General features: G+C 36.1%; 8 protein-coding genes across 14 annotated transcripts in view; 3 read left to right on the top strand and 5 right to left on the bottom strand.

Moving 5' to 3' along the window:
• The first annotated feature begins 10,725 nt into the window (after nt 1-10,725).
• On the top strand, nt 10,726-17,542 carry LOC137748072 (ATP-dependent RNA helicase DEAH11, chloroplastic). The gene is made up of 3 exons (XM_068488168.2): nt 10,726-11,788; nt 12,552-15,669; nt 16,121-17,542. The coding sequence occupies exons 1-3, from the start codon at nt 10,964-10,966 to the stop codon at nt 17,332-17,334; spliced, it is 5,157 nt and encodes a 1,718-aa protein (XP_068344269.2). The 5' UTR covers nt 10,726-10,963; the 3' UTR covers nt 17,335-17,542.
• Nucleotides 17,543-17,801: 259 nt separating this feature from the next.
• LOC137724966 (uncharacterized) lies at nt 17,802-18,734 on the bottom strand. The gene has a single exon (XM_068463591.2). It carries the CDS (start codon nt 18,653-18,655, stop codon nt 17,939-17,941), a length of 717 nt encoding a protein of 238 aa, XP_068319692.2. The 5' UTR covers nt 18,656-18,734; the 3' UTR covers nt 17,802-17,938.
• Nucleotides 18,735-28,847: 10,113 nt separating this feature from the next.
• Nucleotides 28,848-30,493, bottom strand: LOC137735299 (uncharacterized). The gene is made up of 5 exons (XM_068474715.2): nt 30,155-30,493; nt 29,974-30,045; nt 29,688-29,770; nt 29,375-29,577; nt 28,848-29,080 (listed from the first exon to the last, which is right to left on the bottom strand). Exons 1-5 carry the CDS (start codon nt 30,307-30,309, stop codon nt 28,985-28,987), a joined length of 609 nt encoding a protein of 202 aa, XP_068330816.2. The 5' UTR covers nt 30,310-30,493; the 3' UTR covers nt 28,848-28,984.
• Nucleotides 30,494-43,266: 12,773 nt separating this feature from the next.
• On the bottom strand, nt 43,267-45,635 carry LOC137724959 (uncharacterized). The gene is made up of 4 exons (XM_068463589.2): nt 45,287-45,635; nt 44,101-44,183; nt 43,744-43,946; nt 43,267-43,622 (listed from the first exon to the last, which is right to left on the bottom strand). Exons 1-4 carry the CDS (start codon nt 45,529-45,531, stop codon nt 43,497-43,499), a joined length of 657 nt encoding a protein of 218 aa, XP_068319690.2. The 5' UTR covers nt 45,532-45,635; the 3' UTR covers nt 43,267-43,496.
• A 3,057-nt stretch (nt 45,636-48,692) lies between these two features.
• On the bottom strand, nt 48,693-50,002 carry LOC137729256 (uncharacterized). The gene is made up of 4 exons (XM_068468132.2): nt 49,681-50,002; nt 49,461-49,543; nt 49,124-49,323; nt 48,693-49,005 (listed from the first exon to the last, which is right to left on the bottom strand). Exons 1-4 carry the CDS (start codon nt 49,923-49,925, stop codon nt 48,880-48,882), a joined length of 654 nt encoding a protein of 217 aa, XP_068324233.2. The 5' UTR covers nt 49,926-50,002; the 3' UTR covers nt 48,693-48,879.
• A 4,663-nt stretch (nt 50,003-54,665) lies between these two features.
• Nucleotides 54,666-56,635, top strand: LOC137744197 (uncharacterized). 2 transcript variants are annotated; one of them, XM_068484071.2, is made up of 2 exons: nt 54,666-54,866; nt 55,081-56,635. In XM_068484071.2, exons 1-2 carry the CDS (start codon nt 54,860-54,862, stop codon nt 56,229-56,231), a joined length of 1,158 nt encoding a protein of 385 aa, XP_068340172.2. In that variant the 5' UTR covers nt 54,666-54,859; the 3' UTR covers nt 56,232-56,635. The 2 variants fall into 2 exon arrangements, with proteins under 2 accessions (XP_068340172.2, XP_068340164.2); XM_068484063.2 differs by having other exon boundaries at nt 54,778-56,635.
• Nucleotides 56,636-64,180: 7,545 nt separating this feature from the next.
• LOC137717430 (putative glucan 1,3-beta-glucosidase A) lies at nt 64,181-68,535 on the top strand. 4 transcript variants are annotated; one of them, XM_088685546.1, is made up of 11 exons: nt 64,181-64,285; nt 64,377-64,679; nt 64,825-64,940; nt 65,121-65,240; nt 65,562-65,747; nt 66,480-66,638; nt 66,799-66,968; nt 67,057-67,209; nt 67,372-67,724; nt 67,898-68,077; nt 68,200-68,535. In XM_088685546.1, exons 2-11 carry the CDS (start codon nt 64,604-64,606, stop codon nt 68,283-68,285), a joined length of 1,599 nt encoding a protein of 532 aa, XP_088541672.1. In that variant the 5' UTR covers nt 64,181-64,285; nt 64,377-64,603; the 3' UTR covers nt 68,286-68,535. The 4 variants fall into 4 exon arrangements, 3 of the variants coding, with proteins under 3 accessions (XP_088541672.1, XP_088541673.1, XP_068312905.2); XM_088685547.1 differs by having other exon boundaries at nt 64,195-64,285; nt 64,554-64,679; XR_015956605.1 differs by having other exon boundaries at nt 64,196-64,679; nt 67,372-67,729.
• The window catches only part of LOC137717423 (uncharacterized), a 4,758-nt gene continuing 2,642 nt past the window's right edge, over nt 68,463-70,578 (bottom strand). For all 3 annotated transcript variants that reach the window (XM_088685544.1, XM_068456791.2, XM_088685545.1), the window contains exons 7-8: nt 70,033-70,525; nt 68,463-69,743 (exon numbers count right to left, since the gene is read on the bottom strand). In XM_088685544.1, coding sequence (XP_088541670.1) covers nt 68,595-69,743; nt 70,033-70,525 — 1,642 coding nt within the window. In that variant the 3' untranslated portion in view covers nt 68,463-68,594. The remainder of the gene's footprint in view (nt 69,744-70,032; nt 70,526-70,578) is intronic.

Below are 70,578 nucleotides of genomic sequence, written 5' to 3' on the forward strand. Positions count from 1 at the left end.
AATTCATTGAATTTGAGACATTCCACGTATGTAGAAAAAAATACTACTAGATTATAGTGTTAGTGACACCATTTAATCACATTTTTTACCATATAATAGGTGGTGCGATGTATATAGTAAAAAATCAAATGAGATAAAATTAGTCATTGACACACATTACTTGTCATATTGTATAGTATTAATTGCGGGTCCAAAAAGGTATAAGACTAGCATTCTTGTTTTTTTTACGTAAATAAATTCTATATTTTGGACATCACAATTTAAGAATTAATTGCATTTAGTAAGTACTAGCAATGGTATCCGCGCGTTGCTGCGGATCTTAAAACTACTGAACATAAAAGAAGAAAACAACCAGTGCAAACTTGTAATGGATAGTTTGTAATTAACAAGTTTTTAGTATGTTCATACTATTTAAACACAGAAAATATAATAAGAAAAAGAAGCAGAGTGTTGGCAGAAAGTGATGTAATTTGCACTATACCTGTAGTTCAAGTCTATGTAATCAATTTTAGTTGTAAACATCGGTAACATATATAACTTAGAGAACAAAAAACAGCAGAAACTGAAGAAGAAAATGATGTGCACATAGAATATACTGCAGTAACTATAAATTAAGGTTAGAAGTGTTTTGATATTGATAAAAATTTGTGGTGGAGAATTATGCATAAGAGGATATGCAAAGAGTTATAAATATCAAACACAAAATGGACAAAATATTTTTACAAAGTTGTCTAAGTACATATAATTTACAGAAAAGACATTATCAAATGCCTTATCATCAGCATACAAAAAATGATTTACCTCGCATTCCCCTTTGACAGTTAGTGCTTCACTGGCATGACTACTTGAACAAAAAAAAAAAAAAAAACTGTAATTGAAATTTGATTTTGAGCGAGGTCAGTTATTCAATAATAATAGTGAAATAAAAACACATACATTTATTAAATAAGTTGTCAGTCTCTTTTGATTAATACAATCAGACAAAAAAAATCGTTTGTCGATCCTATCAAATTTGATTAAGCATTGAGATGATTTTGATACAACAAATAGTCAACATTAAATAGGTCTGTACAAAATAGTATAATCTAGTTAACAAAACAAAACATACAAATACAAACGTTGTATCACAAATAAATCCGTATAAGAAAAGGGGGAATTGTTGTTAAATTGCAGCAGGAAAAACAATTAATTTAATAGTGTTCTTATTTGGTTATAACAGAAACACCACCTTCTTCACTTTTAACAATACACAATCCATATTAACAAAAGCATCACCATCACCACTTTAATAACAACATTTGATATAGTATATATAACACTTATATAGCGTGATATATTAAAAGATACCATAGTACAGTCTAAACAGAAGTAAAACCAACCAGATAAAAAAAAATAAAAAATAAAAAATTTAAGTGAACACTAAAACGTATGATATAACACCCAAATCAATTGATAAAAGGAAAAAGTAAAAAAAACTTAATACCTGACAAAAGGAAGCAAGACTCCAGCCAGAAATCCTCAAGACAGCACCTGTTTCCCAAAAAAAAAAAAAAAAAAAAAAACATGAAAACGCACGCTCCAACGAAAGAACATCATAAACAGCAAAACAACATCACAATTGCAAAGGAAAAACAAAAACTCCAAAGAAAAACAAAATGGAAAGCAAAAAGCACAACAAAAATGAGGACCAAACTTACAAACCCAGATTGAGCACCGAAGTTACAAATTTAGATTTGCAAGCAGCAAATACCAAAAGAGGAGAAAAAACATAAGCCCGAAGCTAAAAAAAAGAAGAAAAGAAAAGAAAATATGACAGCAAACGTGCAGCAAAGAGAAGAGAAATAAAAGAGAAGAGCTTACAAACCCAAATTTGCAAGCAGCGACACAGAGAGGGGAGAAAACGCCGAAGTCGAAACCAAAAAGAAAGACAAATGAGAGAGGAAACGTGCAGAAAAGAAAAGAAAAATAAAAGCGAAGAGCTAAAAAGCCAAATGCATGGGATCATTAACACGTGGTTTCCCCTAGCCAATATAATATATATATATATATATATATATTTTTTTTTTTTTTTATCTTTTTGTTTTTCTCCCACCTCGCATCATGACCTTGGACTATCTTTTATGCCCTACTAAATATATATTTATACATACATACATACATACATACATACATACATACATACATACATATTTCTGCCACTTCGCATTGATTATCTCTTTTTTCGAGGAATGAGCTTTTGGTTAGTGCCACCAGGCAACTGCAAGGCATCCACCTTTTCCTCTGTCTGCCTCTCAAATGGAAGAGGATGATCAACACGTGGCATAATGTAAACCAAAACATGCTGATATATATATATATATAAATATAAATATATATATTTCTATCACCGTGCATTTATTATCTCTTTTTCAAGGACTGGGCTTTGGTTACTGCCATCGGGCAACTGCAAGGCATCCATCTTTAACTCTGTCTGCCTCTCAAATGGAAGAGGATGATCAACACATGGCGTAATGTAAACCAAAACATGCTGATATATATATATATATATATATATATATATTTCCATCACCGTGCATTTATTATCTCTTTTTCGAGGAACGAAGAGCACAGTAACCTGAAACAAAACATAGAAGCAAATCATACAACCAAACAATAGATCTAAGGATATAAACAAAACACCCAAAATTACAAAAACTAAATTCCAAAAAACGTAAAGCAACGCATTTTGAAACGAAAAACACAAATAAATCATCGACCCAACAGCTGATCTAATCATATAAAGAAAATACCCAGAATAAGGAAAAAAAAAATACTTCCACAAATCCCACCTCAACATGGAAAACTACCAGAAAAAAAAAAAAAAAGTGTGAAAAAATACTCACCAATAAACGACGATGGACCTTAGAGGTAACCAATCCACCCTGATAAAATGGAAAAACCAACAAAGACAAAAATTAATAGAAACAAATTATTGAAATAATATAATATTTTATATATATATATATATATATATATATATATAATTTGTCTTTCAGGGAAAGGAGGAGGATTCTAGGTTGGAGAAAGCAAGGAGCAGGGAGAAAAAGGAAGGTGCCCAAAAAAGCAAAACGATTCTAGGGTTTGATGGAGCCTGCAGCCAGTTGAAGCGGTGGAAAGGATGAACATCGAGTCGAAGAGAAAGAGGGAAGAAGCAGCATGACCCACGCGTCCCATTTTGCTCTCCGCTTGAGAGCAAAGCAATAGGAAAGGGCACAGGTACGCGTGGGCAAAAATTGGAGGGATTGCGAAAAACGATGTGCGGAAGAAAGGAAAGACGTGATGAACAGTGATGGGGAACTGTTCGAGATGCATGATATTGTGTTTTTTAATAATTTTTTTCTGGTGACAGACGCCCTCTCTCATAATTCATGCTCATCTTTTGTTTCTCTCTCTTTCTTTTTCCCTTTTTCTATTCTGTTTTTTTTGGTATGTTCCAGATTTTTATTTTGTTAATGATTTTTTAGTGGAAAAGCATGCATCATTGCTACCAGGTGTGAATTATGTAAGAAAAAACGCTAGAATCGAGGAGGGAGTCTGAATGAAAAAAAAAAAGATACACAGGATACCAACACATGTGAAACATGGCACCTCGAGGGTTTCTCCAACGCACGAAGCAAGGGAGAGAAACGGAAGAAAGCAAAGAAGCCAGGGTCAGATCCGTCCGAACACTATTTCTGAACAGTGTTAGAAACCAACTGGGTTTTAGTAGATATAAATTCTTAAAATATTATTTTGTAATATGATTTATTATTCTTCTATATGCATAAGAATACACTTTTCCTTATTTCACAAGTCACATTTTAAGAATTCTAGCCCCATTTAGTTAGTGTATTTGAAGAAATGCTTTTTATATTAGTACCCCATAAAATGTTAAATGCACCTCACATTAAAATTTAATATTAAATAACTTTTTTATCCTACTATGCAATGACAATTTTGACCTTATTAGGTTAAAAAAAAAATCTATATACACCCCAAATCACTTTAAACGTATTATTTATCTTCTTCAACTATCAAGACCCCTCCGACCCTCCATTGTTGAGCAAAACCCTAACCAATGAAACTACAAACATGTTGATTGAAAAAAATTATTTTTGGCGAATGAAATACAAAATCGATGTTTCAGAAGCTTCAAATGAGGTAAGACTTCATATTATTTATTGTTTTAGTAATTTTGACGACATCGATAATTATTTAATCTTGCCTTTGATGTGTTATTCAAACTTCTATGTTCGTATTCATCTTTTAGGGATCACAAAGATTACATGAAGGATTAAACAACTAAAATTACTACAAATATTAAAAACATACGACATGAGTTTTAATGGTGGAATTGAAAACAACCCACATATGCTTTAAATCCCAGGCGGCATCTTTTGTCAAAATTTTAGTCGGCATTATTTATCCAAATTAAAAGCTTTATAAGATTTGAGAAATGTGGGGTGTATAGAAAATATATGGTGCATATAAAAAATGTAAGGTGTATATTAAGAATGGGGGTGTGAGGGTATTATGTGAGGGTATTATGGAGAAGTAAGGTGTATAAAAAATGTAAGGTGTATATTAAGAATGGGGGTGCATATAAAAAATTTCTAGATATTTGTATCAAAATTCCAGATTTTTCTAACAAGTCGTTTGACCCTAGCAAAGACATGAAGGCCTAGCGCAGCTTTCCCAGATTGACGTTTTTGGACGTTTTGGGTATTTTGGAGGTCAAGATGGCGTATTTTGAGGAAGATTCCTTCTAAGAATTTGTAGGAGACGTCTTCGGCTTTAAAAAGAGATATTTTGGGACCAAATCGGAGTTGATTTGGTTGGTCAAAAGTATGATTTTCTGAAAACTCCGAATTCTAGTTCAAATAGAAAAACCTTTTATTTTCTGTTTTATTATTTAATTATGTTTCCTAGTTTTACTCTAAGACTTTTTAGGGTTTTATTTTGTATTAGTATAAATAAGGCTTGTTAGCCATTATGGTTCTCTAGGCAACATTGGGAGGAACGTATGTGGAGAATTTAGCTAGACTTTGACGCTTTGTATTTTAAAGGTGTTTTCTATCCTTTTTCTATTTCAATAAATTCCTTTTGTTTTATGGTTGTTCGTAGCTAATTTCCGTTTGCTAGGGTGATGCCTTGAGCCTTAGCATGAATATGTAGTTTTTATTTAATTGCTTATGATATTATACATGCATGCTTTGAATTATTAATCATTGTGTTTTAAACTGCATCTATATCTTAATGCTTAGCTACCATTATGATGTTTAGATAAGTAATCGGATGCAATTCAGTCGGAATACCGCCGAGGAAATGAGTATTGCTTCTTGTGATTGATAGTTGTAATTTCACCTAGGATGAATACCACGTGTTAGAGGTTGCATGGTTTTTCAAAGGGTTTTCACAAAGCATAATGAGTTATGCATGTTTATATTTGATCTGAATACCACGGACGAATTGCATGTTTGATATACGTTCTAGCTTGAATACCACGAGTAGAATATGCATTAGAAAAACCTAACCTTCAAAGTTGCATGGGTAATTCATAAGTAATTGATAAATCTACATAGGATTTTTAAAGGAACAACGGAACCCTAGGCTTTTGCAATTTTAATTTTCAAAAACTGTTTTCCTTTAGTCTATTTTATATTGGCACTTTATTTAATTATTTTCTATTAAATTCGTTTTTATTATTTTAAATCATAAAATCAATTTTTTCCAATCTTTATTTTTAAATAATTAATTAAGATTTGGTATTTACATAAATTATTCATTCAGTCTCTGCGGAAAATTACCTTACTTGAGCCGTTTATACTACAACTACCTTGTTCTTACAAGTATTTTTAAGTGTTTTTATCCTTATTTTGGCAGGTGGTAAAATCCCTATCAAATGCCACTATACCGAAGTACAAAGTGGCAAAATCAATTATTTTTGAATACCTTGTTTTTATAAAGGGTATTGTAGAATTTCTATTTCGGGGTAAATGTTAGGCATATCACAAGTTTATCACAATTTATTTCTTCTTATACAATACATTGTACGATAAAGGCAATGAGGACTTGAAGCCAAGCCACATAATAATTCCTTTCTTATAATTAGGTATCAAATTTATTATTAAATTCATTGAATTTGAGACATTCCACGTATGTAGAAAAAAATACTACTAGATTATAGTGTTAGTGACACCATTTAATCACATTTTTTACCATATAATAGGTGGTGCGATGTATATGGTAAAAAATCAAATGAGATAAAATTAGTCATTGACACACATTACTTGTCATATTGTATAGTATTAATTGCGGGTCCAAAAAGGTATAAGACTAGCATTCTTGTTTTTTTTACGTAAATAAATTCTATATTTTGGACATCACAATTTAAGAATTAATTGCATTTAGTAAGTAATTCTTAAAATATTATTTTGTAATATGATTTATTATTCTTCTATATGCATAAGAATACACTTTTCCTTATTTCACAAGTCACATTTTAAGAATTCTAGCCCCATTTAGTTAGTGTATTTGAAGAAATGCTTTTTATATTAGTACCCCATAAAATGTTAAATGCACCTCACATTAAAATTTAATATTAAATAACTTTTTTATCCTACTATGCAATGGCAATTTTGACCTTATTAGGTTAAAAAAAAATCTATATACACCCCAAATCACTTTAAACGTATTATTTATCTTCTTCAACTATCAAAACCCCTCCGACCCTCCATTGTTGAGCAAAACCCTAACCAATGAAACTACAAACATGTTGATTGAAAAAAATTATTTTTGGCGAATGAAATACAAAATCGATGTTTCGGAAGCTTCACATGAGGTAAGACTTCATATTATTTATTGTTTTAGTAATTTTGACGACATCGATAATTATTTAATCTTGCTTTTGATGTGTTATTCAAACTTCTATGTTCGTATTCATCTTTTAGGGATCACAAAGATTACATGAATGATTAAACAACTAAAATTACTACAAATATTAAAAACATACGACATGAGTTTTAATGGTGGAATTGAAAACAACCCACATATGCTTTAAATCCCAGGCGGCATCTTTTGTCAAAATTTTAGTCGGCATTATTTATCCAAATTAAAAGCTTTATAAAATTTGAGAAATGTGGGGTGTATAGAAAATATATGGTGCATATAAAAAATGTAAGGTGTATATTAAGAATGGGGGTGTGAGGGTATTATGGAGAAGTAAGTGAGATGCATTAAGACAATTTTTAATTGAAAAAACAAATGTAGGGTGTATTAAGTATATGTGGTTTATTCAACAATTTGTGGGGTGTTAATATAATAAGCCTTGAAGAAATTATTTATTCCAATTAAATTTGAGGACGACAATAATTTTTATCCACAAATCACAAATTAAGAATTCTAACCTCATTTAGTAGGTAGTTATATAAGATTATTTTCCTAATGCGTTTTAAACTAATAGTCCTAAAACTTTAACCTGCAATAAATATTAATTTGAAATTATTTCCACCTTGATAAGCTATCCCATTTAGTAAGTGTTTTATAAGAAATGGTTTATTCCAATTAAATTTGTGGACAAAATATTTCTCTACATGGATATATGCACACTTGTTTTTTTTTTTAATTAATTAATTTATTTATTTTTATCCACAATTCACTAACTATGAATTCTAACCTCATTTAGTAGGTTGTTTTATAAGATTATTTTCCTAATGCATTTTAAACTAAAAGTCCTAAAACTTTAACCTGCAAGAAATATTAATTTGAAAACATTTCCACCTTGGTAAGCTATCGTCGAATTGCGTAAGAAAATATTATTTAGTTAATAATGGTCGAAATATATTATCAGGCTTCAAGGTGTGGGATACTTCAGGCTTCTTTGTGTCTATAAATTTTTGGTATTAGTACATTAACATTGTATAATAATATAATAAAATTAATGATGATATTGCTCTTAGTACTATAATATAGTGATATTTCTTTTTGCTTGTAAATAAGAGTATGAAATCATAGCCCTTAATAGTTAATATAATTAGTACGGAACCTACTAGCACAATATTTTATAAAGGGTTGGGATTTATACACCTCAGAATCAAAAAGAGAAAAAAATCTTAGGGCTTGTTTGGTATCCTATTTAAATTTTTTTTATAATTTCTCAAAACATTTCTTAAGAATTTTTCTTGAAAACAATTTTCTTTAAGACTCAAAAACTTGTTTGGTATGCGATTTAAAATTTTTAAATCTTACAACTTAAATTGAAGAAATAAATCCAAAAAGAGGGGGTCGAAAGAGAAAGAGGAGAGAGGAGGAAAGAAAGTAAGAGATGATTGGATGAAAGAGAAAGAAGTGAGAGGATTGGAAGAGATAGAGAGGATGAGGAGTGAGAAAGAACCAAAAGATTGAATGAGAGATGAAAAAAGGTAAAAAAAAAAAAAGAAAAAAAAGAAGGGGGAGAGAGAAATAAGAAAGAGATAGAGATAGATTTGGAGTGAGAGGGGAAGAGGGAGAGAAAAGAAATGAGTGATATTAAATTTAAAAACTTTAAAAACTCATCTTTTGTGTTTTTAGAGAATAAACTATATTTTTTAGTTAATCTTGAACTCAGTTTTTGAAAATAGTCTTACCAAACAAGTTTTTAAGGGCTAAAACTTGAAAATTGTTTTTGAGTTTAAAAAGTTAAATTCAAGTAGAAAACCAAACAGGCTCTTAACATTTACTTTGGTTGAACGAAATGGCTATTTTGTAGACAAATGCAAAATACTAGAGAGATCACATTTTTAAACCATCTTTTATAGACTAAATGATGTGGTGGTTAATGGTTGAATTCATTTTTCAACGATTTAAATAAAAAGTCCAACCATCAATTGCCACATTATGTGGTCTACAAAAAGTAATAAAAAAAATCCGTAAGGGCAAGCTCGATATCAATTTAGAGGAACTGCGTTTATAGTTCAAGGATTCATTTTAGTAATAGTAGTAGGTAGTGGCGAAGTCATGAATTGTCCCCCGGGGGGGGGGGGGAGGGGGGAGGGGTGAGGGACGAACTTAAAGAGTGCAAGGTTCAAAATTGCATAACTATATAATGCGAAGGAGGATTTAAGCACTGTTTCTTTATAGTATCATTCCATTATGTAACTGTATAATGCTAAAAGATTTCTTAGATTCTTAATCTTAAAGTAGAATATATTATATGACTAATAACTAATTAAACCAACAATTCAATTAATCAATACCAATAATCATATCAATAATCAAGAAATTAATTTGCAAGTGGCCCTTTACCATAGTGGTGGAAAGATGTTGTGTCTTTGCATAATGGTGTGGGTTCGAACCCCATCAGTGGCTAAAAAAGAATTTAATTTTTCACATCGAATGATCAATAATCATAATCACTAACCATGTTGATCAATTATTCTACGATTCTATATAAATTTAACAAAACTTCATATTAAATAATCAATTAGGGTTTGAGGTAATATAGATACAGAAATTAAAGAACATAAAAATTTAGAGCAAAGTGGCCAATCAAACCAAAGGATGGTGCCTGGCAGCAGGCGGCTGGGCTAGGGGTGGCTTGAATTTTAGAAGGTAGGAAGGGGTTACGGGATGATGCTATTTAGAGCAAAGTGGCCAATCAAACCAAAGGATGGTGCCTGGTAGCAGGCGGCGGGACCAGAAGGGTGGCTTGAATTTTAGAAGGTAGGAAGGGGTTACGGGATGATGCTATTGTGGATTTGAGAGCAGTTGCTCTCTGATTGGTTTGAAGTGGGATGGAATAGAACTTGCGTACAGCAGAGCTGCACAACAGCAATGGAACCTAGAAAACACCGACAAACTTCATCACTTCTGACGGGACCAGGAGGGTGAAACCACTGCTCCTATGTAGCTTTGCAACTAGTAGTAGGTGATATTTTTCAAAGAAATTTTTAATGCGAGAAAAACAAGATTATAACGAGGAATTGTTAGAAACAAACTGGAATGAAGTAATTGGATAACAATTCACGTGTACATCATGCAGGAGTGCCTAAACGGCTACCTATAGGTGGATGCAGTTGAATCCTCTCAGAAATTGACAGACTTATGTACAAGTAACAGATTAAATTTTTTAAGAGATTGTCATAAACAAAACAGAATGAGGTAACTGGATAACCGTTTATGTATACTATACTTCATACAAGAGCGCATAAACGACTACATATTAGTGCATGCAGAATCCACTCAGAAATTGACTACACTAGTAACGGATTAAAAAATGACGACGAATAGTCAGAAACAAACTAGAAAGAGATAACTTGATAATCGTTCACGTGCACATCATGCACAAGCGCATAAACAACTACCTACTGATGCATGTAGAATCTTTTCAGAAATTGACAGATATGTGTTTTAATAACGTATTAAAAACGATCTACACGTATCAATACGTTAATTATTTCCCTCACCTACTCTAATTCATAAGGATTACATGTTTGTGATGAATGAGGATTCCTAGTCACAAAAACCTTTCACTTCTATTGATTTCCATAATCTTGATGAGCACGAAACAAAGCAATTAAAGAAAAAAGAAATTATAGAAAAAGCAAGTATAGGAAAAGCACTTATAGGAAAAGCAAACTTGGTTGGTTAGAGAGAGAGAGAGAGAAAAAGAGAGGAGAGAGAGAACTAATGGTAATTGACTAGATGATAGACCGTAGCGTAGTGATTCTAGACTTTTGAAATTGCTCACCTCACCACACCCTATATAATAATGTCACTGCCCGCCACGTCGTTACACTTGCAATACTCACCCTTCGTTTCCCCTGAAAATTCTTCTGTCCTCTCTCTCTCTCTCTCTCTCTCTCTCACACACACCTTCCCTCATATTCTCACTCTCTCTCAGTCTCTCTCTCTCTCTCTCTCTATGCTTTCTTTCTCTCTCTAGGGGTTTTTCGGTTCTTTCGATGCCATGAGATCATCATACCCGCGCACTACTTCCCGGCAACCTCAGCCGTCGGGAATTCCCCGCCGTTTGCCTCCCCCCAGTTACCCGCCCAACAACTTCTACCGCCAAACCCCTCCTCCCTCCCGCACAAGCTTCATCGTCGAGCTACTCGCCGATCACCGGAGTCTCCGAAAGCATGAAATCGACTCCGTGATCGCTAACTGCAAGGCCAGGCCCGAACGCGTTGAGGTTTCTCCAGCCAGTCGCATCGTGGCCTCCTTGTTCTACACGCAATGGGTCGATGCGCTAGAAGCCGTCGTTTATTTTTGGGAGTCCCGGCTGGACCGGTTTCATGATCTCACTCCTAAGTTGAACCGAATCGTCTCTGTTGCCTCCGATCTCGACGAGCTCCGGGACCGGCTGAAAGCCCTGTTCTCCGGCCGGATTAAGAAATTGATGGACGGAGAGGCGGTGAAGAAGTGGGAGGCGAAGCGAGTTTGGCTGTGCAACGACAACGAACGAGTTTCCAAGTTGCTCCGGCGGCATAACCATCTGTGGAGTTTCAGCGAGTTGAATGAGACACTAAAGAGGAACAGGAGCGAAATTCAATTGGTTGAGAGCAGGATTAGGGAGTTTAAGTCCGCCATGAATTGCTTGCTTGATTATCTTGAGGGGAAAGGGGCGGAGGAATCGGGTGAAGAAGGGGTGAAGGTGTTCAAATTTTCGAGTGAAGTTTATGATTGGAGTCAAATTCACAGCTTAATAGTTCGGGAATGCCGCAGGCTCGAAGAAGGGTTGCCCATTTACGCTTATCGGCAGCAAATTCTACAGCAAATTCTTACCCAGCAGGTACAATGTGGTTAAATTTGGCTGTGTAGTTGTTTTCCGTCTTCCGTTTGATGTTTGATTTTGGGTTTGATTAGCAATCTCGGTTAGCGTTACTCCAATTTACGACATTCTTGATTGGCAACGGTAACGGTATATGTTTCTTTAAAGGCTCAATTCCATTTGTTGGGAGTGAACTTTATGATTGTGAAAACTAATGCTCAAGCATGTATTAAAACCTGAACAGTTTGAAAATATGCCTTTTTTTAATACAAAAAATTTATACTTTTCTGCATTGTAGGTTATTTGTTTATTTGTTTGTTTCTTAAGCACTAATTAATTATTTAAGCCCAAATTCAGGTGCTTTAGACGTCTTACATAGTTTCTATTTATAATTTAGACTTGCCCCTTTGTCTTTCTTACTAACTGCAGTCTGCTTAAATTTGGCTGAGTAGTTAATTTTTTGGGTTTGATTAGCACTCTCTGCTGCTCCAAACTGTGTCTGTTGTTTAAATGCTCAATTGCATCTGTTTGGAGTGAACACTAATGATTGTAAAACTAATGTTCAAGCATGTATTAAAATCTGAATAGTATGAAAATATGCTCTTTTTATTAATATAATTTTTTTTTAATGTTTATCTGCATTAATTTATTTGTTTTTTAAGCACTAATTTATTGCATAAGCTCAATTTTAGGTGCTTTATCTTTGGTAGAAATCTTAACAAGGTTTTTATTTACAATTTTAGATTTGCACCTTTGTCCTTCTGTCTAACTGCAATCTGCACAGGTCATGGTATTGATTGGAGAGACTGGCTCAGGGAAAAGTACACAGCTGGTGCAGTTTCTTGCCGATTCTGGAATTGCTGCCGAGCAGTCCATTGTATGCACTCAGCCTCGAAAGATTGCTGCCATGTCGTTGTCGCAGAGAGTTAGAGAAGAATGTAATGGGTGTTACAGAGGAAAATCAGTATCTTGTAATTCAACATTTTTGTCTGGGCAGCAGTTGGTTTCGAAGGTGACATTTATGACAGATCACTATTTACTGCAGCATTACATGAATGATACTAAGATGTCTGGTATTTCTTGCATAATAGTCGATGAGGCTCACGAAAGGAGCCTGAATACTGATCTCCTGTTGGCATTGTTAAAAGATTTACTTGGTCGACGGTCTAGTTTACGACTTATTATAATGTCTGCAACAGCTGATGCCAATGTGCTTTCCGAATATTTTTATCATTGTGGAATCTTTTATGTATTGGGGAGGAGCTTTCGCGTTGATGTTAGATATGTACCATCTTTCACTGAAGGAACTTCTAGTGACACTTCCTATGTTTCTGATGTGATGAGGGTAGCAACAGATGTACACAGAAAAGAGAAAGAGGGGACGATTCTTGCCTTTTTGACTTCCCAGTTGGAAGTAGAATGGTGTTGTGATAAGTTTATAGCACCACATGCAATTGCATTGCCCTTGCATGGAAAACTTTCTTATGAAGATCAATTTAATGTTTTCCAAAACTACCCTGGAAAAAGGAAAATCATATTCGCCACTAATCTGGCTGAGACATCTCTGACAATTCCTGGGGTAAAGTATGTGATTGATTCTGGTATGGCAAAAGAAAGCAAATTTGAACCGGGAAGTGGTATGAATGTTCTGAGAGTTTGTATGATCAGCCAGAGTTCTGCTAATCAAAGAAGTGGCCGTGCTGGAAGAACTGAACCAGGAGTATGTTATAGACTTTACTCAGAATATGACTTTGAGGCTATGCCTCCTTGTCAGGAACCTGAGATTCGCAGAGTTCATCTTGGTGTTGCAGTTCTGAGGATTCTGGCTTTAGGCGTCAAGAATTTACATGACTTTAAATTTATTGATGCACCTTCTTCTGAAGCTATTGACTTGGCTATCAGGAACCTTGTTCAGTTGGGAGCTGTTAAGCAAAAGAATGGTGTTTTTGAGTTAACCCAGGAAGGTCGGTGCTTGGTTAAATTGGGTGTTGAGCCTCGGCTTGGTAAATTAATTCTTGGTTGTTGTGACCTTAACTTGCGTATGGAGGGTCTTGTTCTTGCAGCTGTAATGGCAAATTCCCGCAGCATATTTTGTAGAGTTGGTAATGATGAAGAAAAGCTTAGATCAGACTGCATCAAGGTGAAATTTTGTCATCGTGATGGTGACCTCTTTACCCTTCTCTCTGTGTACAAGGAATGGGATTCTTTGTCTCGAGACGAGAGAAATGTGTGGTGCTGGGAAAACAGCATCAATGCCAAAACAATGAGGAGATGCCAAGACACAGTGATGGAATTGGAGTCTTGCCTTAAACATGAACTCCACATGATAATTTCTGGTACCTGGCGTTGGGATCCACGTGAATCAAATGATTGTGACAAACATTTGAAAAAGGTTATACTTTCTTCCCTTGCAGATAATGTTGCTATGTTCTCAGGTTATGATCAACTTGGTTACGAAGTGGCATTAACTGGGCAGCATGTTAGGCTGCATCCTTCGTGTTCATTGCTAGTATTTGGGGAGAAACCTAGTTGGGTAGTGTTTGGTGAAATCCTGTCGGTTTCTAATCAGTATCTGGTGTGTGTCACTTCCTTTGATTTCAAGTCTTTGTCTGCGCTTTATCCTCCTCCTTCATTTGATGTATCAAAGATGGAAAGTCGAAAGCTTCAGCTGAAAGTGTTGACTGGTTTTGGCATTACTGTTCTTAAAAGATTTTGTGGGAAGGCAAACAGTTATCTGCTTCATCTCGTGTCCCGTATTAGGACAATTTGCGAGGATGAACTTATCAACATTAAAGTCGGTTACTATCAGAATGAGATTATGTTGTTTGCCACCTCAAATAACATGGATAGGGTTGAAAGCTTTGTAAATAATGCCTTGGAGTGTGAAAAAAAATGGATGCGTAATGAATGCTTGGAGAAATGCTTATATCACAGTTCTGGCGTCTTGCCTCCTGTAGCATTGTTTGGAGCCGGTGCAGAGATCAAACATCTGGAGCTTCAAAAAAGGTGTTTGACATTTAATGTAATTCATTCAAAACTGGATTCTGAAGATGATAAGGAGTTACTTAGTGAGCTTGAGAAGTCTATCTCTGGTGGTATATGTGCTATTCACAAGTTCCCCAGCACTGGGCAGGAAAGTGTTGACAAAGGAAAATGGGTGAGGGTAACATTTCAAACTCCTGAAGCGGCTCAAAAAGCAGCTGAGCTAAACGAATCTGAATTTAGTGGCTCCATACTGAAGGTTATTCCTTCGCAGGTAGATCATAAAATATTTTCATTCCCCGCTGTTAGAGCTAAGGTTTATTGGCCTCGCAGGCTAAGCAAGGGGTTTGCAATCGTCAAATGCCACATGAATGATATCTATCCCATAATTGATGACTTTTCTAACCTTGAAGTTGGTGGAAAAAAAATTCGCTGTGAGATTAGCAAAAAAAGGGACATGGATGCTATCGTGATATATGGACTAAGCAAAGATCTGTCCGAGGCTGAAATTTTGGACGTGTTGAGGACTGCTACAAGAAGGCAAATCCTTGATTTTTTTCTGCTGAGAGGAGATGCTGTAGGAAATCCGCCATGTAGTTTTTGTGAAGAAGCACTCTTAAAAGAAATATCACCTTTTATGCCTAAGAGGTATTCCCACAATAGCTGCAGTGTTCAGGTTTTCGAGCCTGAACCAAAGAGTGTTTTCATGAGAGCTTTGATTACATTTGATGGAAGATTACACTTGGAAGCGGCGAGAGCTTTAGAAGAATTAGAAGGGAAGGTACTGCCTGGGTTCCTTCCATGGCAAAAGATAAAATGCCAGCAGTTGTTTCATAGCTCTCTATCCTGCCCCGCCCCTGTCTATCTTGTGATCAAGAAGCAGCTGGATACTTTACTCTCAAGTTTTATACATCTAAATGGTACTGTTTCTTATCCAAGATTTGGTTTTCTTTTGATCTTATATTTTTCTGTGGTTGCAAGTATATTGGCGTATTCTTCTTTTAGTGTCACGCCCTTTTTGTCATTTTAATTCTTCCTCCTTCATGACTTGGGATTTTTATAATTATAACTTTAGATGTTTTGTGAATCACTGTTCTCCTGGAAATGACATGTAATTGCAGCATTATGATAGAAGGCATTCTGGAGAACTTGGTTCTTGCAATGACTGAGTCTTGTAATCCTTCCAAAAGCATTTTAATTTTATAATTATATGGGAATTTTTACAATCTAATGCACCCTTCTGCTTTATCTTGTCCAATATATTGTTATTTCTATCACTGGTTTATACTAACAATGACTAAGAACAATAGGTTTGTTTTCTTGTAGACATAAGTAGGTGTTTGACCGTCTTTATGTTTGTCTTGTTTACAGGTGTAGAATGCAGCTTAGATAGGAATGCTAATGGTTCCTACCGAGTGAAGATATCTGCCACTGCTACAAAAGTTGTTGCAGAACTGAGAAGACGTGTGGAAGAGCTTGTTAAGGGAAAGACTATAGACCACGCCAGCCTTACTCCAGCTGTTTTACAGCTTCTTTTCTCTAGGGATGGCATCAGTCTAATGCACGCACTCCAGCGAGAGACAGGAACCTATATTCTTTTTGACAGACGTAGCCTCAGTGTACAGGTCTTTGGTTCTTCAGACCAAGTTGGTGTGGTAGAGAAGAAATTGGTCGATTCCCTTTTAACCCTCCATGACAATAAGCTGCTTGAGATCCGACTTCAAGGCCATACCTTACCTCCCGAGTTGATGAAAGAGGTTGTTAACAGGTTTGGGCCAGACTTACGGGGGCTCAAAGAGAAGATCCCAGGGGCTGATTTTGGTCTAAATGTTCGCCGTCAAGTAATTTCCATCCATGGAAGCAAGGATGTGAAGCAGAAAGTAGAAGAGAGTATTTATGAGATTGTACAGACGTCAGGTAGTTCAACTCAGAGGTTTAAGAGTGATGTTGATTGCCCCATATGTATGTGTGAGATTGAAGATGAATACCGGCTCGAGGACTGTGGGCATTTATTTTGCCGCTCGTGTTTAGTGGAGCAGTGCGAGTCGGCAATTAAGAACCAAGATAGTTTCCCAATGTTTTGTGCAGACGAGGGTTGCAGATCTCTTATTTTGTTTGTTGATCTGAAATCTCTATTATCAAATGAGAAGCTGGAGGAGCTATTTAGGGCTTCACTGGGGGCGTTTGTTGCATCAAGTGCAGGTATCTACAGGTTTTGCCCGTCTCCTGACTGCTCTTCTGTGTACCAAGTAGCTGCTCCTGGGACAGACGGTGAACCATTTGTTTGTGGTGCATGTTATGCCGAGACATGTACCAGGTGCCATTTAGAACATCATCCATACCTCTCATGTGAGCAGTACCGGGAGTTCAAGGAAGACCCAGATTCATCGTTGAAGCAGTGGTGCAAAGGAAAAGAACATGTGAAGAGCTGCCCAGTATGCAGGTATACAATTGAGAAGATAGATGGGTGCAACCATATAGAATGTAGGTGTGGGAAGCACATTTGCTGGGCCTGTTTGGAGTATTATGCAACGAGCGACGAATGCTATACCCATTTGAGGACTATTCACCTGGCCATCATTTGATATGAAGTGCTCGTGACGTTTACTTATCGGTCGGCTTAGAGTGTTGTTGATATATGATATGAAATAGGTAATGTAGACACGGCAAATGTAAGTACTTTTTCTCAATGTAAGTGCTTTTAACCAGACTGAACTCTAGCCAAGTTTTTCGGTGTTCTCATCAAGTTTGGATAACAAGAAATGAGAAGCTCTGATGAGATCATTGATCCAATTTTGTGTGCTTGCTTTTAACCGTGACCTCGAAACCGATCTGAAACTCTAATAAGCCCTTGTGTTCAGTAATTTTTAAACTGTGCTAGGGTAAGTTGCTCACGAAGCAACTCTTGACCATTGATCCATATGGAATCGACATTGCATCAATGGTTAGAAATTCCGGGGACATGCCTTAGCATTTCTCTTGTCTATGTTATGTGGCATGGAGAAGTGCAAAGCGGGTCCCTCAACTGGACCACTAAATCAGAAACATATAATCCCAAAGAATCCTTGTTCAAATTTCAGTTAACAGAATGCTTGTTCACAATGCATATGCCCCTTTTGACCAAAAAAAAAAAAAAAAATTACATATTTATATATACACCTATATATTTTGCAGTACAAAAATGAAATTTCAGTACAAGTATCTGCAACCGAATGCGAAGCCCACGCCGGCGATGCCAAAACAAAGTGCCAAAGCTACAACCCAAGTGATGCCATCCCCACCGTCACCTCCTTTTGATCTGCCACAACTACAACTCGCCTGATCACTCCCTTGCTCCGCCCAATGCGACTGCAACTTTGAAACTTGAAGCTCAAGCAACATCACCCATTGCCTGTAAGCAAACAACTCTTTAGCCTCCGCAAGCAACGCATTAGCGAGACAGTCTTTTTCGTTCCCCAACTTCTCAGCCTTCTTCTCCGCCTCCCTTGCTCTCGTTTGCGACAGCCTCAGCGCCTTCAGAAGCTCCAGCTTCTCATTCTCTCCGTCAATTCGGTTTCCATCCATGTCAAACTGGTCGTTCCTGTGATCATCATCGCGATCTGAGTTCACGCTGCAAATCCTTTTCATGGATGACACAACAGTTTGATCCAAACCCGTAAATAGTTTTGCCGGCGGAGGAAGATCGCAGTTCTGTATGAGGTGTAAGCCAACAGTCTTGTGAGAAACAGCAGTTAGACCCAGAAACATTTCATTCCCATCAGCTGCTTTAGGATTCAACTTTGTGTTATTAGATATCCGCCCAGCCATCGATGTCGGACTGATCAGAACTTGAGAAACAATAAAAGGAATTGGAAACTGCTTAATTTGTTGAGGATCGAAATGTAAAAAGAAAAAAATAATGGGCATATTTGGTGGGTGGGGTGGTTGGGAGAGACAAGGATTGAGGGGAGAGGGAGAGAGAGAGAGAGAGAGAGGGGAGAGAGGGAGGGAGTAGTGTGCCCGCAAGAAACGGGGTCCGTGGAATTGAATACAATTGTAAATGTTGGTCATTGCTTTTAGTACAAAGGTTGGAAAATTCCTTCCTTGCTTTGCTTGTTTGATTAGCTTTACACACAAAAAAATACGTTACACGGCCTAGACAATGACATCTTCAACTTAATTTTGTCTTAACTCTTCATTTGAAAAAGGGATTACGAAAAAATCAATGCCCTAGATACGTCAACGCTTGTAATTAGGTTGATGTGAGAAAGATAATAATATTTGTATTACAGAAATTTAAAAGGATAACCTTCTAACAAGCATTCTGTCACTTAGTACATGATCTGGTAGTATTTCTCTTCACATATAAGTGAGAGGTCTTAAGTTCGATTCTCGTCAAATGCGAATTTGAACCACATTATTACTAGCCCATTGTGAGGCTAAACTCAACCCCTCCCTTTTAGTGTGTAGATAATAACGATTGTTTAAAAAAAAAAAGAAAAAAAAAATTCACTCTTGTTTAAAGACTTTTAACCTGTTTTTTACAAGACAAAAATTCACTCTACAGGATCTCAATCTTTTTGAAGCGAAACAATAGCAGTTTTATTATCAAAATTATTTTGAATGAAATCCAAAGTCCTCAAGCCAAAAGAGACTCCAACATAACATACAATGTCATTTTGCGAAACTAGTTGTCACGTACTCGTGGATTTAAAGATGAGATAGGCCTGAAATAAGCAAAGCAACGTAACCAACTCTTGGAATCATCAACACCTAAGCCCAGAAGATTGAACTCGTAGTCTGGAACTCCAAAATCAAATGAGCTCCATTAATAAAATAGTCAGACACTTCACAAACTGACAAAAACCACCAAATGAGCGGGAAAAGGTTTACTACTGGCCCCAAGCAAGTAAGGGGTGACAACTATGAAACTTGTAGATCTAATGATTTGTTATGGGGAAGCAGATAGGTGTGAGAGGGAACGTTTTGGATGCCAGGTCCTTTATTAAAGATTCGACGGGTCATTAATATTGCTAATAGTGCATCGATAACGTATAACATGTTGTTGGGGAACTTTTAGGTCAAAGTGGTTTTGGGCTTTGAGAACGTCTTCTTGTCTCCCTTAGTTCGGTTTCGTACCAAGTTCTGAAATATCTCGAAAGAATTAGCACGTCTTAAGAATTATACCGGTTGGATCAATGACTCGAATATAGCATGATTAAGCAAATAATGACTTGCTCAAATGAGGCATGGTGCGGAAACTAGAAGTTCATCAGTTTAACATGTTGAGAGAGAGAGAGAGAGAGAGAGAGAGAGAGAGAGTTGGCATGATTGCATGGTGTTCTAGATTGAATAATTTGAGTTTCCAAGGGCGGTAGCAAGACTTACTATGGCTGGAATACTTAAATGAGTTTATGGAGAATGTTAAGGTTGTAGAGTGATGTTTTTGGGTTTCTTTGGTTCTCTGTGTGAAGCTGGAGGTTGGGCCTCAAGAGGCTTTCCTTGACTAAAAGAGATGAAAGAAGTTTAGGAAAACCCTAAGGTTGCAGAAAGATGGTTCTTTATTTCTCTCTCACGTTTAAACTCTCTGTATTATGATGTTCTGGGCTGAGTTCTTGGATCCCCTTTAATGGCTTTTGACTCCCCTTTTTGTAGATGAATGATTCATTTCTAGGTTCCCAAGGAATATCTAATTGTGCCTTGGTTCTCCCTTATTTCTCCCTAGTTCCCCTGCTACTCCCCAATTTTGATGTAAGGAGGCTAGACTGTAGAGCCTGCATCATGTTTTCTTCCTGAGGCACGGGTTACCTAGGTCAACTTTTCACATGCGCTACTTTTGGTGGAGCGCCTCATGGCTTTTGCGCGTTGGACTTCTACGTGAGCTAAAAAGGGAAAGTCTGCCTATCTCTTCATTAAATGCATGTTTAGCTAGCTTTCACATGACTCTAAAGGTTAGCGCTTGTTTTCTCCCTAACTAAGTTGGTTAGATTGCCAGGGAAAGAAGGAAACTAGGTTGGTTCTTTGACACACCCCGACTGGAGTCGAGGGATGCTGGTCGTCACATGAGGTGACATAGCCACGTGCGTAATAGAAGTGATAGTCATAAGAAAATGTGAATAAATAAAAACCAAAACTAAACTTATTTAACTAGAGATAATATATAAGTGGGCGAAAGTGATCAAGTATACGATACACACATATCAGAGCATAGGTAACACGAAAGTGCAGTCGAACTAACTAAACACTAATTATACAAATCAGGAGAGGATCCCTACAATATTTAATGGAACGTTAGAACCACCGTGTAGTCCTCATGAGCCATCAAAGATGAATAGCTACCTAGAACCTAGAGGGGCACAAAACAGAAGGGTGAGTTGGCAAAAACAAAGTGTTCGAAAACATATTTATCTTTATGAACATAATAACCCCTCTTCGTAAAACCATTATAGTTTCCAGAAAATACTACTACGTAGGTATAAAAACCAATGCATAAGACCAGCGAAAACTGAGATATGCCATGTCATAATATTTTAGCACAAAAAGATGTAAACCAAATGTGCAACTAATAAAAAATAGTATGCCAGTCAGAGTCACCTTGCATGACTTGTACAACTGGATCTATAGCTCATCAATCTAGGCTAGCACATGAGTCAGAGTCACTTAGTGTGACCTGTACGACAAGCTAGGTATAAATATGTATGCTCAAGTGCTACGATCATGTGAAAGTTGTGCGATAAACCGCGGGTCACCTACGAGTCGAAACCACCTATTGTGGTCTATACGATAGGCTGGCACCAGACTTGGATCCAAGGTGAGCGTGCAATGTAGGAGGTGAACAATCATGTGAAGGCTGGCCCTGACCCCGTGCGGGAGCATTAATACCGGGGTGCAGCCATGATGAGCTCTAAATAAATGTATGCATACCAGTGCAATACAACTCATTCAATCACATAATACTCACCAGAAACTTACCTAAGTCTCCTCAGCATCACACAATACAATTCACAAGTGTAACAATGCAATATTTAAAATGTAACTTATTTACGACATGGCAAGCAAGGCATAATTCCATCTAAAAACGTTTCTGGAAACCGTATATGTATGTGTGTGTGTGTGTGTGTGTGTGTGTGTGTGTGTGTGTGTGTGTGTATAACAAATGGCCACTCACTGATAAGTAGCAGGATCGTAGCCCCCTAGCTTCGCTTGTCCATGCTCATCCTCAGGGTACGTCTCACTTATATGCGATACAACTATTTTTACGTTAATTAATTAGCACATATACGAAATCTAGAAATAACTCCTCATAGTTTGCTCAAATGTAAGGTTTGAATATACGAACGTGATCTACTCAATGATATAAACTCATACAAATTTTTATAAAAACTTTTGGACATCGGACGTGCCCTCACACGCCAGCCACGTGCACGACACACTGACGGAAACCTTAATGGTGTTAGGAATATTCCGTCAAAATAGGTGGAACATTCCGTTAAATGGTAACGGCGTTACCTAACGCCGTTAGAATATTCTGTTAAAGTTAATGGAATATACCTTCTTCTTCTCCGGTCACCTGTCGGTCTCTTCCATTTGCGGCCGCCGGCTGCCGTCTGCATTCGCCTATTTCTAGAAAATTTTCAAAGCTTTATATCTACTTCATTTCTTAACCAAAATTCATGAAATTTATATGGATTTGAAGGTCTTGAAGAGTAGGACACGTTTGTACCTATTGGAAATCCAAAATCCAATGAAAAATGGTTGGAAAATTCCTTGGAAAATCCAGCCAACTCTGTAACTCTTCGAACTCACCTATTTCGACGTCCACTCCACTCCAAATCTACTCTAAAGTGCTAGGAGACCATCCCAAACGTCAAAACTTTGTAAATCGTCCATGATCGTGCCGGAGCAACCTAGCTCCTCGTCTGAGCTTCTGGTTTCCGAGCTAAATTTCACCAAAACGGAAAACTAAGGGTACGGTGGTAATCGTGAAGTCGAGAGGAGAATGGTAATGTGTTTCCAAAAGTTCGATCTGTGTGAGTTTGATGATGGTTGTGTGTGGGATGTCATGGGTGTACGGAGGGAGAAGAGTCGAGAAGAGGAGAGAGGGAGGGAAGAGTGTATGCGTACGTGATTGGGCAGAAGAAGAAAATTATATTTTCTGATTGGGCTGCCGTGAAAGAGAGAAAAAGTTATATGTGTAATTGGCCCAAAGAAAAATAAAAACAAAGTACCTGATTGGGCCAAGGGAAAACCCCATCTAATTAGTTCAAAAATTACCTCTTACGCAGATGATTTAATTACGACAGCAAAAAAGATAATTTAAATCTGCACACATACATCCATGTCACTTAGCCAACGAGGGCATATTCATGATTTTCACACACTTGGGGAGAAAATTATATAATAAATTAGGACGAGTCGCCATATTCTCTCTCAAACTTATCCACGTGGAATACAAAGGTTATAGGCTTGGACTTTGGGCTCCCAAGCAACCCAAAGTTTTCCACAATCTTGACTCCACGTAGGCTTAATGAACTTCCATAACCATCCACACCACAATTTACTTGACAAGCCCCGGACATGATGCTTGGGCTTATCTTAGCATGAATAGTGATTAGTGTGATAAAGATTGGTGTGATGAATATGCATGAGTTCTCACGAGCATGGTGTGATTTACACAAATGTGGGGCTTCATTAACGTAGCATGGCATGATTACAAATATACCTCCTTCTCGATTTCGCACCCTTTGCATGTATTCAGTCTTGACTTGATTGGGCTTGCATGTGACATTTTTTGGCCTTAACACAAGTCAATAATTTTGTTACAATGATATTGACATATTGTGCATGGTCAGACTATCTTATAAGATTTCTAAACAAAATTACTTAAAGGCCTTCATGACCAGTTCCCGAGTAGTACCCGAATCCCAATCAAATTGCTCCTTAAGTGGTTAAAATAATAAAAAAATTTAAATTGATGATCGTTAACATGTCCAAATTTGATTAGTTTTTACACTTTTCCATTTTGTTTTCTGTCAAACGATAGATTTGGTAATGGGATTTTTATCACCTGCAATAGTAATGATAAAAACACCTAAAATACTTGTAAGAGTACAAGGTACTTGTAGTATAGTTGGCTCTAATAAGGTCGTTCTCCACAAGGATTGAATGAATAATTTTTATTTAGCCTAATTCTTAATTAACTACTTAAAACAAAGTTTGGAAAAGGTTGATTTTGTAATTTAAAGTAATAAAAACGAATTTAAATAAAAATAATTAAAGAAATCAACAAAGTAAAGAAAAGAAAACAGTTTTGAAAATCAATTTAAGGGGTTCCGTTGTTACCTTAACAATTCTGCGTAGTTCTTCCAATTACTTATGACTTACACATGCATGTTTTGAAGGTTAGGTTTTCCTAAAGTATGCTCTACTTGGACCCTCAATTTAGAATGTATATCAAACATGCAATCCATTTGGGTATTCAAATCAAATCTAAACATGCAAGACTCATTAAGCTTTATGAAAACCCTTTGGAAAATCATGCAACCTTAAAGACGTGGTATTCATCTTGATTCTTAAGTGAAATCACAATTATTAACCACAAGAAGCCTTCGTGAAATTCAGGGACCAACCTCCGACCAAAATTGCATCAAATTACTTTTCTAAACATCCTAATGGTGATCAAGCATTATGACAATTAGATAATTTAAACACGGTAATTTAAAATTCAAAACCTGCATGCATAACATCATAAGTAAATTTAAAAGAAACTACATATACTTACTAAGGCTCGTGGCCTCACCCTAACAAACAAAATTAGTTACAAACAACCATAAAACAAGAAAACTTTTATTGAAAATAGAAAAAGTATAGAAAACACCTTGACGAAGAATACAAATCATCAATGCCTAGCTAAGTTCTCCAAATTGATGCGTTGGAAACCCTAATGGCTAAATAGCCTTATTTATACTAATAAAAAAAAAATCCTTCCTTGAAAAGGTCTTCTAAAAAGTAGGAAAAAAAATAACTTAAGAGAAACTAGGAAACATAATAGAATAAGATAACTACGTATTTCATTCCTATTCTGATTTTGGCAAATCTGCCCAGCCACAAAACAGCCACGTTTTTTGATCTTCAAGATTCCAAAATAGGCCCAAAATGACTTGAATTAAAACTTGAGATGTCCCGAACATAATTGCTGAAGGCCTCGAACCCAAAAGACATCATCTTGGATGTCAAAAAGCCTAAATAAGCCCAAAACATTACTTTGACAGCACTGCGCGCTGCTCCTTTATTTATCGCCATAAATAAACCATTTGGTAAGAAAATCTGAAACTTTGATATGAATAAGTTGAGAGACTCATGAACATCCTCCAATTGGAATCACTCTAAAATTTGTTCGTTTGGTCATGCTTTGCTCAAGAGGAAGTCGAATGTCCTACATTGAAAATATAATTCAAAGTATCAAAATTCTCACAAAATAACTACTTAACTAATACTAAGATTATGGTAAAATATATAGTATAATATCGATTCATCAGTGGATCCGTCAAAAATAACAAAATCTTTCGTCAGCAAAGGTATATTTCGCCACCCTCTTATGAGTTTTCCAAAGCCTAGTGCATTGCTCAACGACGACGACGACTGTGGTGTCTACTCATCGAACCACGGCAGCTAGTATAGTGGCCGCATTCGCTAGCGATAGCAGCAGATGACGGCGCGTTTACCGGCAACTAAAGGGTGCATGATTGACAAGTGGAGGCACATGCAGGACCCAATGCCTAACCTTAGGTTATTCGACGTCCTGAATCACGTGACGCCCTCCGTTCATGCAAATCAAATGCCTAAATAATATTTTTGATGTTGAACTAGAAAAATAATAGAAAATGCTTATATAAGCTAAGTTATACATTCACAAGCACAAGTTTGGTTAAATTGGACAAAGGCAAGGATCCTAACAAGGAAACATGCTCAAACTACCTATGAGTGGATCCCTTCAAAAACTATGTTTTTGATAAATGAATGATTTGAGCTAGTCTTGATGAGACTTAGGTAGAAATTGATAATGTTGATATTCAATTAATATAATGACTATTGATAATGTTGATATTCAGTTAATTTAACGACTTTGATGATTTGTTTTCAGCACATGGTCACTATGCACTTCGTATAGCTATCTATGACATAGGATTATTTGCAATGTCGATATTCTTAGTAGAGGATAGATGAGCTAGTAGAGGATAGATATTGCTTAGGTTGATGCCATTTCACTTGGTTGCTATGCTACACTAGTAGATGCTAGTTTTGTGATTGATTTTAGGTATGATCTTTGAATTGTCTTGATGTAATTTGATTGATAATTTGATATGAATTGATTGACTTGAAATGTCACATCCCGGCTTGGACCTCCACCACATCCTGGGCTCGACTCCACTGTAGCACGATATTGTCCGTTTTGGGCCCTGACCACGCCCTCACAGTTTTGTTTCTGGGAACTCACACAAGAACTTCTTAGGGGGTCACCCATCCTGAGATTGCTCTCACGTGAATTCGCTTAACTTCGGAGTTCCAATGGAACCCGAAGCTAGTGAGCTCCCAAAAGGCCTTGTGCTAGGTAGAGATGAGAATATACATATAAGGCTTATAGGATCCACTCTCTTGGGCGATGTGAGATGTTACAATCCACCCCCTTTAGGGGCCCGACGTCCTCGTCGGCACACATCTGACCAGGGATTGGCTTTGATACCAAATTGTCACATCCCGGCTCAGGCCTCCACCACATCCCGGGCTCAACTCCATCGTAGCATGATCTTGTCCCCTTTGGGCCCCGACCACACCCTCACAGTTTTGTTTCTAGGAACTCACACAAGAACTTCCCAGGAGGTCACCCATCCTGGGATTGCTCTCGCGCAAACTCACTTAACATCGCAGTTCCAATGGAACCTGAAGCTAGTGAGCTCCCAAAAGGCCTCGTGCTAGGTAGAGATGAGAATATAGATATAAGGCTTACAGGATCCACTCTCCTGGATGATGTGGGATGTTACATGAAATGTTGACATTGTTTGATTATATACTATAGTAAATACTATTATGTAGTTTTAAACTATATATGATTTCCAAAACAAGGGTTAGTATATTGAAAATGAATTTGACTAGATAAATGATGATGATCCACTCATACTATGTTTGTCGACCCATTAAGACATAGTGAGAGTAAGAAGGCTTTTGGGGCACACAAGTGGGTTTGGCAATGAGAGTATCCACCTACTCTGTAGGGTGATCATTCTTACTGTTTAATTATCTAGTTGTAATAACTGCACGATCATATTTATGATTTTGCGAGCACTACACTTTAATTTGTGTTAACTGTTGTATGCACTGCTATGAGCTCTGAACTCAATATGATAATAATAGGAGCATATCCCTAGTTGTGTACCCAATTGGGCAGGTTGTTAAGGATTTGCATAATAGTTTGAAATTAATTACTAAAAGAGCCGTTTTAGTTCAAAATTGTGCACATCATAATTTCCTTACTATGGTTTTCGTCATTAAGTTGATGGTGTTTCATCATCTTAATTCTGAAATTACATTATCAATTTAGTGTCGACCATCACATTAGCTAGTTGGCTATTAGGTCGAGGTGTGGCAGGCGTGACTATTTGACTATAATAAAGCTACAACACAACGTCCAATATGGGCTTTAGGGACGCACTATTTTGTTTCAACAGTCTCAATTAAATCATTAATCATATAAGGAAAACTAATGAAAATGGTATGAAAACTTTGAGTTTTAATAATAAGGACAAAATAAAAGGTAAAGTGAATAGTGTCATGATTGACTTTTTAGTGTAAAAATAAGCTTTCGTTAAAATAAACAGTACCATGAGTTTTTCGTTAAAATTTTATTTTTTATTATTTTTATTTTTTGGGTATGAAACCTATGCGACATTCCATAAACGTTAATTTACCCAAATTCCCTTTAAGAGAATTTTCTTTTTCAACCAAGGAGAGTCGATTTACTCTTCTACCATTTTCAAGTTTAATATGTTAAACAGAAATTTATAAGTAGTTTGTAGTTTAATTGGTTAAGAGCATTTTTTATTGTTCTGAGATCTCATGTTTGAATCCTCCACTCCTTAATTTACATGCATTTAGTGTAGATACTATATCGTCCGAAGAAAAAAAAAGAAAAAATGATAAACAAACAACTTCGTTGAATCATTTTTGTTGTTTTTATTTAATTTATTTAATCGGATAACAAAAAATAAAAAAAAATGTACAAAAAAATTAAAATAATGTGTGAAACTCAGCTCAAATAAATAAATAAACTTCAGGATCATTGAATGAAATCACTCACCGTGTAGTCACCTAATATTCCGTCTCACACTCTTAAAATTTTCTTTCTTTAAGCAACTCGTATATCTCTCACCACATTGCATGTCACACCACTCATGGAAAACAGAGTTGACCGTTAAGGTTACACTACATAAGCTAAAGCTTGATGCTACCTTGCACTCAAAAGAAACAACGGTGACAAGTAACAAACTCCAAATGACTCAACAACTACGATCGAATCACATAGGATAAGCTTTGATTATTTTTGTACTCAGAAGTTCAATCTTTTCTGCATCAAGGATAACATTTGATTTAATTCCCAAAAAAAAAAAAAAAAAAAAAAAACATTTGATAACATTTGAGGCTTCCCGATCTAATTCTTTATGTATTGATTGAAGGTTGTAATTCCTAAATTAAACTATAGGAGCTTGACACCTTGCGGGGACCGAGGGGTCCTTCTAACCTAGACTTGGTTCTTACTAATCGCTCTAAGGAGGAAGAAAACTTGTGGTTGATGACTAAACTTGGAGGCCTTTGTCTTTTGTGCCCGCCTTGTGTGGATAAGAACATAAGACTACAATAGTAGTTCAACAACCAAATGTAATGAGTAGTTTAACTCGCGTAATCTTTCAATATCATTCTTTTTGCTTGTTAGTCTTATAATTTCACCTCTGGTACTGATTTTGTTACGTCTTCAATAGTATAACACCGATTTTCTTCAACCCAACAAAACAAAATGGATAAATGCTTTGCACGTTTCGGCAAAAAGATTATTCAAAACAAGAGAGAGAAGAATATCAAATGATTTGATTGGTGATCTACAGAACGGACATGGCATGAGGAAATACTAATTTATAAATTTATGGCAAAATAGGTATATGCTGCAATAGGTCAATGAAAACTCAATAAATTGGAAAAGCGTAGTCAAGTACTGTTTTGGCCCTTCTCCCCCTTGGCAGGATCAGTAGTATCTGACCCAGTAAGTAGTGCCTTCTCAACATCTTCCTCCACTTCCTCCACCTGCAATTAAATATATGAGACATCATATCACCATTCACCAATAATGCACCAATATTGTACTTATGAACTACATACAAAGTGGCAAAATGTTTTTAAAAATCCAAAACAAATAAGTAAAATTTTGTGATGGAGTAGTAATTAATCATGGAAGTTGATTTTCACACACTTTTTAGTCCGTTACACATTTTTCTTTATTTGTGATCATGAATAAATCAAACGAAAATAATAGATATAATTGCACAAAGTGAGTGAAAGGAGAAAAGAATATGTTTATCATTTCCCTTAATTATTCACCTTATGAATGACGTCCTTGGCTAGCTCAGCTTTCTTGACTGCTTCCTCAGCAAGATGTTCAATGGACTCCATTGCGTCTCTAAGCTTGGCATCCTCAGGAAGCTTGTCTTCTACTTGCTCAGCCACCTTCTCTACTTCCTCAGCTAACTCTTCCACCACCTCCGCCACAGATTCCACTGTGTCTACTGCCGTGTCCACCTTGCCTAATTAAATCACCAAATTTAATCATCCCTAGAAGCTTAATAATCTAGGGAATAGAAATAGCGAAAATAATATAATGGAAAATTAATGATAATTAGGCTTGGAAATGTACTTTTAAGGGCCAGCAAGGGTCCCCATTTGTGTCTCAAAGAAGGTATTATGATTGTCAACATTAATCCCACAATCCAGTTTTTCCTGCAGGAAGGCCAAAAGCACCAGAGTCAATATGAAAGAGGTGCTGATTAATATTGCCACCGTGTGACAAGAAGTAAAGTTATATAGAACACAACTATTTCCCCTTCCCTCAGTGTAGATTAATTTAAAGTAAAATATCGTACGGATCATAAAGATCACAACTAATAAACCGAATCATGGGAAAAAAAAATTAATAACCTCACCAAGAAGATAATGGAGAATCATCAGCAGAAAGTTGAGCATCTGGTTGAGATTTATCTGATGCATGAGTCACCCTTTAACCACAGCCAGTTTTTGTGACAATTTAGATACGCAATAAGTGAAAGATTTATGCAGAAAAAGATATGCTCAAAATATGTATAATACTAGTGAACTGAAGCTTACAAGGTGACTAGTTTCTGATGATTTCTTCTGATCGATTGATGATCACATGGGATTTTGGTGAATGATGATCTTTGATATGCAAAACTGGTATGGAGGAGTTGGGACTTGTGGAGGATAGGCATGTAAGGGTACTGGAAGATATTGATGGTTGCCATAGATCAATTCCAAAAGGAGCTTTTCTAAGAAGAGGGAAGAACAAAGAAAAGGAAGAATACAGATTAGTTAACACAGCACCTTTTACAAGACAAGAAACTCTTCTTTGAAGGGAAAAAATAATGAAACGGTGCGAGTTATTATTTTTTTTAATTATGGGGGATAGATGAGGATGTTTTTGGGATCTTGTTTGTGAGGATCCCTAAAATTACTTTATTGTGTCTATTCATCAAGTACATCGTGTGATTAATTTTCATCATATACTATTTGTTCTTAATTTTAAATAAAAAGTTCAAAATAATCGAACACCAATAGCTTTCAAAGAACACTCCAAATCAAGCAAATTGAAAATCTTTTAGCCATTAAGAGCGTGGTGATTCAGTATTTAATCAAATTAGTCACCATCCGTGACTTAGAAAAAAAAGTGGTATTCTGCTGATAAAACGATTAGGCAAAAGATAAAAGTAATTGGTAGCTACTATCTAGTTCAGTATGAGCTAATAATATTTCAAGGGACTAGAATCTTTCATGTAAAGGACAGAGCATTTTCACATTGCCCCCATAAAAGTAGTGGAAGAGAGAAAATGATAGATATGGACCATACCATAGAAAATTTAGTACAAAGGGCCCCTTGTCCATCAGAATTAGGTAAGAACAGTGTATATATCCATAATTCATATTTTAATTCGAATAAGCACATGGATACCATGTGGGATAATGATAAAGTGGTTTTCGTATTTAATATTAATAATGCTTAGAAGACTAAATTTGTACACATAATTTTAGAAACGAAAGGATATGGAAGCTGAAGATTGATTTATGACTTAAACTTTGTTTAACGTGCTCATTTCTATTGGTGATACATCATTTAGTTTGTAAATTTTGTCTTTAAATTTGGTTTCTCTAGCAGTATTCATAAATACCCAGAAGCTTTGTTTTTTTTTTTTTAACAAAAAAATATAATATATTTGCACTAAGAACTGTGCTATTCGTGCGAAGCCGCTATTATAATAATTTGGTATCATAAATTGAACTTAAAACATCTTATTTACAAATAAAAAAATTCTTTATATATAAAGCTAACAACTCCTTTTGGGGTCACAAGTTTCACCACAAATTTTTGGACAAAAATGCTCCCAAAAGAAAAAAATTTCAAAAGCAACCCAAAATAATGCAGGGGTATTTTCATCATTTTAACATTTTTTTTAATAATTAATTATTTTTGTATAGTTTTTTTATTTTTTTTTATTTTTTATTTTTTATTTTTTATTTTTTATCTCACAATAGGCTAACAATAATGTGATTCAATCAGTTGTTCAGTAAATATTATTTTTTTTCTATTTTTAAACACGTTAAAAACATCTTAAGAGAAGTGTAATGCTGATTATAAAAAAGGTATTTCGCATGCGCATAATAATGTGATTAAATTAGTTGTTAAATGATTGTTTTTTTTTTCGAACAAATGATATTATCTACACTAAGGGGGAGGGGGTGGGCTTAGCCTCATAATGGACTAGAAATAATGTGATTCACTCAGTTGTTTATTAAATATTATTTTATCTATTCTTAATGTAAATTCAATAGAATGTAGATGGAAATTGAAAAACCGATTTTATTATTTGAATTCAGTTGCTTTGATTGGTTTGTCTCGTTTTTTCTAGCATGATCTAAGATTTTTTTTATTTACTTATTTGACTTTCCTTTTGTCAATTCATGCATATAAATATATTTAAAATGTGTAAGTAGAACGAAGCATGCCGTGATTCAAAAATGTCTTCTGCACACGTATGAGCACGTGCATGAACGGTAGTATTACTAAAACACACTTTTAAAAGCCTACATATCTAAAGTTACTCTTGAAATTTGGTAGCAGTTATATGACTGGAAGTCAATGCATATTCAGTCCTTAGATTACACCATCCCACTATTTACAATTTTCTTATATAAGCGTTACTAAAATATGAAATCTAAGCACATGACCTCAAGTGCAAATTTACTGTTTTTAACAATTTGAGCTATATATCATTTGCTCTTCATCGCAATTAAAAGATGAAATTTATATCATACATGTACCAGTCAAACACAGAATAGTTCATTAACATCAGTTCATTACTCTTAACATGAAAGTTGGTTTCATAACAATATTAATTCACGAACTCATCTTAATATCATATATGTGCCAGTCAAACATAGAATAGTTCATTACTCTTAACATGGAAGTTGGTTTCATAACAATATTAATTCATGAATACAACTAAAAAGAATTTTGCCTTATTTGGAGGGGACTGAACTGTAAGGATCCAGTTGTTTTCTTCTATGGACTACAAAACTCAAACTTTACCCAATTTTTTTTTATTTTTTATTTTTATTCTTCTGTAGTTACTTGTACATTTGGCTCGTCACCAACATCTTTGGTCTTCTCCTGCTTTATTCAGTGCTGACTCCATTAGGTCTCCCACTTGAACTTTTAGTGGCTTCCACCTGCACTTATTTTTAGACAAGAACTAGTTGAGCTATAGCCAACTTGATTATGATGTAAATCAAACGGTGGAGGATTGAAGATAAAAATGAATGGCAAAAATCCCGCAACAAGAAGAATAATGCCTTGCAAATTTGAACTTCGGTGTTTGATTTGGGCTCATTACCCGCTGTTTCAAAGAGAACAAGTCCAACTCACTACATTTTGTGATATAGTTTTTCTGGCAGAGTTCTATCATAATATCATTTACTATGGAAACAGCATTCTAAGATTTTATGACATATTCGGTATTTTGATAATTGTTTAATTTGTTCTTATTTGAACCATTGGAAAGTCTAGGGTTAAGAGGCATCTATAAACCACATTTAGGATGCTATGGTTTGTGTATCTTTTGCACTATCAATCAATAAAAACTTCGATTTTTCCTCATGTTTTCTATGTGGATTCTACTTTACTTGTCCTTTAAGGGTATTGTTCCATACCCTCTCTTTGTCACATTGTGCCAAGTAGCACTTAAAGAAGGGATTCGCCCTGTTACCGAGTAGATTTTTTATGCCATTGTTGCTTAGTAATGACTCTCGAGAGGAGAGTGCATGAACTGGCAAACCTGATTGACTGAATAAGCGATATCCGGTCGAGTAAATGTCAAATATTGAAGGGCCCCAACAATACTCCGATAAAGGCCTGAATCTAGAAAGGGAGGACTGCCATGATTGAGTAGCTTGTGGTTTGGATGACAAGGAGTAGTACAAGGCTTGCTATCCAACATGTTGGTCTTCTTGAGTAAATCAGAAACATATTTGGATTGATGCACAAATAAACCAAGAGGCTGATATTCAATTTGAAGACCTAGGAAATAATGAAGAAGTCCTAAATCCTTCATATCAAATTCACTAGTCAACTGATGTATCACAGCTTGAACTTTAGTCTCATCATCACCACTGAGAATTATATCATCAACATACAATAATAAGACAACCACAGATTGTTCATCATGCTTCACATATAAAGAAGGATCAGCATAGGAAGACTGGAAACCCAAGGTAAGAAGAAACCTGGTAAAACGTTCATTCCAAGCTCGAGGGGCCTGTTTAAGGCCGTAGAGAGACCTGTCCAATTTGCACACAAGTTCCGGGTGATCCGGATCAATAAAGCCTTGGGCCTGACACATATACACCTCTTCATCAAGAAAACCATGCAGAAATGCGTTTTTAACATCAAGCTGTTTTAATCTCTATCCTTTAGTTGCAGCTAAAGATAACATGAGCCGGACTGTGGTTGGCTTAACCACAGGACTAAAGGTTTCATAATAATCAAGACCTGCTTCTTGGGAAAAACCTTTGGCCACCAACCGGGCCTTGTATCGAGCAACTGTACCATCATGATTGGTTTTGACCTTGTAGATCCATTTACAACCAACCAAATTCTTGTTAGGTGGAAGAGGAACCAACTGCCATGTTTTCTGTTTAACCAAGGCTGCCATTTCTTCGTCCATGGCAGTCCTCCACTCAATAGACTTGGCTGCAGCTATGAAAGATTGTGGTTCTTTGACAGAAGACACATGAACCTGAGCAAGAAGGACCTTTTTCTTGAAAATGCCAGACTTTGACCTGGTTTGCATCGGATGAGTAAGAATCTGAGACACTGAAACAGGTTGTAGTTCGGAGACTTGAGAAACAGTGACATCAGGATGAATGTCAGACTGTTCCACTGATGGGGAACATGTATCCACAGAGGAAGACGTGGAAGCAGGGACAAGATCACCATTTCTTGAAGGGGAGGACTGAGTAACATCATGATTGGCAGACATATGGGGAGGTATAAAATTAACAGAGGGAAAGGGAATAGGAATAAGAGAGGGATGCTGAAAAGTATTAGGATGAGGAACCGGAGAGTGGGACACATGTGATCGTGAACTAGATGAATGCATTGATACACTGGGAAAATTATCCTCATCAAAGACAACATGCCTAGAGACAATGAGCTTATGATCTTTAATATCATAACAAATATACCATTTGTAGTGAGCTGCATACCCTAAAAATATGCACTGTGTGGTTTTTGGGGCCAGCTTATTTGGTCTATATGGTTTCAAAGTAGGATAGCAAGCACACCCAAACACCTTGAGATGATCAAGGCGAGGTGGAGAGTGATACAATACTTCAAAAGGAGATTGCATTTTCAAGACAGGAGTAGGCATTCGATTAATAAGATAAGTGGCTGTGGCACAATCATGAAACCAAAATTTAGAGGAAAGGGATGCTTGCTGAAGTAGGGTGATTGCAGTCTCAACTAGGTGTCTATTTTTTCTTTCAGCCAACCCATTCTGTTCAGGAGTGTAAGGAAAGGACATTTGATGCAAAATGCCTTTGGTTTTGAGAAACTTTTGAAAAACAGACCCAACAAATTCCCCACCACCATCACTTTGCAACACTTTGATATTAATAGAGAAGAAATTGTGAATGAAAGCATGAAATTGAATGAAAATATCACAAACTGCAGCTTTATTTATCATGGGAAAAATCCATGTATATCGGGTACACTCATCGACAAAGGACACATAATATCTATGACCTTCAATAGACATGACAGGTGCAGGTCCCCACACATCCGTGTGTATGACTTCAAAGGGTACATTGGATTTGGCTGCTACTAATGGAAACGGCAATTTGGTAAACTTGCCTTTCAAACACGAAATACATGTTTGAGGTATGGAATTACAAGGAAAGGAAATAGCTGACTTACGAAGAGCTAACTGAACTATAGAATTGGTTGGGTGACCCAATCTGCAATGCCAAAGAGAAGTATGCACTTTCTGTCCAAGATATGCTGTAGGTTGAAGTGTGGATGGTTTGAACAAGGGAAGAGGGTAAACGACATTGTTACTCAGTCCATGGAAGAGTACTTTGTTGGTGACCTTGTCCTGTATACACACAGAAAATTCATCAACAATACAGCGACAGTTATTGTCTTTGCATAACTGATACATAGAAAGTAAATGTTGAGATAGATGCGGAACACAAAGCACGTTGTTTAACTGGAATTTATGAGAAGGAGTAGGAATACAAGATTGCCCTATATGAGAAATAGGTAAACCTTCTCCATTAGCTCCAGTGACCAATTCATTAGATGGATATGAAGTAGAGGCTTGCAAATTGGACAACTCGGAGGTCATATGATTGGTGGCACCCGAGTCAAGCAACCAAAACTCTTGTTGTGGTGCAGAGGGAGAAGGATTGGTCCTTGCAGTAAAAGCCATAGGAGACTGAGCTTGTGGTGCCATAGATGAGTTGTTCATAGACTTAGAATTCATATGTTGCACAGGGTGAATCGGGGAACCAGACGGCTGAAACGGCTGAGAGTACATAGGCTGAGACATACCAGATGCCTGAAACTGCTGAGAGTACATAGGTTGAGACATTGCTGAATTTCCCCTATCAAAACATGTAGCCACAGTGTGACCCACTCGATTACATATTTGACAACCACGTTGAAAGCAATGAAGCGCAGAATGACCCTTTTTGTCACAAATCTGACAGATTAACAAAGGATTATAAGGTTGCACCGAAGATGATTGAGGGCTAACATTGTGAAAATGAGCTTGAGCCTGAACAGTTGTGGGAGAAGAACCCTGAAATCTAGCATTAAACTTCGGCCCTTTGCCTTTATTTTTGAAATTATTCCCCCTGAAATTATTATAAGTCCCAGATCCAGTTTGTGATACAAAAGCATACAGTCCTGGAAGAGGCAACTGCTGAAAATGGGTGTACTGAGGTACTTGACCCATATTAGGCATATTAGGCATTTGAACCAGCTGTGGCATATTAGGCATTGGAGCACCTTGCATCATTTGAGAACCAGGGAGATATTGATAAGTGGAAGAGTTAGTACCAGATGTCCCACCGGACTCATACACAGAACCTGAATTAGTGGCATACATTGCAGTCATCAGTGGCTGTTTAAAGCCCTCTTCAAGTGTTGCTTCTTCAGCCTTTAACTGCGACCTGAGTTCCTTCAAGGAAACAAGGTTTTCTCTCCCTCGAATAACAGCCTTTATAGTGTTGTACTCTGGTGGTAAACCTCTCAGAACAACAATAACAATGTCTTCATCAGACATGTTTACACCAACCGCAGCTAACTGATCTCTGCTATCTTTGATCCTTTGAAGATAAAGATCAATAGATTCAGCCCCTTTCTTAATGTTCTGTAAATCAATCTTCAGCTGTACAATATTCGTTCGAGTCATGCTAGAGAATCGTTCTTTCAAATTAACCCACATTTCCTTGGAACTTTGACAGCCGATAACACAGGATAAGGCAGCAGGTGACAAAGTGGCAGTAATGAGAGTCATCAAAGCTCTATCATGAATTTTCCAAACTTTGTAATCATCAGTTAGAGAGGAGGTATCAATCACAGTACCAGTAGCAGTTTCAATTGCATTATGTTGGGCAGGACAGGGAATAAACTCATCAAGAAATCCCATAATGCCATTGCCCTCCAAGAGCAATTCAATTTGAAAGTTCCAAGTAACATAGTTAGAATCATCTAACTTGACCGTAACAGTATTTCCAACACTCGGTATGAGGGAGGAAATAGGGGATTGAGTAAGAGCTAACTGTGCAGACGTCACCATGATTAAGCACCAACGAACAATTTTTGCAAGAACTGTAAGAAATCAATACTATCAACACCACAATCAACAATTAACTAGTCGAGATAAACGATCAACACCACAACCAACAGCAAGATTCACAAACATAAGCAAGAAATGAACAATCCTCAAGAAATTAACAACTTCACCGACAATCTTCGACAAATCAACAATCAACGATGCGCAACACTGTAATCCACACCAAGATTCTCAAACAGAAGCAAGAAATCAAGAACCGCAACTAATACCTTCAACCAAAACGACGAATGGCAATAGTCTCCAAGAAACCCCAAATGTTAGGGTTTGAGAAGGCAACCGACTATAACAAGAAGAAAACCGAGAGAACACTACCGAAAGAGCGACGAAAAGCGGAAGCACCGAGATCGGCAAGATCGTCAGACGACGGCGTCAGCCATGACCGGCGATGATACCATGTCAACAATGTATTTATAGGTAGTGTGCAGCAACAATGGAGGAAAAGTATCGAAGAGCCAAAGCAAACAGAGAGAGAAAGAGAGGAGGGAAACTTTCAATTGTTTTTCATTACTTACAATTGTGACCAACCTGTCTTATAAATACCACACTCTTAACTAACTCCACCAATACATTTGTGACACATGGCTATATCCTCCACACACACATATCACACACTTCTATCCTAACTTGCTCAACTCACTCAATTGTTGACAGCCTTGATTAATCGTATTCCTCAAACCAACTGTGATGATGAATAGGCGGTCCATGGTAAAAGGAGGCCCTCAACATAGAAATGCCTAAGAGGATAGCGAAAGAAAATCAGAGGAAGAACTTGCGTAGCCCATCGGAGCGTTGAAGAAGTGATGCAAGGTTTGGAAGGCTTGTCTGAAGTTGTAAATAATATATATGAGCTCTTTATGAAAGTTGTAGATGTCTTCAGTGAAATAAAAAAATAAAATATGTTTGTTGTGTTGAAGCAATCTAACCAAAAAATTAAAGTGTCTTAGGAACAAGAAAGTTTAACGTGATTGGTTGCCTGCCAAACAACAAAAGCACTTCTATAAAGTATAAAAGTACCTACTTAGTTGCTTGCCAACCAATAACTGTTTCTTTGTAAAAGCACTACTAACAAGAAGCAGTAGTGAGAAAAAATGCTTTATAGAGTAGCACTTTCAAACAAGTGCATAATTCGAAGTGTTTGTGGAGAAAAGTTGAAGCAATGGAATTTTGAATTTCCTCAAGTGAAGTTTGCCTAGAATAATGCTGTTCGTAGAGTCACAAGAAAGTCACCATTATGTATAGATTATACCTCAGTTTCTAACCATGTAGATGATTTGGTGAAGTTTTCAAATCGGACATGAGGTTGGCATAGTAGCAGAGCATATGGCGGATGATGTGCATACAACAAAAGAGGATATTAAAAGTTAGAGAATACCCACGCGAAGTACAAGGCTGCCGCGGATATAAGCGTGTGCGAGCACTTTCTCCTACAGCAGTGTGTTGTATAATTGGTTGCACAAACTCATGTGACCAAACAATTTCTGATTGGTTTTTATTTATTTATTTATTTTTATTTATTTTTTAACTAATACTTTATAAAGTTTACAATTTTGTTCATTTCAAGTAGTTTTTAAACTGCACATGGTTGAGATTGTTGATTACATCAGAGGCATTTGGATCTTAAAACGTCAGAAAGAGATCAAATTATGAAGATTTTTCTCAAATAGTGCAATTTTCAAGGCGATTATACAGAAGATAATGGCAATTGGTAGCTAAATTCAATGAGCTAGAGCTATTAGTAGTTCACAGGATGATGTACCGGAGAGATAGCCTTTCCAGCTTTCACATTTCTCCCTTTACCAAAACAAAAACAAAAAGTCTCCCTTACCAAACAAAAAGAAAAATTTTAACATTTCACCCATACTATTTATAGCGTGGCATGTAAATTATAGACACGGACCTCCTCCATACCAAAAGGATTCGTATGACATAAATACATAACTAGGGTAACTTTTTGTACTAATTCAATGATGTGTCACCAACAAGAAATAAGTACGTTAATTGACACTTAATTAGTAATCCAATTACTTATAACCATATCATTTGGTTTACAAATTTAGTTTAAAATTTTATCTTCCTAGCATTCCCCATTAGTTAAAGGTGGTGTTTCTTGTTTCCTTCGTCCCTCCTTAAAAAAAGCTGGTACTCATGAGTCATATTTAATTGCAGGCCCTAGGAGCTAGCTTTGTTTTATTTTGTTTTTAGGCTTATGTTTAGCTACGCCTCCCCCGTAATTCTATTTTGACCTCAATTTGCCTCATGTACTCAAAAGTTACAATTTTACTCTCTAAAACTCAAAATTATTTTCACTTTGACATGTAAATTCTCTTTTCCCTGAAACGTATAGGTCGCCTTTTGAAACACATGTGGGACCCAACACATAATAAGACTATGTCATATGTATAATAAATTTGATTATAAATCTTTATTATGTGTTAACATTAAACAATTAAAGAATATTAAGTTCAGAATAAATTGAAGAGTTGAAACAAATAAAAAAGAAATTGAAGAGACTAGTGCACCCAAAATCAAACTGATGAATCCATATTATACTATATATTTTACCCTATTCTTAGTATCAATCACTATTCTAAAAATCCGCACCTAACGCCACCTAGACCCCGCCTAGGCACTTGGCGGTTGGCCACCGCCCTAATTAATGCCTAGGTGTTTGAAAGTTAAGAAATGATGCCTAGTCCTGCTAAGGCATCCGCCTAGACCGCATAGTCACCTACCTAACCCGCCTAGGTTGCGACTCATTTAGATAGAAAATAGATAACTTTCATTTTACATTTTATTTTATTTTTCAATAAATTGTAAGAGATTTGTTGAATTTTTAAATGAATACACATTATATGCATGTTCCTCATGTTTTCATTATGTTCTAATACTTCCTAATATATATGTCATTTTATTTTGTAGTTTATAATGAAATTATATATATTTTAAGTATAAACAGATACTTATTTACATGAAATATGATAGATTTATTTAATTCTGTCTAGTCCACCTAGGCGTTAGGCCCTAACTCGCCGCTTGACTAGCGCCTAGCATCTTTTAGAACCTTGGTATTAATTTAGTGGTTATTTTGTGAGAATTTTGATACTATGAATTGTATTTTCAATATAGGACTTTTGATTTCCGCTGGGCCAAAACGTGGTCAAACGAATGAATTTTAGAGTGATTCTAATTGAAGGATGTTCGTGTGTTTCTCAGCTTGTTTGTATCAAAGTTTCTAATTTTTCTACCATGCAATTTATTTATGGCAATGAAATAAAGGAGTAGCATGCAGTATTGTCAATGTGATGTTTTGGGCTTATTTGGGCTTTTTGGACTCTAAGATGATGTCTTCTGGATTTAAGGCCTTCTTCAATTATGTTCGGCACATCTCAAGCTTTAATTCAAATCGTTTTGGACCTGTTTTGAAGCCTTGAAGATCCAGAAACGTGGGATTCTTTACGAATGGGCAGATTTCCCAAAGTTAGAATATGAATGTATTTCCTAGTTATCTTATTCTATTATGTTTCCTAGTTTTTAGAACACCTTTTCTAGTAAGGATTTTATTTTGTAGTAGTATAAATAAGCCTATTTAGCCCTTAGGGTTTTTGGAACGCATTACTTTAGAAAGGCACTACTTTGGAGAATTCTGCTTAGAGAGCTTTTGACAATTCAAGTTTATTTTCAACGTGTTTTCTATCCATGTTCTTAATAATATTTTGTTTTATGATTGTTAGTAACTAATTTCCGCCTGCTAGGGCAAGGCCACAAGCCTTAGCAAGAACATGTAGTCTCTTTTCAATTTGTTTATAATATTATGCATGTAGGTTTTGAATTATTAATCACCGTGTTTGAAACTATGTACTTGTCTTGATGATTGGCCACCATTAGGATATTTAGAAAAGTAATTCAATGCAATTTTGAAGGAGGGTTGTCCCTAAAATTGACTAAGGCTTCTTGTAGTTAATATGTGTAACCTCTTAGGATGAACGACATGATTGCATAGTTTTCCAAAAGGTTTTCACAAAACTTAATGATTCTTGCATATTCATATTCGATCTGGACACTACAGACGAGTTGCATGTTTGATATATGTTTTATGTTGGAGGTTTCAAGTAGAACATAATTTAGGAAAACCTAAACTTTAAAATATGCATGTGTAGGTCATAATTAATTAGAAGAACTATGTATGATTGTTAAGGTGATGGCGGAACCCTAGTACTTAAATAGATTTTCAAAATTATTTTCTTTTGTTTTCTTTACTTTCCCAATTTATTTAATTGTTTTTAATTAAATTCGTTTTTAATATTTTAGGTCATAAAATCTAGGGTTGAGTTCGGTCCAAATCGGTTCGATTTTTTGCCAAAACACAAACCAAACTGAAATTTCGGTTCTGTTCATTTTTTTTTCGGTTCGTTTTTTTCCGTTTGGGTTTCGGTTTTTTTTTTTTTTTTTTTTTTTTCAAAAATTGAAATCTTAAATTTTAACATCTCCAACACAATCATAACATAAATATTCCAACTAGAATCAAAGACAATGAAAATAAACATTTAAAGTTCAACTAGAATTACAACCATAAAGGTTTTTTTTTTTAATATTTTGGGTTTAAAGTTTAACTGTAAATAGATTTCTTTTTAGAAAAGTAAAATTTTCTACCATTTTCTTCACACCTCAACTCTTAACTATGAATAATATAAAGAGCTGGTATAGGTTGGTGGACATGAGCTGAATTATTTTATCACGATAGTACGAACAATGAGAGCATTATCATACTCTAACCCACTTTGAACCAACGAGGGTCATATATTGATTATGCTCTCTTTGTATGTATTATCGATCATTTAGTAATGTAATTTACTATTTAGTCGGCAGAAGTAATATCAAAAGGGAAAACACTTGATCAAAACCAATACCTGATCACTGCATATAACAATAAGTAATGAAGTACCGAATAAGCTTACAAATACTTAAAGCAAGAAGCCAGATTAAACAAGAATAAATAATTAACAGTACCGTGTCAGGAGTTAGCACCATTTTGGTATCACTATTTTAGGTCTTGCTTTTTTATACGACCTCTTCCTTGTAGTTATAGGAAAAGTAGCAGATGCATTTGGAATTTCTAATTTTGGGCAACACATTGGACTTACAAATTGGGTTTAAAAAATAATACCCAAAATAAATAATTAAATAAATAAAAATAAATAATTAAATAAATAAAAATAAAAAATATTGATTTAATTAATTGGGTTCGGTTCGGTTTCTAGATCACTAAAACCGAACCGAACCAAAGCAAAAGAATTCAATTCGGTTCGGGTTTTTCAATTCGGTTCGATTTTTTCGGTTTCGGTTTTATTCGGTTTTCGGTTTTTTTTCGGTTTTCGGTGTTTTGGACCCACCCCTAATAAAATCAACATTTTCTGAACTTTGTTTTCAAATAATTAATTAAGATTTGGTTTTATATAAATCATTCATTCAATCTGTGTGGAAAAGACATTACTAGAGCCAACTATACTACGATTACCTTGTACTCTTGCAAGTATTTTTAAGTATTTTTATCCGTACTTTTGTAGGTGGTAAAAATCCTATCGCAAACCCACTAAGAAATTAACAAATCTAAGGCAATGTAGAGCGAATTTTGAGTTTTATAGAAACGGCTTTCAATTTTAAGGGGGCAAAATGGGATCAAAATCAAGTTTCACGGGACAAAATGAAGCGAACTATGAGTTTCAAGAAGTAAGATAACAAATTATGAGTTACAATGAGCAAAATAAGGTTAAAATCGAGTTTTAGAGGATGTAATTAAAAAGAAGCTTTTATTACATTACAAATCTAAAGGTTACTCTTAAATTCGAACAGTGATAGGACTAAAAGTCAAATGTACCAAAACCAATAGAAATAAATAAATAAAACCAATCGAAAAATAATAAAATAAATGATGAACACAATATTTACGGTTAGGGTTGACTAAATTATAAGGATCCAGCTAATTCATCCCTTATTTGAAAACCTCATACATGACATGTGTATCACTGGATTTTCTTTTCCGTAGCTACTTGTACATTTGATTCATCGCTAACATCTTTGGTCGCATTTCCTACATTATCCATAGCTGACTCAAAAAAGTCTTCCACCTGATCTTCTAGTGCTTCCGCCTGTGCATTGTTCAGGAAAAAAAACTAGTTAATTATTAGCCACTACTAAGTATAAATTAGTGTGCTGTATAGAAATTGACGTCAATTAATTAATTTTTATTATGCAAATTAAACTAATTACCTTCTCAATTAGCTGGTCTGCAAGGTGTGCATCTTTGGCTACTTCTCTGGCTATTCTTTCAACTACTTCAGAAGCAGCCCTAAACTTTCCATCAGCTGGAAGATGATCACCTATTTCATCTGCCACTTCCTCCACTTTTTCTGCCACCTTTTCTACCACCTCCACCACTGCTTCAACATTGTTTACAACCATGTCCACCTCCTCTGCACAGTCAAATTCAAACCAATTTTTTTTTTTATCAGAAAAATATGGTATAATCAAGGGATTCTTAAAAGTACTTGGTCTCTTACAAGGAATGTTTTATTCGATTTTATCTCCATAAAATTTGAAATCAGGACCTGCGCTTACAATACTTACTCTTCAATTGTAGCAAAGGCCCCCATTTGTGCCTCCAAAAAGGTATAATTACTGAGAATACCATCCCTATCATCCAGCCTCTCCTGTTCAAATTATCAAATGACATGTTTATCGTATAAATATATGGGGGTTTTGAACATTAGTTCTGGCAAAAGATTAAAATTTAAAAAAAAACCTGATGCTAGATCAAATATTCAATTTAATCCCTTGAGTGTACTTTTATCAAAATTTACATTCAGTTTTTGTTATTTAATGTGTATTTTTATTTAATCTCTCCATATTAAATTTAATTTTATTAATATGCGCATATTTAGTTTTTTTAATTAGAAATGAACGTAAATGAGAAAATATTAAAAGAAATTTGTGATACAAAAATATATAAATACATAAGTGTACATAAATGATTGTGCCAAAATATATAAAACTGACTTTTTTGTACTGAAATATTTGTACCTACATGATTAATTGTACTGAAATATATTATAATGAACTTAAATGTATGTACCGAAATATATTATATTGAATTAATATACCTAAATGTCAATATCGAAATGTATGTACAGAAATGTACATCCCAAAATGGTATGTACCACAATGTACGTACCTATTTGTCAATACCTAAAATGTATGTACCTAAATATCAATACCTAAATGTATTTACCAAAATATAATATATTGAATTAATGTACCAAAAAGTCAATACTCAAATGTGTGTACCAAAGTGTAAGTAATGAAATGCATTATATTGACCGAAATGCATTATATTGAATCAATGTAACTACATGTTTGTACCGATGGATATACCAAAATATTCAAATGTATTAATTAATGTACCTAAATGAAGAACATACAAAATTGTTATCGGAATATATATTATGAAAAAATTAGTTGCCTAAATGTAGACATTAAAATATATTATGATGAATGAAATAAAAATTAAATTTAAATGTAATTAATACATTAAAATAAAAAAAAAAGATAAATAAAACAACAAAATATAACTAATAAATGATATGATTAAATGTGCTAGGGACTAAAATTGGATTTTAATCTTACATATGGTTATAATCTAAAACTCATCTTTTTTAAGGATTAAAATGAAGTTTTCTATAAATATATTAGTTGCAAAAAAGAAACAGATCATAAAAGGAATCAATGACAAATAAAAGGTCTGGTTGCTAATTACCAAGAGTTTGAATGCTCTACAGAAGGACTTTGATCTCCAGGTGATGTAGAGCTACTGCATATAATCTTATTCCGACATGGTTGGCTGCTAATTAGAGACAATAATGCAGGGTTGCTTCTGATACCTTGTTGGCATTTCCATGTTGATGATGATGAAAATGGTTGAACTACTACTCCAGGACGCTTCACAAAAACGCAACCGCCGGCCGATCGACTTAGATCAATTGATGTTGTGATTATTGACATTCGTTCTTCTCCTGATCACTCGTCCTCCGATTAACAGTCCAAAAATGATTTATATCTCTCAAATTTGTTGTATGATGGAACTTTTTGTTAATGAGAGGCTTATATAGTTAATATTTGTTCAATGTGAAAAAGTAGTCGAGGAAAGCACAAAGAAATATTCCAAGACCAGTACGAAACCGATGACTTTGTCTACGTACAAAGCTCCATGGTCAACTTGAGTTTCCCTCGTCTTTTTTACTTTAAACCAACGTGTAAAATCTTGTATTCATTTATTTAACAAAACATAATTGGTCAGCTTTTGTACAGAATTCCTCTTATGTCCCTGTTTAACTAGTTAATATATTCTAGAAGTCATAGGTTTGAGTGACCTTATAAGCACTTCATAGGAAAATAAACTCGTTACAAATAATGCTTTGCCTTGATCCGCAATATCCGATTCCAATTCCAGCTAGACGCTGAGATGGATTGATAGGTTTTGGAAGGCTGTCAAGCAATTTGATAATACGTAAAGACAAAATATTTGGTTAAATAACGTCACTACCTTGTAAAATGGAAAACACGTTTACACCGCTCATATTTAAAATTATAATTGTTAGCATTTCTAAGAAAATCTCTGAATTTTTGTTAAACTATAATGATTTTAAATTGTCATCTCCAACAACACGCTTTATTTTAATAAATTTTGAACATTTCATTATTAACAATTCAAACCTAACCCGCTCATTTTCTAAACAATCTTCTCTCTTCCCATTTTTCTTGCTTGAGGGTTCACCGTTAAGTTTTTATTTTTATTTTTTAATATCTAACTGATGAATAGTTGCCTGTAGATTTAAAAATGACTCTCAGTTGTACCATAATAGAGACTCTTTTATAGAGTCTGTCGAATATGTGTTTTTTTTTTTTTTAATTTATTTTTTTTAAAACAATTTTAGTTGTTTTATAACATCTTTTAAAATATAAAACAAGAACGCGCAATTATTGGAATATAATAAGACCACTTGCATTTGGTCTTTTCAAATAATAGTAAAATTACAAATACGAGAAAACAAGTATAATGCTAAAAACATTTCATGCTTAATTGGTGCACAAATTATTTAGTGAGAGAAAACGACCATTCTTCAAACCCACTATTGAAACATCCAGTTGTTCAGAATGTAGTCGGTCATTGATTTCTAATCGCTATGTCCGCAAAATATGATCAATATGTTGTTTATGTTTAACTCTAATCGGTTGTTATTTAAATTTAAATTCTAATCATTTAAGAAACGTTCTTTAATTAACTCAAAATTCAAATACCTAAAATGTTGGTGTTCACTTGCGAGAAGAAAAAACAGTTTGAACTTTCAAATCTACTTTGGGCATAAAGCAATCAAACAGACGAATTTTTGAGTAATTCCAATTGGAGCGGATTTGTGAGTTTTTCAAGATTATTGTGTCAAAATTTTAAATTTTTATTCTAGACCATTTGACCGTTTTGAGTATTTTGAAGATCAAGATAACATATTTTAAAGGAATCTTCCTTCCTTCCTTCCTTCCTTCTCAGAATTTGAAAATAAAACATTTTGAGTTAGAGAAGGGTTACTTGTTAGTCAACTTTTACTACCTACTACATACAATCCATCACATGTCACCTACATTTTCTCTCTCTCCTTTTTATCTTTTTTTATGTGTACTTTACCCTATGCAATTCACCTAATGAGAAGAACAAAGATCATCTCTGGATCTTCTTTGTGAGGATCTTTAATCATGTTCATTAATTATATATTGTGGGGTTAGTTTTTGTCAGATACTATTTATGTTCAATTTTAAAGAAAAAAATTTAAAATTATTTCTGACCGCCATCATGTACGATGAACGAACACGATTAGAGGATTCCGGGATCCTCACAAATCCAAAGAGGATCCTCATTAATGAGAATTCAAGGTTCATGCTTGTCAGTGGCAATACTGACACTGTAATTCTATCAAATTATCCCTTGTTTTTGTTCGTCTCAAAATCGGTTTCCACCGCATAGCCCTTGGTGCTTCCCATTTTTTTTGCAGGCCAAGTTAGTAAAGAGAAGTTGGTGATTTTGGTTGCTCTTGATTTGATTTCTTTTAATGCGATTTATGACCATGGAAGGAACTCGTCTTGATTGAGGGTTCGATGTGCCTTGGGTGCAAGAACTTTAGAATATGCCTTGTTCGTGTCAGTGAAGTGAAAAGATTTTAATGGTTGATGTGGTGAGGTGGGATGTAGGGAAGGCGAATCACATCAACCCTTCCGAACTAGTCAAAGGGATCAAATTGATAAATAATTACGTTAGATTACTCCTATTGCAAGAAAATAAAATTTCAGCGAAATAAATTGCGAGAAATTAAGTGTGTACGATCCAATCGATTAGGAAAGAGAGAGAGGCGGGGGTGAGCAGGGGACTTGGTGAATGAGCATGTGTTAGAGTAGAATCCTCATCTCCGGCCGGAAAGGATGGATTATAGTCTAGTTGCTGAGGCTGGAAACGTCAGCCGCCCCCGCGACTACTTTTGGTGAAGTTCCGATTGCTTCCACTACCACACCACAAGCCCTTGCCGCTGCCTCCTCTTTCACCTGGCATAACTGTCTTGATCATCATAGTTTCAAATCATGTCTCGTCTTCATCATAGTCTAGGTCCTTCAGTTAAGCTAGAAAATTCTTTTTGTACGGGCTGCCCACTTAGGAAGTTTGATCAACTTCCTTTTTATGTAAATGATAATAATAGTGCTTCCTCTTCAATTTATGTTATAGATTCTGATATATGGATGTCTGTCGCATTTTTCGTTAGGTGTTACTGGTATTATGTTATCCTTATTGATGATTTCTCACATTTTATTTGGACTTATCCTATGAAGCGGATTGATTTAAGGGTAAATGGCACTAAGGACATTTACCCTTATGTTATCCTTGCCAAGTTTCTTCTTTTACCGTTGTAGGACTCTTTTACCTATAAAAACTCAACTATAAGGGTAAATGTCCTTAATCATATGAGCAACAAGGCTCTCGCAAAATCTGATATTCTGTTTATTAGTAAACATAGGGGTAGAGAAAATGTTAATTTGAGCATAATAGAGGTTGGTTATATCTGGCCAACTTATTCCCCTCATAGGAGAATCCCCGCCCTAAACCTTAATGCTTGTATAAAAAATGCAAAAGGATAGATTTCACCATTAGAACTTGATAATCTAATACAAAGGAACTGATATTAATGAATTCAACTTTAAAGAAACAGATACAAAATCCAAATGGTGCATGCGTTTTTACAGTTAGAGATGAATAAATTAACGATTCTATGTTCGTCTCTGATTTGAAAATCTCAGATTCTCATATATGCATTACTGGGTTTTCTTTTCTGTAGCTACTTGTACATCTGATTCATCACCAACATCTTTGATAACATCTCCTGCTTTATCCAAGGCTGACTCAAAAAAGTCTTCCACCCGGTCTTCCAGTGCTTCCGCCTACGCGCAATTTTCATACAAACACTAATTAATTGCATATATATGTTTATCGTTGATTAACTTAGAGATTTAAATTACTTGTAGAACACTAACTAATTATGTAAAACAAACCATATACCTTCTCAATCAGCTCGTCAGCAAGGTGAGCATCTTTGGCTGCTTCTTTGGCTACATTTTCAACTAATTCAAGTGCAGTCTTAAGCTTTCCCTCAGGAAGACTATCACCTATATCATCTGCCACTTCCTCCACTTTCTCGGCTACCTGTTCTACCACCTCCACCACTGCTTCAACTGTGTCTACAATCATGTCCACCTCCTCTGAAAAATCAAAACAAATTCAAGCAATGATCATGAGAAATATGGTAATTAATCAATAGATTCTTAAATTCAACAAACTCTCGTCCATGAAATTTGAACTCAAAACTTCCTGCAATAAGATGGTTATGAATACTTACTTTTCAATGCTAGCAAGGGCCCCCATTTGCTCCTCGAGAAGGGTAATATTACTGATAGTACAATCCCTATCAACCATCCTTTCCTGTTTAAAATTGTCGATCAGATTTCAGTTTTATCTTATATTACTTGCAAAGAGATTAAAAAAAAGAGAGAAGACGACTAGATTCATTAGTACAGAATCTAGAGAAAGAGAAAAACAGAGGTTTCATTGCTAATTACCAAGAGTGGGAAGGATCTGGAACTCCTGGTAATGGAAAACTATTGCATACAATCTTGTTCTTCCTACATGGTTGATTGCTGAGACTACTCCTTTGGCCAATTGTGAGAGGCAACAATGCATGGTTGGTTCTGAAACCTTGCTGGCATTTCAACGTCGATGATGAAACATGCCGGAACAATCCAGGAGGCTTTACGAAAAGGCGACTATGCCACTTGCAAAGATCAGTTGATGTGAATGTCGACATTAGTTCTTCCTTTGATCAACTCCTACAATTAATAGTAATATTTTTAAAGTATTTCTGGTGATGAGAGGTTTGTTCCTTGGGTGCTAGTATATATAGGCTATTTAGGTTCAATGAAAAAACTAGTCAAAGGAAAGTAGATAGAAATAATCCAAGAGGGGCTCCATGATTATTGTAATGGATTTGGTATATGGATACATATATGCACGCCCAACACATTGGACCTTAGGAAAGTACCAAACAGATGACTTGTTCTTTCCTTAGCCTCTCATGGTCAACTACGAGTTTTCTTGACTGTAATTATTATTAATTGCTATACGCCAACGTGTTTAAATATGATAATACTCTCTGTGAAATTAATATTTTTCGTCATAAGTTTGGGTGATAATGAAGACTTTTTCGGAAAATATATATTATTAACATTAATTAATGACAATAGTGTGTGGATTGATCCTTCACATGGCTTACCCCAGCACCAAGGCCAGCTAGACGCTGATAGGGATGATAGATCTAGCTTTCCATTTGATATTACGCAAGGACAAAACTGTTGGTACACCATTTGTCTCTAACTTGTAAAACAAGAACGAGGATTTTCTTCGAATTCTCTTTGTCAGGATCTCGGGAATTTTTAAATCGTGTCTATTCATCGTATATCGTACGGTCATAAATTATTTTAAATATTTTTTTTTAAAATTAAATATGAATAATACCTGATAAAAAGTGACCGTACGATGTACGATAAACAGACATGATTTAAGGATTTCTAAAATCCTCGTAAAAAGGATCGGGAGAGGATCCTCATTCGTAAAATAAGAAAACACGTTTAACATAGAATTGTCAGAATAAAGAACCGTTGGCTTAAGCATTTTAAAAAGGGTTCGTCTACGGTACTTTAATAAAAAAAGGTATGAGTATTATTTAATTTGAACATTATCCTAAACGGATAATGATAAGGAGGTTAGATTTATAGATAAAATTTTGTAAACTAAATGACATGAAAATTAATGATTGAGTTATTACTCAAGCGTTGATAAGTATGCTCAATCCTATTGTGACAAATCATTTAATTTGTAAATTTTGTCTACAAAATTAGTTTCCCTAGCATTATCGATAATGCAATATTGTTCAATTATAGTATATTATCTTATCGGGAAGTGTTATTGGCACTCCAAAAATCTCATTTTACACTCCTACAAATGTATTTTTCTTTCCAAATATAGAAAGTTTGGAGTATAGAATGAGATTTTTGGAGTGCCAATAACAATTCTCTATCTTATTAGTGTAATCTAATATCTATGCCAAAAAGTGCAACATTTGTATAATAATACCAACGTTATTTGGTGTAAATAAATACAACAATAAAAGAATTATGTAACTTTGGATGTAAATTTGAACGTACAGTGTACCCCTATCTTAGACTTTGTATGTTGACGTTATGTTGTAACACGATCACGATGTTGTGTAAGTTTATAACGTTTCCCAATAACATACGTCTACACTGTAATACTATGCCATTGGTTACACTGTAATGGTACGTCATTGGTATAAAATAAACATTAAATTGTAAGTATGATCTGCAAATGAAGATTAAGAAATTGAACAGTTTTAATTTTGAAATTTGTAAGGTGATGATACGTTATTTGCAAGTGAATGAATGAGTTTATTCTCTCTTTTATTTGCCAGTTGAAGAATGAGCTTATCCCAAGAGAATGCAAGTGCATTTAATTAGAGTGTCGTAAAGCCGGATGGGTGCTCATTCTCACATGGATAGTGGTCAAGAAGACCACTGGAAAAAGAAAAGAACATTATTAGCCAAAAACCAAACCGAGGTGAAGAACCGCAGCCTTCCAATCCAGCCATCCTGCAAATACTGGAAAAGGAAACGTATCTAAATTCCGAAGAAACGGGACTTTGTCGTCTCATAACCAAATGCATAGCCGTGTTTGACGCAAGTACCATAGTTTAATGACAAGCTGCATTATATATCGGGGGAGGTTTTTTCGACAGGGTAGCAGACAAGCCTTCATATATTCTGCAACATTCAGATTAGTTGTTAAGAGAATTTTCCGGTAACGTTTTTTGTGTCTCTTTCTCTCTCATTCTTACGTTTAAGGTACCTCAGTAATCTCTCTGATGCTTGAAAATGAGGTATTCTGGGAGCTTGCATCAGTTGGCAGAGCTTACAAGTGTCGTATTGTAAAGCTCTTACTAGAGATCTATATATACAAGGCACCAACCATGTCAAACTTGGGATGCAAGTCAGAAATATATTTAATTTGAGAGAGCAGTGAACTGGTAGACTTATTCGGATCAGGAATAATACTTGCATTTTTCAGTAGGGAAATGCATATATTTCACCCCTTACGAATAATGTATATTCATTGTATTAATTTTATAAGCGGAACCTTTCAATTTCTTAATCTTCATTTGAAGATCATCTTTGCAAAAAAATCATTCGAACCCCCAACAAATTAAGAGGGGACAAGCAAGCACTTGGACATATAGCACAACAAAATTCAATTACAATTTTACCCATTTAGAAATTACTTGGAATGATAATTTGGGTAGCGACACTTGACCATGTCATCTATAATGTGCCTATCAAAAATATAACATCATCGTAGTTTTATCCCACTTGACCTACGCTAGTCCCACATTATGTGATAGTTGTCTCAATAGCTCAGTGCTACCAAAATTTCTCTTCATCATATAGTTATAGATGCAAAAATAGAAGGAAATAAAATATCTAGATTACCCATGTGTTGTAGGTTTGTTATTTCTAATTTTGCCTCGGTGGTTCTGGTGGCAAACCTTGCTAAGTATTTGAATGGTTAATTTACGGCGGTTTAATAGCCATTTTGTTTTCATTTTTTATTTTTTTAGCTTTTAGTTTTAAGCTTTAAGAAAAATGAAAACAAAAGATAAAAATTAAAAACGAAATAGTTATCAAACAATTATTAAATTTGACATTTAAATTCATGTATAAACATGAATCCTACTCTTCGTTGAGCACAAAGAAAATTGAACAAAAGAAAAGTACTTATTTTGGTGAGTTCTATTTAATGTGTTGATGAAGAACAGACCATTCGTGTTCCTGTTTTACTCTTCTGGCAAATATTGGGTCGTCTTGGTACTGCAAAAGTCTAATGCCCAGCAAACAAAATTTCAGCCCACACAACAGGAGAAAGAGACTGATCTAAAAGAGGATATAAAAAAGGGCAGAATTTGGGCTTCTATGGCCGAGGGTTTAAAAAGGTTGGGTTGGTTGGGATAAAAGAGACCTGGGCTTCTATCATCCGCTGGAAATTTGCGGGCATTTTGGGGTGCAAATCAAGAAGGCGTACGATATGTAGGGCTGGAAAAAAATCCCAAAAATCCCAAACCAAACCGAAAAAATCCCGATCCCAAACCAAAAAAATCCCAAACCAAAATTCCCGAAAATTTCGGTATGTCATCCCGAACCAAACCGAAATTTTCGGTATGGGATTCGGGATTACATCTCCATTTTTTCGGTATTCCCATACCGAATAAAATAAATATTATATATATATATATATATTATTTTTTAATTATAAGAGAATTATTTTTTAATTAATGGTATTGGTAGCCACTAGTGTGATTAATCTTTGTCTCAACTAAATAACTAATGTTTGTTTGTTCAATTTGTTTGTTTCTATATTCCAGTTGTCTCAACTAATGTGATTAATCTTTGGATATTAGTTTCCTGCATACCTAGCCACTAGTGTGATTAATCTTTGGATATTAGTTTCCTGCATACCTAGCCACTAGTGTGATTAATATGTGGATATTAGTTTCCTGCATACCTAGGCAAATCAAGGAAACAAAGGAGCAAAGACCATTATGCATGCATGAACATATCAGTATACATAAATTGTATATATATACACGGACAAGGTGGGTACAGGGCATGCAATTAGTTGAGCTCAAATTTTTTTCTTTTGTTTTCGAGTACACAATATAGTTGTTCTTTCAGACATGGGCGCCGCCAAAATTTTCATTTAATTACAACTATATGGAGGAGGAATCAAAGTTGGAATGTGGGGTGAGATGGCATTAGCCCAAAAACTTTGTGCACAAATGGGTAGTGGGTAGATTGAAACTTAATTTTAGCCCAAAAACATAATATGTCAAATTTTAGCCCAAAAACATAATATGTCAAATTTTAATCCAAAAGCCCAAAAACATTTCGGGATTCCCGATTTGTCCTGAAATCCCGAAATTATTTCGGGATTCCCGAAAATTGGGATTCCCGAAAATTTGGTTTGGGATTGGTATTGAATTTGGGATTCCCAAAAATTTCGGTTTAGGAATCGAGACAAGGGTTTTGGTATGGGATCCCATACTGAACCATCCCTAGATATACGAATGACGTGAATGACAATATAACAATCGAATATCACCTCCACGTCAGTAACACTGTATAATACCCTTGGGGGATAAAAAAAAGGAAAAAGAATAGTTAACGCGGAATGAGTTTTAAAATCTCATTGACTTTCTACAGTGCCAAAAAGAAACGCAAAACTACCAAGTAAATGCACTTTTGCTCATGATCATTTTGATGTGGTGTATACTTATCATTTTATTTATCCTAATTATATGAGTTTGAATTTTAAAATTTGTGTTTATCAATTACGTAAATTTTAAAATTCAAACTTATTTAACAGTGATAAATAGAATGATAAACATTGGTAAGTAAAATGCTCCCCAAGGAAAAGTCATTTCGAAAGCGAAATTCTTCAAGGAAGCTACGTCCCAACAAGCAAAAGTCCTCACCCACAGCCACCATTTCTCTCCATCACAATCCATTCAAACCTCTGTCTGCGGTGGAAACCAACCCTCCAAACAAAACCTTCACCAACTTGTTGCCTTTTGACTCTCTCCGAAGTCTGATCCTTCCCTTCTCTGGATCATAAGCAATGAAAGGTATGAATTTCTAATCCCCTGTTTTGGATCTCCTCTGTTTTTGCTCTGTTTGGTTTTGTTTCAATGGAGTTTGATCACAAAAATTTCCTGGCAAAAACAAGTCTGAGTGAGCAATTCGTTTGTTCACTTCCTTGTAATCCACTCTTGAACAAAGGGGGTTATTGTATTGAATCTTGTTTCAAAACCTGCCCTGATGTCTGTAAGAATCTTGTAGTCTATGGTGGTGGTCAGCTTGCTCCTCCAATTGTACCAAACCCTCCTACGCCGCCATCTACGCCGCCGCCATCCCTGACTGAGGATTATTATCACCCCACATCTGAGCGGAAGCAGTTGATTGAAACAAGTATGACTATCACAATTTGTACGATTGGGGCTGCTCTTCTTCTTGCTATTGTTTTCTCAATTGTTATATTTTACCGCCGCCGCCGCCGCAACAATTCGTCGAGGAGTAGGTCTTTACCGATTTTGTTTGATACCCAACAAGATTTTATTGATGAAGATCACGGTCCTGTTCTTGATCATCCCATTTGGTACATACACACTGTTGGTCTCCCACAATCTGTGATTGACTCTATAACTGTCTGCAAGTTTCGAAAAGATGAGGGTTTGATTGAGGGAACGGATTGTTCTGTTTGCTTGAATGAGTTTGAAGAAGATGAGAGTCTTAGGCTTTTGCCGAAGTGCAGTCATGCCTTTCACATCCCTTGTATTGATACCTGGTTGAGATCACATAAGAATTGCCCGCTTTGCCGCGCCCCGATTGTTTATGACACTGCTAGTGTTCAGGTGAGTGACCCGGAGCCTGTTTCGAGTGGTTCAGGTTCAAGGGATAGCGGTGAGGTGGAGAATTTGGAGGGTGATGGAGGGGCTGAAAGTGTTGGAAGTTGGACTAATGAGGTTGGGGCTGGAGAGGATGGTAATGTTTCTGTAATTCCAATTGAGGGAAGGGCAGCTGAAAGTTCGAGGAAGGTTTTGCGAAATTCTATTGTGCCTGTGGGAAGTAGTGATCCGAGAGCATTAAGTGATTTGACTGACAATCGGCGTGTTACTGAAGAGGATATTCAACCAATGAGGAGATCAGTTTCGATGGATTCAATGTCTGCTTTGAGAATATATCGCGATGTGGCGAATGTAATTCCTGAAGAAGGAAGTTCGAATTCCCAATCACATGTAAAGAATATGAATTCGGGGAATGTTTCGAAGCATGGCAGTTCAAGTTCTAGCCTAGCCAAACTAATGAGAAGTTCTTCAATTGGGTTTTCTCTGCAGATGGGGTCAATATCAATGAAAAAGCCCTTTGCATCTGGCAGGAAGCTTTTTTCATCCAAACATGGAAGGAGTCTTAGCTCAATCCTACCCTTATGAAGATTTGGGCACCTCTGGGCACCCTCTATAATGTCTCAAGTTTTAAGTCAGTTTCTAGCAAAATCAAGAAATCAATGGCCTTCTAAACGGCCATTGCGCCATTCCTACATGAGAAAAACCAAGTTGGTATAGTGATGTGTCAATACAAAGGACACTCTGAAGCGGTTGTACATTGAAATAAGGGTTCTGGTACTGAAATTTCAAGTTTTTTAGGCTCTCAAAGGTAAGAAAATAAAAAGAACATATGGACTGCAACAAGTGTGGTCTTATATTATGGCTTCTGATAGTGATTTTTCTTTTGTTGTTAAAGTACATGTCTTCAGCGCAGAATGCGTGAAATCTTCAAGACAACATATACTTTTTACTACCAAATTTGTCGTAATTTCAACTTTGAATTGTCTTTCTCTCTTTTGCTGCATTAATTCCTCAAGTTTGCTTTTGCAATGCTTCTGCATACTTTGGCAAAGTCATTTCATAGCATTATGTATGTAGATATGCTTAGGGAAGTCCATTTCTCATAATTGTTTTTAAAGTTGATATTGATCGATTGAAATTTGAGGAAGCTGAATCTGTTAATGACGCTTGACGCGATTATCTGCCATATACACCGGTTAAAATTCTCTGAGGATTGTTATGGTTTTTAAACTGGTAAGTTGCTGGCATACATAACTGCAAGTGCACATGAACTCATTATTTAGAGCTTAAGCAGTGAGAAATTTTTGTATTTTCAATAAAAAAATCTGCAGAATCTTACTCTCAGTAGTATTTATACAATGAAAGGGCCAAGTTCGAGCTAATTAAAATAGTATTAACGTTTTTGGATCCATTTCTACCCGACTTGGCCTCAACCCTTTAGGATTTGGAAATTTCTCGCCAAAACATAGCTTTTAAGATTATTACGTTAATTACAAATTCAATGTGTATGCATTGGTGTTGCAAGGCAGTAGCTAATTCAGAAACTTGATGGAATCGTAGGCCTTTCTCTCCTCTAGTGAGAGCCTTTCTCACCGCTGGTGTGAGTGACTTCGTTTTTGATTTTATGCGTCGCCGCAGGCTCTTGCTATGGCAAGGCCGGTGGCAGTCCCTTGCTATGGCAAGGCCGGTGGCAGTCCCTTGGCTTCCCCTTGTCTTCTTTTTCTTTCTCCTATTGTTTTTTGCAATAATCCCTGCCCCGTTTCCATCCCGATCTTCCCTTCACGATCTCATCTTCCTGGTACTTTTTTTGCCTTTGTTTGCATCATTCCGAGCCTCAAATCTCGTTCACCCATTTCCTCCATCTCATTCGGTCCCTTCCCCTATACCATCATCATCACTTGGCTCCATTTTCTTTCCACCAATCCTCATTCGGTCCTTAAGTTATTAACAGGTTATGGACTAATTGGAATATAGAAATGAATAAGCTTTTTAATGAGTAATTCATCTTTGCTGCAGTCCTAAATTAGTTAGTTGTGATTATTTAAATCGTTGTAGGATTCTATATATGTTTTAGATAGATTTCTAGTTGTAATGTATTACTTGAAAAACAACGATTCTTCTTTCCTTACTACTATAAATAAAGGCATAATGGGGTGAGAAATCAGCACCACAAAATCACTAAATTCTGTCTTTTCTCTCTATCTACTGTTGGCCTCCTCCCTCTCTTTTCTCTCAGTAAAATATATCTACAACACGTTATCAGCACACTCTTGATATTGCGCAAAAAAGAGTTTGATCATCTTCACTTTAGGGGAGTATTACGTTTTAATCTTTTTTATTATGATTCATTTATTATTTTATTGAGTTGATCTATTTGCTATTAATTCAATTACTCGTTCTTTCAATGTCTATGTTGGACGTAATACAAAGCATTGGAGACAAAATTCCAGATTTTGGAGATGGACCTCCTACAACTAGCATTCAAAGGCTTTTCAGCATTTGTTCATATAATCTTTCTAAAGAATGAGCCATTTTCATTGTTACTCTGCCTGCTGTTAAAATTAGGTATGCCTATCTAGGACTGGATTGTGGTACCAATCCAGTTTCCATCCAGTCTAGGTTCTTCAAAAACATGAAATCGATATTTTATACCCTAATCATATAAAAACATTCACCATGATGCATGAACTCCCAATTTATCTACGCTTTATATATTGTCTTATACCACATATATTGTTCAATATATTTCATGTTCATGCATTCGCAATATTTTATTATGTTACTTTTGCTATGCAAAAATTGTATTTTATTCTGCTATTGGATATTGCTACGGTAAATTGTGTGAGTACAAATATAAAAAAAAAACAAATAAAAGCAAATTAAGATTTTTTTTGTCAAAACCCTAATTGCATGAAGCCGTTGCACCAAGTCGTTCCCGTCTCATTGCTCTAGAACGACGCCGTTTGGCTTCAGGTTTTGCAGCCCAAGTCCTTCGGCTTGCTATGCGCAGATCTTAAGCCCAATGTTTAGGCTAGTTCTTGCTCCACCTTGCACCCATCTCTTGCTCGGGTGCACTGTTCACGGCCCACGCCTATTTTTTAGACTTTCCCAATTGTTTAGCTCGCAACCATACAACTAAGCTAGATAATTTTTCACACAACCCATTAAACTGACACAAAAATGACGGATTTTGGGTCAACCTATTAATGATTTGGGTCATTATCAGGTAACTTGTTAACGTGTTAGATTGTTATGGGATCACCCATTAAAAACTCGATAGGATATAGTTTGCCAGACCTAGACATTAAGTATGACAATTTATTGCATGACCCATTAACATGATATGAAACGACATGACCGGTTAACGAATCGGGTCGTTTTGGGTCATCAGTTAGGAACCTGTTATCGTAACAGGCTTGATCTTAACGAGTATAAAACGAAAATGACACGAACACGACCGGTTTTCCAGGCCTACATACAACCCACTATGGGCCAAACATCTATATTTTCTTGCTTCCACGACTAACTCCTATTTGGTCCTAATCTATTGAATTAATGTAGTGATCCGTAGTCCATTAATTTGTAATTTTTTGACCCACATCCCACTTTTTTAAATTAATGATTCAATATTTATTTTTTTTTATTTGAACAGTTGACATCCTTTCGTAGTCTCAAAGCTACTCACATTGGGTCCTTAAAGCTACTCACATTTTGTAGTCTCAAAGCTACTCACATTTGAACAGTTGACATCCATTGAAGCCAACAATGGTGTGAATAGAGTTGAATAAGTCTCAGCCATGATCTTCATTTGGACAGTTATGCTTGATGTGACGACTTGTCCCAATTTATTATATAATTTTCTCCTCGAGTGTGTTAAGTGACAAATATGCCTTGTTGGTTAAGTGACGTGGATGTACATGTGAATATTTAAATTATTTTTCTCGCTATCATAATTAAATCGTACTCAACGTTACGAGCGCGTTGATGCGAGTTAAGGCCGAATCAGAGTAGTAACGAAAAAAGTTACGAACAACTGAATGCGTAATTGGGTAGAGTTAAGTTGTCTTTCTTTTGAATGTTAATCCAAACTTAACCCTTATCTACCTAATTATTTAGGCCCTTATATTCCGTGGCCCAATCAGAAGATATTTATTTTCTTCTTCTACCCAATCAGACACGCACACACACACGTACACCTTCCTTCTTAACTATTCTCCCTTCTTCTTCCTTTTCACCATGAAACACCCACACCCAAACCCGTCAAAACCTCACAGATCGAACGTGAGCTTTGCATCATTGTATTCCCCTTGACCTTACGAACTCAGTGATACCACTTAAACGTTAAACGGATGAGTGTAACCTGAGAAACTAGAAGCTCCGACGATGAGCAAGTTTATTCCATCACGATCTCTGCGAGTTTACGGAGTCTTAGGAACTGGAAAAGTCCCCATGCAACTTCCCTAGAACTTTGGAGCAAGTTTGGAGTTGTGTTGACGTCAGATCACACGGTTTTGAGAAGTCCCAGTTTTGGCCGAATTGTCGAAGGATTTTTCTGACCCTTTTTTGTTGGATTTTGGACTTCTAATAGGTACGAACGTGTTCTACTCCTCAAGAGCTTTAAATCCATATAAATTTCATGGAAATTAGTTAAGAATTGAAGTAGATATAAGCTTTCGAAAATTCTCCAGAAACCAATGAGTGCAGGCGGCGGCGGACGGCGGAGACCAGGGGGTGCTTGGAGAAGAAGAATGACACACCCAGATTCAAAATATCCACTAGGACCCGCACACTACCACATGTGGCGGGGCGAAGCCATGAAATCCGACACGTCAAAACCATGTTCGGCTACTCTGCCATGTAGTGCGAGTATGCCAACGAGGACGTCGGGCCCCTAAGGGGGTGGATTGTAATATCCCACATCATCCAGAGGAGTGGATCCTGTAAGCCTTATATTTTTATTCTTATCCCTAACTAGCACGAGGCCTTTTGGGAGCTTATTGGTTTCGGGTTAAGCGAGTAGCGCGCGAGAGCAATCCCATGATGGGTGACCCATTGGGAAGTTTTCGTGTGAGTTCCTAGAAACAAAACCGTGAAGGCGTGGTTAAGGCCTAAAGCGGACAATATCGTGCTACGATAGAAGCGGGCCTGGGATGTGGTGTGGGCTAGGGTCGGGATGTGACAATGAAGGTATATTCTGTTAGCTTTAACGGAATATTCTAACGACGTTAGGTAAAGTTGTTACCATTTAATGGAATATTCTGCCTATTTTGACAGAATATCCCTAACGCTGTTAGGGTTTCCGTCAGTGTGCCATGCATGTGCCTGCGAGTGGCTAGTGCGTGTGACCGGGCCTTGGTTGGCGCTTGAGGGCACGTCCAGTGTCCAAATTTTTTTCTAAAAATATGAGTGTGTTCGTATCGTTGAGTAAATCATGTTGGTATAGTCAAATCTTACATTTGAGGAAGATATGAGAGGTTATTCCTAAGTTTTGTATATGTGCTAATTAATTAACGTAAGGATAGTTGTATCTCATACAGGTGAGACGAACCCCGAGGATGAGCGTGGACAAGCAAGGCTAAGGGGCTACGATCCTGCTACTTATCAATGAGTGGGCATTTGTTTTCTATATATATATTTACACACACACACACACACATACATACATATACATGTACTCAGTTTCCAGAAACGTTTTTATATGGAATTATGCTTTACTTGCCATGTCGTAAATTTCAGGGGAGTATTATGTGATTGAATGGGTTGTATTGCATTGGCATGCATACATTTATTTAGAGCTCATCATGGCTACACCCCGGTGTTAGTGCTCTCGCCCGGGGTCATGGTCATCCTTCATGTGATTGTTCACCTCCTGCACCGCACGCTCACCTTGGATCCAAGTCTGGTGCCAGCCTATCGTACAGACCACAATAAATGGTTCCGACTCATAGGTGACCCGCGATTTATTGCACAGCCTTCACGTGATCGTAATACTTGAGTGGACATATTTATACCAAGTCTGTCGTACAGGTTACACTAGTTGACTTTGAATCATGTAGTAGCCTAGATTGATGAGCTATAGGTCCAGTCGTATAGGTCCGTTAGGTGACTTCGACTGGCATACTATTTTATAATGGTTTCACATCTGGTTTACATCTTTTAGTATTGAAACATTATGACATGGCATACTTCGTTGGTCTTGTGCATTGGTTTTCATACTTATGTAGTAGTATTTTCTGGAAACTATACGGGTTTTACGGAGAGGGGTTATTATGTTCATAAAGATAAATTATGTTCATAAAGATAAATATGTTTTCAAACACTTTATTTTTTATTTTTTATTTTTTTGCCCACTCACCCTTCTGTTTGCGCCCCTCCAGGTTCTAGGTAGCTGTTTATCTTTGGTGGCTCACGAAGACTACTAGGTGGTTCTGACGTTCTACTAGATATTGTAGGGATCCTTCCCCGGTTTGTATAATTAGTCCTTAGTTAGTTCGACTGCACTTTCGTTTTACCTATGCTTTGATATGTGTGTATCATATACTTGATCACTTTCACACGTTTATATATTATCTCTAGTTAAATAAATTTAGTTTTGGTTTTTATTTATTCACATTTTTCTTATTATTATCACTTCTATTGCGCACTTGGCTACGTCACCTTCACATGACAGCTAGCATGCCTCGACTCCGATCGGGATGTGTCACTTGAAGCATTATAAAGGGAAGTACCTTGCTAAAGACGATTTCATGGCTTTGTAGCTCACTTTACAAATAGCTCACTCATATGACCATGCCTAAAGCAAAACATGATTGAAACCTTTATGTCCATGAATATGTATGATTCTAAAGTTTATAGAATTCAATCGAATTTTGACTGGAGAAGATTTTTCTCGTCCTTCCATGTTTTTGCCTTCATCCTGAAGCAGCAATGTAGAGAGGAAGTTTACCAAATAAATGAGTTTGATTTGTGTATGTAACTAGTTTGTAGAGATGAAGATAAGTATCTCTATTACTCCGCTACATCTTTACCAATTTATTTCTCTTCTTTTAAGCACCCCAGGAGTAGACCTATCATTCGTGTCGTGTTTTCTGTGTTTGTGTTATTAACGGGTTCTTAATGGGTCACCCGATATTGACCCTATTAGTTATTGTGTTGACTTGAAATCCATTATTTTCGTATCGTTTTCGTTTCGTGTCGTGTCGATTAGTTATCGTGTTCACCACTCATTCTATCTTTTATCGTAACTTTAGTTAATTTTGTAATTAATTACTTTATTTTAATTTAAAACTAAACATAAAACAAATTAAGAAAACTCATCCAAACTCCCCGAAAGTTTTTTCAGAATACAAAGTCGGACAAACCTCACACCGTGAGCTTTTCGTTAAAGTTTCATATTTTATAATAATTTTTTTAGTAATTAAACTTTAAAATTATCAAAATAATTTTTTTCTTAACGAGTCGAAACGGGTTACTCACGTGTTATCTGCATGTATACCCATTAAGAACCCGTTATTAACGGATCATCCGCTATTGACCCGTTTAATTATTGTGTTGACTTGAAATCCATTACTTTTGTGTCGTTTTTATTTCGTGTCATGTCGATTAATTACCATGTTCACCTCTCATTCTATCTTTTATCGTAAATCTAGTTAATTTTGTACTTAATTACTTTATTTTAATTGAAAACTAAACATAAAACAAATTAAGAAAACTCATCCAAACTCCCCGAAAGTTTTTTCAGAATACAGAGTCCGACAAACCTCACGCCGATTTGCAAAACAATCTAAAAATTCCCAAGAAACTGAAATCAATTCATAAATCCTTCTAGTAATGCTATTCTTACCACAATATTATACCATATTTTTTTACCATCTTAGGTGGCAGATGAGTTGGACAAGTTACATCATTTAATTTCAATATTTTTATTAATTAAAACACTTAAATAATCTTAGGTGGAAGATAGAGACTCCTGGTATACCACAATCATCATTTAATCAACAATCTTTTTATTAATTATTGATTAATATTTTGATTAAATGCTAATTAATTTAGATGATGTGGATGTCCAACTCATTTGCCACCTAAGATGGTAAGGAAATGTGGTATAAAATTGTGGTAAAAATAGCATTATTGATTCAATCCATCATCTCCTTTTATTTAATTTTTTTTTTTTTTTTTTTTTTTTTTTTGTGTGCGACTGATGAGCCGCTTGATTGGGAGTTTGGAATTTTTTTTTTTTTTTTTCGCCGCAACAACAACTGGGTTCCCAATCCCACCTCAACAGGGACTGTGGTTGCCTTCTCCTCGCTCGGGCTGTTTCAACAATTGGATTTTCCAGTCCAACCTCACCCGGTATTGTAAGTATTATTTGTATTAACAACTGGATTTTTTTGATAATGACTAATTTAACATTTATTTTTAATAAAATTTATCGTTTTATAAAAATAAAGCATTTAATATAAAATTAAATCGTAATTAAACGAAATGACACGTCACAAACACAATAAGGGTAGAGAACAAAAATGCTTCCTCTTGACATTTCTTTTCCTAAATCCAGCCAATTACAAAGAACCAAACCCCCATCGCATTCCCCAAACAAAATCTCCAAGCAAAGCCACCCTTTCATGCGAACTCTTTAGGTACCCTTTTCAGATGTTTCAACTCGTTGACATTATTCTTTTCTTTCTCAATTATCCTGACCGCTTTTGCTTTGTGTGGACCATGAACTAGGTTAATTAATTCAATATAAGGGGCATGCAATCTAGTGATATTTGTGCTTGCCTACAAAGTTGAATTTGGTATATTATTTGGGTGATAAGGAAGCAAGTACTAAGATTCTCCATGGTGGTTTTGGGGGGTTTGAATATAAACCATCATGCCTTGATGGTGGTTTGCCTTTCGTTGCAGATGGGTTGTATATTTTGGCTTTCTGGGTGCTTTTGAGGCCAGCATTCTTGATGGAACTTGTTCTTAACAAATGGGTATGCGCATTTCTGCTGTGCTCTTGGCTCTTCGTTTCTGGAGTGTACTCAGGTGAATTCCAATGCCATTAATTTCTTGAATTATTTGGTTGGCTAGTTTTGATAAAGGCGCAATCTTGAAAAAATATTTTTAAAATGTGATTATCTAATTCTGTTTTTCTTTTGGAATTGTTACGTGTTCTGTTTATTGGTCCAAGTGGAGGGATTGCGTGGGGACTCTAAAGTGAGAGGGGTGAACTTGGGAGGGTGGTTGGTTGTGGAAGGTTGGATTAAGCCTTCACTTTTTGATGACATTCCCAATGAAGACATGCTGGTGAGTTTCTTTTTTCCAGAGCTTTTGCTTAATTATATTTTTATTTTTGGGTTTTTCTTTTTGCTATTCGAGCGATACATTACGCTAAATCAATCTAAACTACGGGGAGAGGGTTTGAACTTGAGTGCAACTTGGGGTTTTCTTATCGATGCAGTTGACCCATTTGTGGATAACATGTAGGATGGAACACAGGTACAGCTAAAGTCAGTCACCTTGGAGAAGTACGTCTCTGCTGAAAATGGTGGAGGGATGAATGTCTCAGTTGATAGAGATATTGCATCTTCATGGGAAACCTTTAGGGTACACTCTATTCAAATAGTTCATGCCTGTAATTTCTCTTGGTTGTTAACTTATTTGTGGGAAATCTCAAGTATTTTCTAACTAAACGTATCGGTAAAGCCCCTTATGCTCACTCCCTGAACATACGGTCGGTTCCTAAGCCCTTATCCAGTGTAATGGAGGGACAGACTAAAATCATTACCATTGTTTAGATTGTAAAATAAATCTGCTAATTTCTCTAAGGAGGGGGAAGTAATTATATATAATATAAGTATGCGTTTGTTGAGAAATTGGAATCAATAAAATCGCGGTCCTTATTACTATTTTTCTGTTCTGCTGCAGTTATGGAGAGTTTCTGCGTCAGAATTTCAGTTTCGCACCTTGCAAGGACAGTTTCTAACATGTGATGGAGAAGGTTGCTCTTTTTCTGCAACTGCAGAACCACCTCCAGCACTAGGAACCTTTTACATTGAAAGAAATAACAATGGTAGAGTTCACATCAGAACAATAAATGGCACATATTTGCAGGTTTGTCTTCTTGAGATATTTGCCTTTATGCTGTGTAAAGAATGAAAATAACCCAACTCTTTATGTTTAGAGTGAATAATTGCGTGTTTGTATGCTCTTCGTCCTACTACCATTCATCTAAGAGCGGGTTTAAACATCCTTGATTCCTTCCTTTTGGTGGATTAGATGTCAACCTTAAACTTTTCATCATGAAATATGTTTCCATAGGGAAATCATTCATATTTTGGGATTGTTTATTTTCTGATTGAACATTTTGTGAAAGTTGAGATGTCACTGAATGGAGGATGTTTTGCTGAATTTTCAATAAAACCTAAGGCTTGAATCAAGGTAGACTCTTATGCTCCTTTTAATTGAAGAAATGAGTCGAAGCAGAAAAAAAAATCTTCTGAAGGTGACCTGGTTCCAAGGAATATTGAAGTGTTTGGTTTTGCACGGAAATTCCATGAATTTATGAAAGCCCCAAAGTTAAGCAATTATAGTTCATGTTAGTCTTTAAAATCTGTGAAGATTTGAAGTGTTTTCCACAATCTGACACCCAAGGGAATGCAATAATTAGGAAAGTTGGATAACTTCTCTACTTCGACTTTGAGTATTGGTATTGCCAATTAGAATGGGCTTTTCGGATGTTGATTTTGCTGAAGAGTTATGAATGTTGAATCTATGTTTATTTGCATGTCCGCTGCCTCCTCATAGACTGTCTAAGAATCCAAATTAAAACATTGTTTCCTCCAGGCTACACTGCAAACTCAGCTAACGGCAGACTATCCGGGGAAGCCAGGATGGGAAGATAATGCAGCCACACTTGAGATGACAATTGTTGCTAATACCTTGCATGGAGATTACCAGCTTACAAATGGATATGGACACAGTAAGGCCAAAGATATTCTTAAGGTAACTCTTTGCTACTCTCTATTGGCCGTTGCAATGGATGTTTTACATTCATATTATTTTATTCGATACTCAACGTTATAGTTTTTAGATTAGAACAACAAATTACTATAGCTTTCTTGTCTGTTTGTTTATTTGATCTTTGGATCTTTTTAAAATGTAGAGGCATAGAAATAGTTTCATCACTGTAGGAGATTTCAGTTTTCTGTATAGACATGGAATAAATACTGTGCGGATTCCTGTTGGCTGGTGGATTGCTTATGATCCTGATCCTCCTGCACCATTTATCGGTGGAACTTTGGAAGCTCTAGATAATGCATTCTCGTGGGCACAGTAGGTCTTTCTTTCACCTAATTCTCTTCAGATAAAAGTTAAAACTCCACATTTGGTTCTGACATCATACATTAGAACTGTGCTGCAGAGCCTATAATATTAAGTGCATAATTGATCTTCACGCGGCTCCTGGATCCCAGAACGGGATGGAACATAGTGCTAGTAGAGACGGTTCAACAGACTGGCCTAATCCTGATTACATTTCACAGACACTGCACGTTATAGATTTCCTAGCTTCAAGGTATGTCATTAATGTATTTTTGAATTGCTATGTTGTAGATCCAGCTATAGATTTTGCACACTTGCATATGCCATCTTACCTTTTTGGCACCTGTGGTGTATCTGCTACATGAAATTGAGGGCAGGGATGCCAAACGCTGATTTTTTTATTTTATTTTTGCAGGTATGCAAGGCATCCTGCTTTGCTGGGAATAGAGCTTTTAAATGAACCATCTGCAGCTACAGTTCCATTGGATACTTTAGTTTCGTATTACAAACAAGGCTATCAAATTGTTCGGAAATACTCATCAGCAGCTTACGTAATAGTTTGCCAAAGAATTGGCAATGCGGACCCACTGGAACTATATCAGGCTAACATAGGCTCACATCATCTAGTGGTGGATTTGCATTATTACAATCTTTTTGATAATTTCTTCGTTAATATGAGCGCTGTGGACAATATGCAATTCATATACAAGAGCAGGGAAGCTCAGTTACAGGCCCTCAACAGTGCAAACGGTCCACTTGTTTTTATCGGTAAGGCAAGACCTCCTTTCTCCTTTCTCCTGAAAAACGATTTTTATTTCAAGGTCTTGTTCTGTCATGAAATCGGAGCCAAATTTTCTCATTTTCTTGTACAAAAATTCGGCTTCTGTAGGTTTCAAGTAGTTGAGTTATATTAATTGGTAAAAGATTGGATTTGTTTGCAGGAGAGTGGGTGAATGAATGGAAAGTGACAAATGGCTCTCAGACTGATTATCAAGACTTTGGGAGGGTTCAGTTAGAGGTTTATAATTCGGCTTCCTTCGGATGGGCATACTGGACACTGAAAAACGACAGACCACACTGGGATTTTGAATGGAACATCAAGAACAATTATCTCCAGTTGGGTAATTTTCTTAGACTCATTTTATCATTGCTATAACAACAGATACGTAAGTAAGTCATACTCAATTTAGTCTCTGATTACATCAACCATGTCGGTAACATAATGTTATTAATATTTATGCAGGTAATTCGCCCAAAAACTGGAATGTTAACGGTCTAGTGTTGCTTGGATCAGCATTTGTATCATTCTATCTGCATAATATATTGTGAAATATCATACCTGAGATGCATCATGGCTCAGCAACCGGAGAGGATATCCGTTTGCAGGTTTTTATTCTTCTTTCTTGCTCAACAACGATGGTATTCGTATCATTCCATATTGTTTTGCAAATTTGCTGAGTCGAATGACAAAATTGTGGAAAAAAGAGTATCTACAGAAAATGTCAATGAATCTGTAACAGCTTTGAGGCTATATGCATTACAACCTTTGCAAAAATATATAGGAAATTTTTTGTCCCAATTCCTCTTTTCTCACACTATTATGCAACAAATGAATGTCAGCTGAGCTCATTCTATTAGTTAAAGCCAGCTTTTGTAAACCATAATATATAGTCTCTTGACCACCTGGCCGACGAAAATATATCCTACAAAAAGCACCACCAAAAATCCAAAGTACGATAGCGGAAGCTCAACGAATCCCATCACATCCCCAATTGGTGTGAATGGAATAGCAATTCCGATGGCGGAAATCAGAACTGTGGAACAAAGCACAGGCCATGAGGCAATCTCCTGAATGAATGGAATTTTCTCTGTCCGGATCAAGTGGATGATCAGAGTCTGCATCAGAAGCCCTTCGATGAACCAAGCAGTATGGAAGAACACAATGTCATCCAGACTGTCAGCCTTATAATAGAACCAAAGGAACATAAGTGTGCTTACGTCAAAGAGAGTACACACAGGACCATTCCACAGAATGAACATCGGTAAGCCTTTCTTCGACCATTTTTGTGGGACTTTTACATAATCTTCTTCCATTTTGTCCCATGGGATAGCGATCTGCCCAACACTGTACAAGAAGTTCTGCGTAAGAAGCTGTCGTGGAGTCAGTGGTTCATACTTGAGACACAAGGTTGCTATGAGAATTGAGAGAACGCTTCCTAGATTGGCAATTACCGACATTTTTATGTACTTCATTGTGTTCCCAAAAGTAAGTCGACCATGCTCAACTCCAGCGGTGAGGACATTGAGGTCCTTCTCCAGTAATATAATGTCAGCAAAGTCTTTTGCAACTGATACTCCTGAATCAACTGATATACCAACATTGGCTGCATCCAGTGCAAGCGAGTCGTTGACTCCATCACCCAAGAAGCCAACAGTGTGGTTTCCAACTGTCTGCAGGGACTGCACAACTCGGAGTTTCTGCGTTGGGGTGAGTCGAGCTAGTACAGTTGCTCTTTTAACCGTCTCATGAAAGGAATCTTGGTCAAGAAACTCAAGCTCTGGCCCTGTAACTACATGGGTGGTTCTGATACCAACTTCTTTGCATACTCTAATTGATAGGGCGAGCGAGTCACCTGTCAAGACCTTTGCTTTCACTCCCTTCTCAGCCAACCGCCACAGAGCTTGCTTTGCCGAGTCCTTGGGCGGGTCAAAGAATGTTATGAGGCCGAGGAAAACCATGTCTGATTCAAAGGTTTCAGCATCGTCTCTGTATTGATAATTCGTTTCCTGCATTGTGACAAAAAATTGTCAGGTTAGTAAACATTGTAAATGTACAATTGAGCAGAACTTATTTTCTTTTTGGTGTAACATTTTCACATTTCTGTTCTAGTTCATTAATCTGTAGTTGCTTGTTTATTATTTTCCAGGCAAATGTATATCATACATTATATGAAAGAAGTAGTTCCAAATTCAGTATAAAAAGCTATAAAACGTACCAAAATTTTGAAAGAAATAAATAGATGTAATTGAATACAAAAAAGTGCAGAAGTTGAGCAAGAAAGAAATCTAGACGCACCGTTCCCAGCGTCTTTATTGCCACCCCAATAGCTCTGAGTCCCTCATTGCTAATTTCTTCTGTCAGATTTAAAATCCTCTGATAGTGTTCTGTAGAGAAAGTTATATTCGTTTCCCTGTCAACATCCTCTATAAAAGAACATACTTTCATCACTTCTTCCAGAGCTCCTTTTGTCACCACGATTCTATCGGCAATGTGGTGGCTTCTGTCTTCTGCCTCTCTCTCCATGATAATAGCTACTCTTCTTCTTATGAAATCAAAAGGAATCTCATCTATTTTCTTCCATTTCGAAGGCTGGAACTTGTATCCATTGGTATATACATGTGCCAAAATTGCATCGTCAAGGGGATACTTCTGGTCGGTCTTGAAATAGGAGTTGAGGAATGCAAACTGTAAAACCTTTTCCTTCTGTAACCCCCAGCTGTCCAGATGATTAACCATTATTGCACGGTTCATGGTTAGTGTACCGGTCTTGTCAATGCATAAGATATCCCTGCAACAAACAGAACACAGAAAACGACTACTAAACTACGGAAGTTCAAGTGA

Source organism: Pyrus communis, chromosome 15, assembly GCF_041283825.1.
Source record: "Pyrus communis isolate YQ-2024b chromosome 15, ASM4128382v1, whole genome shotgun sequence".
In the NCBI taxonomy this organism is placed as follows: domain Eukaryota; kingdom Viridiplantae; phylum Streptophyta; class Magnoliopsida; order Rosales; family Rosaceae; genus Pyrus; species Pyrus communis.

Coding starts and splice junctions, on each gene's coding strand:
- LOC137748072 (XM_068488168.2), top strand. CDS start 10,964: ATGAGATCATCATACCCGCGCACTACTTCCCGGCAACCTCAGCCGTCG. Junction 11,789..12,551: donor AGCAAATTCTTACCCAGCAG/GTACAATGTGGT, acceptor CAATCTGCACAG/GTCATGGTATTGATTGGAGA. Junction 15,670..16,120: donor AAGTTTTATACATCTAAATG/GTACTGTTTCTT, acceptor TCTTGTTTACAG/GTGTAGAATGCAGCTTAGAT.
- LOC137724966 (XM_068463591.2), bottom strand. CDS start 18,655: ATGCCCATTATTTTTTTCTTTTTACATTTCGATCCTCAACAAATTAAG.
- LOC137735299 (XM_068474715.2), bottom strand. CDS start 30,309: ATGGCAACCATCAATATCTTCCAGTACCCTTACATGCCTATCCTCCAC. Junction 30,046..30,154: donor CATCAGAAACTAGTCACCTT/GTAAGCTTCAGT, acceptor CTGTGGTTAAAG/GGTGACTCATGCATCAGATA. Junction 29,578..29,687: donor ACCCTTGCTGGCCCTTAAAA/GTACATTTCCAA, acceptor TGATTTAATTAG/GCAAGGTGGACACGGCAGTA.
- LOC137724959 (XM_068463589.2), bottom strand. CDS start 45,531: ATGTCAATAATCACAACATCAATTGATCTAAGTCGATCGGCCGGCGGT. Junction 44,184..45,286: donor GTAGAGCATTCAAACTCTTG/GTAATTAGCAAC, acceptor TAATTTGAACAG/GAGAGGCTGGATGATAGGGA. Junction 43,947..44,100: donor GCCTTTGCTACAATTGAAGA/GTAAGTATTGTA, acceptor TTGACTGTGCAG/AGGAGGTGGACATGGTTGTA.
- LOC137729256 (XM_068468132.2), bottom strand. CDS start 49,925: ATGTCGACATTCACATCAACTGATCTTTGCAAGTGGCATAGTCGCCTT. Junction 49,544..49,680: donor CCAGATCCTTCCCACTCTTG/GTAATTAGCAAT, acceptor AATTTTAAACAG/GAAAGGATGGTTGATAGGGA. Junction 49,324..49,460: donor GCCCTTGCTAGCATTGAAAA/GTAAGTATTCAT, acceptor TTGATTTTTCAG/AGGAGGTGGACATGATTGTA.
- LOC137744197 (XM_068484063.2), top strand. CDS start 54,930: ATGGAGTTTGATCACAAAAATTTCCTGGCAAAAACAAGTCTGAGTGAG.
- LOC137717430 (XM_088685546.1), top strand. CDS start 64,604: ATGGAACTTGTTCTTAACAAATGGGTATGCGCATTTCTGCTGTGCTCT. Junction 64,680..64,824: donor CGTTTCTGGAGTGTACTCAG/GTGAATTCCAAT, acceptor TATTGGTCCAAG/TGGAGGGATTGCGTGGGGAC. Junction 65,748..66,479: donor TAAATGGCACATATTTGCAG/GTTTGTCTTCTT, acceptor TGTTTCCTCCAG/GCTACACTGCAAACTCAGCT.